The following is a 72,089-nucleotide window of genomic DNA, read 5'->3' as shown; positions in this document are numbered from 1 at the left end:
AGTGGTAATGATTCCTCAAGTTTACTACTATTCCAACCATGCTCCAAGCGGTCTTGCTTTTAGAGTTATGTAGAGAGATTGGAGAAACAGGTACGTTGCTGCTCCTTAGAACAGAGAAGGTAAAGTTGTGATGTATCAGTAATATACTGGGAAGAAGGGACTTCAGTTATGAGGAGAGACGAGAGAAACTGGATTTGGTCCGGTGTAATCTGCATGGAACATAGAAGAGGAATGAATTACTGATAAACAAAATATATGAAAATATTTCAGGGTGCAGTTAAAATTGACAGGAAATGTCAACGGAAACCTGTGGTTTCAGCTCAGAAGCACTTCACCTCGGACAACGAAGCATTTGACCACTGACATTAACAGCAGGGCATCAGAACCAAGACTCAGGCTAAACATATTGAAGGATAATGCATGGTGGGAATCTCTTTGATATGTTTTAAGCCGAATAATTATTTAAATATTTGAATACCATCACAGTTCGAATCAGACAAACTTACAGCAGAGAAGGAGGCCATAGGTCCAACCTGCCTGTGTGGCTATTTGAAAGACCGATCCAATCAGGCCCTTTCATAGACTTTAGCAACCTAGCCATGAACTTTATTCCTGTTCAAGCATTTCTCCTATTCCAATTTGACAGTTACAATTAAAGGTTCAGAAACAGATTGATTTTCAGACATGCATTTATTCATATAATTGAATTGCAGTCGTTTAAATTACATGAGGGATAATATTCCACCTAGAATCTCTTAAACTTTAAATTAGTGGCGTGTACACAAACACAGTGTGTGAACTAGGAACATACGAACCGCCTCGTAGACATGTATTGTGCTAAAAATGTAACTGCACTGATATCAATGCAGTTACATTTTGATTCTCAGACATTCATTTATTAATACAATTGAATTCCAGTTTTTTAAAATTACATCAGGGATAATATTCCACCTAGAATCTCTTAAACTTTAAATTAGGATCGAGTACACAAACCCAAGTTGTGAAATAGGAACATACTAAACGCTTCTTAGCCCTGTATTGTGCTTCAAATGTAACTACCTTGAAATCAATGTAGTTTGTTTCAGAGTCCAACATTTTTTAAGGAGTAAATGGCCTCGGAAATATAAGATTTAAATCCCCTTTACAGGAAAATGGAACCCATGACTTTCACATTTCTTTCATCTAAAAATCAAGTCTGCCTGTAGCACGGTTGTAAATGTAGCAAACATGAAATTGTAGTAAGCAATGGGGAGGTTAGCAGCAGACTTCAGGGGGGCAGTGATAGGCTGGTGAAATGGGCAGAAACGTGGCAGATGTAATTTAATGCAGAGAAATGTGAAGTCATCATTATTGGGAAGACAAATGAGGAGACAATATAAAGAAAATTATAAAATGTTACAGGGATTTAGGGTGCACATAAACAAGATAAGTTGGTCAATATGTTAAAAGAACTTTAAAATCATATGCTTAAAATTAGAGGCATAAAGTACAAAAGGAAGGAAGTTTGCAAGCATTTGCATATCACTTGTTAAGTCTCAGCTGGAGCAATGTGTCCCATTCTGGGCACCACACTTTAGGGAGCATGTCACGATATTGTAAAGGGTCCAAAGGAAATTTACCAGAATGGTGCCAGGGATGGGGGAATTCAGTTATTTAGAATAACTAGAGAAGCTGGGATTGGACTCCCTATGGCAGAGAGGTATAAGGGAAGATTTACCAGAATGGCACGAGGCCTGAGCAACTTCAGTTAGTACAGAGATTAGAGAAAGAGGGATGTTTTTTCTCCATCAGCAGAGAAGGTTAAGGTGTGATGTATCAGTAAAATACAGGGAATGAGAGACTTCAGTTCCGTGGAGAGGTGATGAATTTGGGATTGTCTTCCTGAGAGCAGTTAAGGTAAAGTGAAGATTTACTAGTATGTTGCCGGGGATGAGGGGATTCAGTTCCATGGAGAGTTTAGAGAAGGTGGGATTATTCTACTTAGAGCAGGGAAGGTGAAGTGAAGAATTAACCGTTTGGCACCATGAATGAGTGACTTCAGTTATGAGGAGAGACGTAATATGCCGTGAACAAAGAGTTGGTATTAAATCCCGAACAGCAATGAATATGAAAAATATTCAGGCTGCAGTCAACAGTGACAGTAATGCTGACAACGGAAACATGTGGTTTCAGCTCAGAAGCACATCACGTTAGACAATGAAACCTTTAAACCCTGACCTTAACAACAGGGCATCAAATCCAAGACTCAGGCTAAACACATTGAAGATAATGCATGGTAGGCATCTCTCTGATATGTTTTAAGCCGTATAATTGTTAATTATTTGAATACAAGCACAGGTAGAAACATTCAAATATAGAGTATTAGAGCAGAGAAGAAGGCCGCTAGGTCAAATCTTTCAATGTGGCTCTTTGAAAGTCCAATCCAATTAGGCCCTTTCATAGACATTTTCCACAAAAACATGCACGTTATTCCTGTTCAAGCATTTATCAAACTCCCCTTTGTCAGTTACAATTACATGTTCACAAAATGATTGATTCGCACACAATCAATTTTTATACAATTGAATTCAAGTCTTTTAAATTACATCAGGGAGAATATTCCACCTTGAATCTATTGATCTTTAAATTAGTGGCGTCTCCACAAACACAATGTGTGAAATATGAACATACAAACCGACTCTGTATTGTGCTACAAATATAACTTTACACTGAAATCAATGTAGTTTGTTTCAGTGCCCAAAACATTTAAATGAGTAAACGGAATCGGAAATATAAGATTTAAATCCCCTTTGCAGGAAAATGAAATGCATGTGTTTCACATTTCTTTTATCTAAAAATCAAGTCAACTTGGAGCACGGTTGGAAATGTAGTTAACTTGAAATTGTAGTAAGCAGTGAGGAGGATAGTAGCAGACTTCAGGAGGGCAGAGAATAGCTGGTGATAGAGACAGGCACGTGGCAGATGAAATTTAATGATGAAAAATGTGAAGTGATGAAATTTGGGAAGACAAATGAGGAGACAATATAAAGGAACTGATAAAATGTTACAGGGCATTCAGGTTGCACATGAACAAGATAAGTTGGTCAATATATTTTTTTAAAAATTTAAGCGCTTTGGCTTTAAAAGTAAAGGCATAAAATACAAAAGGGAGGAGTTGATGCTAGTCCTTTGTATATCACTGCTTAGGCTTCAGCTGGAGCAATGTTTCCAATTGTAAGCACCACACTTTAGGAAGGATGTCACGACCTTGTACAGGGGGCCAAGGAAATTTATCAGAATGGTGCCAGGGATGGGGGAATTAAGTTATGTAGAATAACTAGAAAAGCTGTGATTGGACTCCTTAAGGGAAAGAGGTATAAGGGAAGATTTACCGGGATGGAACGAGGCCTGTGCAACTTTAGTTATGTAGAGAGATTAGAGAAAGAGGGATGATTTTTGTCCTTAGAGGAGAGAAGTTTAAGGTATGATGTATCAGAAATATACCAGGAATGAGGGAATTCAGTTCCTTGAAGGCACGAGAGAAGGTGGGATTATTATCCTTAGAGAAGTGAAGGTGAAGTGACGTCCTACCAGTATGGTACCGGTAATGAAGGAATTCAGTTATGAGGAGGGACTAGGGAAGGTGGCATTTTTCTCCATAGAGCAGTGAAGTTGAACTGGAGATTTACCAGTGCGGTATCAGGGATGAGGGAATTCAGTTATGTGGAGGGACTAAGGAACGTGGGATTATTCTCCATGGAGCAGTGATGGTGAATTGAAGACTGAACAGTATGGTAGCGGGGATGTGCAAATGCTGTTATGAGGAGAGACGAGGGAAGGTGGCATTATACTCCTTAGAGCAGTGAAGGTGCAGTGGAGATTAAACCATATGGTGCCAGGAATGGGGTACTTCAGTTCTGATGTGAGATGAGAGAAGCTGGGTGTGTAACCTGCCAGGATCAAAGAGTTGGAATTAAATAGCGATTTGCAATGAATATGAAAAAAATTCCGGTTGCAGTCAACAGTGACAGCAAATGCTTGCAACGGAAACCCGTGGTTTCAGCTCAGGACGGACAATGAAGCATTTAACACCTGACATTAACAACAGGGCGTCAGAACTAAGACTCAGGCTAAACATATTGAAGGGTAATGCATGGTGGGAATCTGTCTGATATGTTGAAAACCGTATAATTGTTTAAATATTTGAATAGCAGCACAGATAGAATCATTAAATTATAGAACATTAGAGCTGAGAAAGAGGCCACTCGGTCCAACCTGCCTGTGCGGCTCTTTGAAAGAACAATCCAATTAGCCCCTTTCATAGACTTTATCCACCTAGCCGTGAACTTTATTCCTTTTCAAGCATTTATCCAATTCCCTTTTGAAAATGACATTTAAAGTTTCAGAAACAGATTGATTCTCAGACATTCATATATTAATAGAATTGAATTCCAGTCTTTTCAATTTTGACAGGGATAATATTCCACCTAGTAACTCCTAAAGTATAAATTAGGGGCATGTGAACAAACAGAATGTGTGAAATAGGAACATACAAATCGACACTAACCTTGTATTGTGCTACAAATGTAACGGTGCCTTGAAATCCCCTATGCAGGAGAATGAAACCCATGACTGCTTGTAGCACGGTTGGAAATGTAGTAACCTTGAAATTGTAGTAAGCAATGGGGAGGATAGCAGCAGAATTCAGGAGGGCTGACAGGCTGCTGAAATGGCCAGACACGTGGAAGATGACAATTAATGCAGAGCATCGTTAAGAGCACCACACTTTAGGAATGATGTCAAGAACTTGTAAAGGGTCCCAAGGAAACTTACCAGAATGCTGCCGGGGATGGGGGAATTAAGTTATGTAGAAAAACTAGAGAAACTGGGATTTGTCTCCTTATGGCAGAGAGGTATGAGGGAATATTTACCAGAATGACAAGAGGCCTGAGCAACTTCAGTTATGTAGACAGGTTAGAGGAACTGGGATGTTATTTCTCCTTAAAGCAGAGAAGGGTAAGATGTGTTGTATCAGTAATATACCGGGAATGAGGGACTTCAGCTCCGTGGAGACACTAGAGAAGGTGGAATTATTCTCCTTGGAGCAGTGAAGGTGAAGGAGAGGTTTTCCAGCATGGTACCGTGGATGATGGAATTCAGTTATGAGGAGGGATTAGGGACGGTGGCATTAATTTCCTTAGAGCAGTGAAGGTGAAGTGGAGATTGAACACTATGCTACCGGGAATGAGACATTTCAGTTTGGAGGACAGATGAGAAAAGCTGGGGTTGTTCTGGAGTAATGTGCAGGGAACAAAGAAGATAAATTAAATAGTGATAAGCAATGAATGTGAAAGAAAATTCAGGCTGCAGTCAACAGTGACAGGAAATGCTTACAACGGAACCCTGTGGTTTCAGCTCAGAAGCACTTCATGTCGGACAATGAAGAATTTAACCCCTGACATTAAGAACAGGACATCAGAACCAAGACTCAGGCTAAACATATTGAAGGATAATGCACGGTGGGAATCTCTCTGATATGTTTTAAGCCGTAAAATTAGTTAATTATTTGAATACCAACACAGTTAGAATCAGATATCTATAGCAATATAGAGCAGAATAGCAAGACATTAGGTCCAACCTGCCTGTGCGGCTTTTTGAAAGACCAATCCAATTAGGCCCTTTCATAGACTTTATCCACCTAGCCCTACCACCTAGCCCTGCACGTTATTCCTGTTCAAGCATTTATCAAATTCCCTTTTGTCAGTTACAATTAAATGTTCACAAAAAGATTGATTCTCAGACATTCAATTATTATACAATTGAATTCCAGTCTTTTAAATTACATCAGGGAGAATATTCCACCTAGAATCTATTGAACTTTAAATTAGTGGCGTGTACACAAAAACAATGTGTGAAATATGAACATACAAACCGACTCTTCACCCTGTCTTCTGCGACAAATATAACTTCGCCTTTATACCAATGTAGTTTGTTTCAGTGTTCTAAAAATTAAAATGAGTAAATGGAATCGGAAATATAAGCTTTAAAACCCCTTTGCAGGAAAATAAAATGCATGTGTTTCACAATTCTTTTACCTAAAAAGCAAGTCATCTTGGAGCACGGTTGGAAATGTAGTTAACTTGAAATTGTAGTAAGCAGTGAGGAGGATAGTAGCAGACTTCAGGAGGGCAGAGACTAGCTGGTGAAAGGGACAGACACGTGGCAGATGGCTTTTATTGCAGAAGAATGTGAGTTGATGAAATTTGTGAAGACAAATGAGGAGATAATATAAAGGAAATTAAAAAAGTTACAGGGCTTTCACGTTGCACATAAACAAGATAAGTTGGTCAATATATTTTTAAAAAATTTAAGAACTTTGGCTTTAACAGTAAAGGCATAAAATACAAAAGGGAGGAGGTGATGCTGGTCATTTGTATATCACTGGTTCGGCTTCAGCTGGAGCAATGTGTTCAATTGTAAGCACCACACTTTAGGAAGGATGTCACGACCTTGTACAGGGGGCCAAGGAAATTTACCAGAATGGTGCCAGAGATGAGGGAATTCAGTTATGTAGAATAACTAGAAGAGCTGCGATTGGACTCCTTAAGGGAAAGAGGTATAAGGGAAGATTTACCGGGATGGAACGAGGCCTGAGCATCTTTAGTTATGTAGAGAGAATAGAGAAAGGGGGATGATTTTTCTGCTTAGAGAAGAGAAGGTTAAGGTGTGATGTATCAGTAATATACCAGGAATGAAGGACTTCAGTTCATTGAAGACACTCATGAAGGTGTGATTATTCTCCTTAGAGCAGTGAAGGTGAAGTGACATTAACATCAAAACATAGAATCATAGAAGATAGGAGCAGGAGGAAGCCATTCGGCCCCTCGAGCCAGCTCCGCCATTCAATGAGATCATGGCTGATCATTCAAATGCAGTACCCTGTTTTAGCCTTCTCTCCATAGCCCTTGATCACTTTAGACTTAAGAAATATATCCAACTCCTTCTTGAATATATTTAATGAATTGGCCTCTACTGCCTTGTTTGGCAGAGAATTTCCACAGGTTCACCACTGTCTGGGTGAATAAAATCCTTCTCATCTCTGCCCTAAATGGCTTACCCCTTATCCTTAGACTATGACAACTGTTTCTGGACTCCCCGACCATCGGAACATTCTTCCATCATCTAGTCTGTCTAGTCCTTTTAGAATTTTATAAGATTCGATGAGATCCCCTCTCATTCTTCTAAACTCCAGCGAGAAACAAGCCCAATGGACACAAGCTCTCCTCATGCGTCATTTCCGCCATTTACCAGTATGGTACCGGGAAAGAAGGAACTCAGTTATGAGGAGGGACTAGGAAAGATGGCATTATTGTCTTTAGAGCAGTGAAAGTGAAGTGGAGATTTAACAGTATCGTACCGGGGATAAATGATTTCAGTTATGAGGATAGACTAGGGAAGTTGGCATTATTCTCCTTAGAGCAGTGAAGGTGCAATGGAGATTTAACAGCACGGTACCAGGGATGAGGACCTTCAGTTTTGAGGAGATATTGAGAGAAGCTGGAGTATTTAGTTTGCAATCTGCATGGAACAAAGAGGAGGAATTAAATACCAATAAGCAAATAGTATGAAATATAATCAGGCTGCAGTTAACAGTGAGAGGAAATGCTTACAACGGAAACTAGTGGTTTTAGCTCAGAAAAGCTTCACGTTGGACAATGACGCAATTAACCCCTGACATTAAGAACAGGGCATCAGAACCAAGACTCAGGATAAACACGTTGAATGATAATACATCGTGGGAATCTCTCTGATATGTTTTAAGCCGTATAATTAGTTAATTATTTGATAACCACCACAGTTGAATTATAAAATTATAGAATCTTAGAGCAGAGAAAGAGGCCACTAGGCTGAACCTGCCTGTGTGGCTCTTTGAAAGACCAGTACAATTAGGCCCTTTCATAGAATGTTTCCACATAAATCTGCACGTTTTTCCTTTTCAAGCATTTACCCAATTACCTTTTGAAAATTACAGTTAGAGGTGCAGTAGCAGATTGATTCTCAGACATTCATGTATTAATAAAATTGAATTCCAGTGTATTAAGTTATATCAGGGATAATATTCCACCTAGATACTCCTAAACAATAAATTAGGGGCCGTGTACACCATCACAATGTGAGAAAAGGACATACAAACCGCCTCTTAGACCTGTATTGTACTACAAATGTAACTGTCCATTGAAATCAATGCAGTTTGTTTCAGACTCCAAAATAGTTAAAATGAGCAAACGGCATCGGAGCTATAAGAGATAAATCCCCTTTGCAGGAAAATGAAATTTATGTGTTTTACATTTCCTTTCTCCAAAACGCAAGTCTACTTATAGCACGGTTGGAAATGTAGTAAACTTGAAATAGTAGTAAGCAGTGAGGAGGATAGCAGCAGCTCTAAGGGGGGTAAGATAGGCTGGTGAAAAGGGCAGACACGTAGCAGGTAACTTTTAATGCAGAGAAATCTGAAGTGATGAATTTTGGGAAGCCGAATGAGAAGAGAAATTCAAAGGGAATTTATAAAACTTTGCAGGACATTTAGGATGCACTTCAACAACATAAGTTGGTCAATAATTTAAACCATCTTTAAGATCTTTGACTTTTAATTTTGAGGTATAAAGTAGAAAACGATGGCGGTTTGCTAAATCATTATATATCACTGGTTAGCCCGCAGCTGAAGCATTGATCCCATTTTGGGCACCACACTTTAGGAAGGATTTCAAGACCTTGTAAAGGGTGCAGTGGAAAGTTACCAGAATGTACCAGTTATGTAGAAAGAATAGAGAATCTGGGAATGTTTCCATTATGGCAGAGCGGTATCAGGGAAAATTTAGCATTCTGCTTCCAGGGATGGTGGACTTCAGTTATGTGGAGATTCTGCGTATTCTGTGGTTGGTTTTCTTGGTTCAAACCAGACATGTGCACTTAATGAGAAAAGATATGGCTTCAGTAACAAGTGTGCCTGGATGAGAAAGGGAACATGGGTTAAACTAAACAGAAACAAGAGGATCATGACAGATGTCAAGTGCACGAATACAGCAGAACACTGTGTAAAATCCAGAGAGTGCATGCGGCAATTGAAAATCGATATAAGAAGGGCAAAGAAAGATTATGAAAACAGATTAGTGGGTAACATTAACAGAAATACAACAACCTTTCATATATAAAAACTTAAAGTGTAGTTAAAGGAATTGTGGGGCCGATCAGAGTAAAAAGGGAAATATTCTTGTGGAGGCTGATGCTATAATTGAGGTACGGAATGAGTATTTCGCATCTGTATTCACATAAGAGAATGAAATAGCAGTAGAAGATGGGAAGTATATATAGTGGATAAGATACAAATAGGTAGAAAAGTGGTGATAAATGTGTTTGAGTCATTCAAAGGTAACAAGTCTTCTGGTCCATATGGGATGCATCCTACAGTGCTTGATGAATCTATGGTGAGATAGCAGAAGTTCTGACCACCGTCTTGCAACCCTCCTTGGAAATGTGAGCTTTTGCAGAGGACTGAATGATTGCAAATGTTACTGACTGTTCAAAAACGGGGAGACCGATGAACCTGCTAACTACAGGCTAATCAGTCTACGTTCAGCAGTGGGAAAACTACTGGAAACCACAGTCATTGAGAACATTAATTCTCTTTTAGAGAAACATGGTTCAGTAAGGGAGAGCCATTTGTCCCTTATTAATGTATATTGTTCAGGAATAATCTTGTTTGATTGCCCTGATTGAGTTATTTGATGCAGTGGGAATGAGGGTTGATGAAGGTATTGCAGTAGATGTTGTGTATCATGAATTTCAATAATATATCACAGAACAGATTCACTAGAAATGTGAAAACACGTGGTATTAAAGGGACGGTGGTGAATAGTGTTCTTAAATGGCTAAGGGATAAGAGGCAGAGAGTAGTGGTGAACTGATGTTGTTCTGACCATATGGAAGTACGCAGTGGTGTACCCCAGGAGTCGGTGTTAAATCCATTGATTTTCGGGTTATGTAGAAATGAGCTGGATCTATGAATAAGGGATAAAATTTCGAATATTGCGTTTCATGCTAAATTTGGCAAATTTGTAAATTGTGAGCAGGATAGCAGCAGACTGCAGGAGGATATAGTCAGAGTGGTGAAATGGAAAAACATATGACAGATTCAATTTACTGCGGCTACCTGTGCAGTGAAGCACTTCGGGGGAACACCATGGAGAGGCCGCATAATGTAATTAACAATGGCCTAGAAATTCAGTGGGTTGCGCCAGCCGCTAACGCCATAAAAGGGCTATATTTCCGGCGCTAGACACTTAGCGCCTGAACGCAGTCCGATCTGCACTGACGCCCAAATTCAGTTGACATTTAGCACCGGCGCAAAGTGTTTGCGCCCGCTCAGGTGTGCGCGCAGCTTATGACGTCGTATCGTCGCGCAATGCTGTTTGTGCGCCTCAAACCGGAAATTCAGTGGCGCCCGCCCAGTGTGGGCATGGCGCTGCTAAGAACTGTGAGGTGGAACGCAAAAGAGGCCCTGTGGGCCTCGGGGAGCGCAAATTAAAGGGCACTTACGCTGACCTAAAAGCCCAGCCATTTTGCTGCAATGACTTTACTGCTTTGGATTTCTGGACAGAGACCAAGGGACAGAGGTTACAGATTTGGGACAACATCGGAGAGGTATTTTTGGCTTCTGGCCAGTGCTTTGACATTTGATTCATTGTGATTTATCTGTTCTCAACTTTATTATGGGGGCTGTATGGGGGGCCAACCCTCAGTTGCAGCATTATGTGCGAAGGGCTCGCAGACGCTGTGAGAGAGGGCCAGCCATGCCTAGACGCAGAGGGGCCATCAGGCATCAGCAACGTAGGCCTTACCCACTCAGGCAATACCGGCAGCAGGTGTCCTATCTCACCATGACTGCGGCGCATTGCGTGAAGAGGCTGCGCTTCAGAAGGGAGGTGGTTGCAGAGATCTGCCAGCTGCTTCACACAGATCTGCGTCCACAGCTGATGTGCAGGACGTCTCTCTCGGTGGAAATGAAGGTCACGGTGGCTCTGAACTTTTATGCAAGCGGCTCCTTCCAAGCCGCTGCAGCGGACATAGCGAACATCTCCCAGTTCACCACGCATCGCTGCATCCAGCAGGTCACCGATGCACTTTACGCGAGGAGACACCAATTCATCTCCTTCCCCATGACCCGACAGAGGCAGGAGCAGCGTGCAGTCGGATTTGGCAGGATCGCGGGCTTCCCCATGGTGCAGGGCGCCATTGACTGCACGCATGTGGCTATGTGGGCACCTATCCACAATGCCGAGGATTACCGCAACCGGAAGGGCTACCATTCCCTAAATGTACAGCTGGTGTGTGACCTCAGACAGCGCATCCTAGCTGTCAATGCCCGCTTCCCAGGAAGCAGCCACGATGCATTTATCCTGCGCCAGACTACTGTGGCTGACATGTTCGAGGCGCAGCCTCCACCAAGGGGATGGCTTATCGGGGACAAGGGCTACCCTTTGTGTACATGGCTCATGACCCCGCTCCGCGCGCCCAGGACCCCAGCGGAGGAGGCATACAACGAAAGCCATCAAGCCACAAGGAACATCATCGAGCAAACGATAGGCGTCCTCAAGCAACGGTTCCGCTGCCTGCATCGTTCCGGAGGATCTCTTCAGTATTCGCCGGATAGAGTCTCCCAGTTAGTCGTCGTGTGCTGCATGCTGCACAACCTGGCTATCCGCAGGACTCAGGCACTGCCACCTGGCATTGCACCACCACCTCAGGAGGACGAGCAGGAGGAGGAGGAGGAGGAGGAGGAGGAGGACCAGCCCAGGAGGGTGCGACAAGGGCCAAGGGCCGTCCGCCGGGGGTTTATTGATCGACACTTCTAGGCCCCCTGTCAGGGAATGGCCTGTGGCAATGAACGCACCTGAGGCAGCCGCTCCGCAAGCCCTCAGCCGGTTAATGCAACAACCACTTCAAACATGACACCTGGACATGCTGAATAAATCAAAAGCTTTATTTCACAAACTCAGGGCCCTTCCCACATGAAACAGAAAAACAGACAAGACCCCCAAAAAACAGTCAAAAACATCTGTCTCTCCCAAAACCTGGGGAGGACTAACAAAACTAGCCCATCCAAAAGGCCTTCAACAGCGGCCTTACAAAAAAAAGCCCCCCCGCACAACAGAGACACCCCCATGAAAACAAAAAATGCCTTGATCCTCGGCCTTAACAAAATAATGCCCCCCACAACACAAGCCCCCCAATATAAAAGAAACCGCTCTCACCACACTCTAATGGGTGTGCCGAGAGGGCGAGTCCTTAGACAGGCTTCTCCGGTCCCTGGCTGACCTGCTGCTCCGCCTCAACCTGGACCCTGCGGGTGTGGCGAGGCTGGGGGAAGGCTCATGAGGGCCACAAAGCATGTCGGCAGATGCACTTGGGTGTCGGCCTAGACGAGGCCTGGCCCGGGAGGTTCCGGCTGCTGACTGCTGCAGCTGTGGCTGGGCAGCATCAGTCTTAGCAGCAGCTCGTCGCACCTTGGCTGGGGGAGTGGCAGTGTCGGCAGCACCATTGGGGGCAAGCTGGCTGATGGCAGGTGCGCGCTGCTCACCAGAGACACTGGCACTCGGCCGGGCTGGCAGCATAGCAAGCGCAGCAATCTGGGGGAGGCCAGACCGCTGTGCTGCAGCAGGGCGGCGGGTGCCATGGCGATGCCTCCGTGCCACAGCGAGTGTGGCAGAAGTGAGTGCCTGAACTGCCCTGGTATGTGCCCGCATCAGCTCTGCCAGTGTGTGGACGGCACCACACATCTCGCGAGTCTCGTCCTGCGCTGCCGCCAGTTGCTGCACACCCGCGTCCTGCGCTGCCGCGAGTTGCTGCACACCCCTGTCGTGCGCTGCGGCCAGTTGCTGGACACCCCTGTCGTGCACTGCCGTGAGTTGTTCGAACCCCCGGCCTGTGATTCCCTGAAAGCCACCACACTCTGAGCCAGGGACTCAATGGTGTGAGGCATCTGTTCGACGACCCCCATGAACTCTTGGTGGCGCCGCTCAGACGCCGCCGACATCTCATCGAGGACGCGCACCTCCTGGGCGAGGACCGTGTCCGGACTGGAGGGCAGACTCTCCCTCCGGGGAGTAGGCCGCCGAGCTGGCCGACCATTCCCGCGTGCGTCCACCCTACTGGGACCAGCTTTGGCCCTCCCCTCCAGCTCCTCCCCCCTCTGGGGAGAAGGCTGGCGTGCTGCCGGACCCTTCCCACGTGCGTCCACCCTACTGGGACCAGCTTCGGCCCTCCCCTCCAACACTTCCCCCTGGCTCTCCTGCAGGCCAGACGTCTCCCCTCCATTGCCAACCCCTGGCGTGGAGGAGGGATCCCCCGATGTGCCGCCTTCCTCCTGGTCCTTGACGTCCTCCTCCTCCAAGGGCCTGGCTCTCTGCGCTTCAGGGACCACCTCCTCCTCACCAGCTGAAAGCAGGAAGGCACAAGAGTAGCTTTAGAGTGAGGACAGGCCGTCAGCGAGGGAGGCCTGAGTGGTGCATTATGCGCATTTGTCGGTCATTGGGAAAGGATGTAGGTCTGAAGCGTGAGGGCAACGTGAGAGGTGCAACCGGTCATGTCCTTACCAGTGGGTACCAGTACAGGGTCCGCCTCGCCGATCGCGACAGGGCCAGTCACCCGGCCACGCATGAGTCGTGCCCCGCTCTCCTCCAGATCAGTGAGCACCTGGTACTCGGGACGGCCTCCACCAGTGACAGCCTGACTCCTTACATTGCTCGCCAGCTTGGCCTGCAAGAGAAAGGATGGCCTCTAAGTACAGTGTGGTGCCCTGTCGCTGTGTGCACTGCCTCCCATGGTGGAATAACTTGGCCAGTGTGGTGCCCTGTCGCTGGGTGCACTGCCTCCCATGGTGGAATAGCTTGGCCAGTGTGGTGCCCTGTTGCTGGGTGCACTGCCTCCCATGGTCGAATAGCTTGGCCAGTGTGTTAAGTGCAGAAAGTGCTATTGATGAACATGCAAGTGCCATTGCTGCGGGAGGAGGGCTGCCCATTAGGCCTTTGAGATCCCTTTGCCCATAATGTGAGGTGCACATGCAAGGATGAGGGGGACACTGGAAAGGGTTCTCACCTTCACCATCCGAGTGAGGTCGTTGGACTTCTTACGGCATTGGTCCGCACTCCTGGGGACATCACAGGTGGATGACACCCTGCGGGCGATTTTGCCCCAGGCTCTCCTGTACTGGCTCCTGGGAGCCTTCCTGCCACTGTCCGGGCACAGGATCTCTCTTCTCTTCTCCACACCATGAATGAGCACACTCAGAGCATGCTCTGAGAAGCGCTGCGCTCGCTCACGGGCCCTCTCCATTGCTCCAGGCGCTATTTTGGCACACCAGTAGTGCTGAGGCCTAGCTGCAGGGCTCCAGTATGCAGGGCGTGGCAGCAGTCAAAGTTGACCCTTCCCGCTTTAAGAGCTGGCCGGCGTCAGGGTGTCTGCTGTCAATCAAAACATGGCCGCACCTGCGCTGCGCCCGGCTTCGGCGTTATTAGGCCGCATCGCCGGCTTAGCACCGGAACACAGCATTTCAACGCCAGTTTCAGCACTCGGCCAAACTTAGGGCCAACTCTACTGAATTTCGGCGATGTGGCGTACACTTTCCGGCGGCCGCTAACTTTAGCGAGCGCCCGACTTTAGCGCCCCAAAAGTGTCCAGACTGAATTTCTAGGCCAATATCTTCAAGGGGTAAAAGCTCAAAGAGAACACACTCACAAAGCATTGAAGGTGGCACGGCAAGTAAATAAGGCAGCATAGAACGTGTATGGGATAATTGGCTTTCAAAAAAGAGCCATTGAATACAACAACAATAAAGTCATGCTAAACATTTACAAATCACTCTTTAGGCCTCAGCTGGAGCATTGTGTACAATTCTAAGCACCGCACTTTATGAACGATGTCAAGTTCTTTGGAGGGTAGGGAGAAGGTTTCCAGCATGATACTAGGGATGAGGGACCTCAATTGGAGAGGCTGAACTTGTTCACCTTATAACAGAACATGACAATGGGAGAGCAGATAGAGGTACTCGCAATAATGTGGTTCTTTGATGGAGCAAATAGCGACAAACTTGTTCCCCTTAAAAGTGGGTCGGCAACCAAAGGTCACAGATATAAAAATAATCTGAAAAATGCAGAGAGGGGAAATGACAGGAAATTATTTGACACGGGATGTTGGTAATATCTGGAAAGCACCACCTGAAGCAATGGTGGAATCAGGTTACATAGGATCATTCCGAAGGCCATTGGACATATACTTGAAGAGCACTAATTTGCATGATTATGGGTAAAGTGGTCCAGGCTGGGACTAATTTGGACAGATCTTTCAAAGAGCCGACACATGGAGGACAGGCCGAATAGCTCCTTCCGCACTGTAAGATTCTATGATTCTAACTAAATAAGGTCAATTGAGATTAGCGTTTTTAAACAATTCTAATAAACCAAGGCTAGGATAAAGCTGTACCTTGGGCCTAATGAACCAAAGCAGCTTTAAATGATGATCAGATACACAAACGCTCCATTATATGACTGAGTGAAACTATCAGTGAAAGCTAAAGGAAAGCAGTTGGGTAGAGTATGTGTGCAAACACTGAGCATCTTTACAAATCTCCACATGCAAGCATACCACGGAACAGGGTGGCAATGCAAGTGACGTAGATCCATTATGGAATGGCTGGAGGCATTAACGGTGGGAATTCAGATTGAACATGATGGAGATTAAGAGATAAATTTTGAGCACAAAAGGCAGCTGTAGCATAGTGTTTGTTGAAGGACGTTGGTCTCTGCCCTCTGTGCAGATCTATCTCTCAGTGAGATGCTCAGCTCTAGCAGACTGAATGAGGAAGGGGACTTTGAATAAATTCATAGATCTGAAAACAGCCTAAATTATTCACCAGAAAAGTTTAGTTTTACAAACAATAAACACACGCTCATAAATACCTCAAAGTGCCTTAAATGGAGGTGCAAGATGTCAAAGAGAATGAAAAATAAGCAAACAAAGGGAAAATGGTCTGTGCTGCAGAGAACAGTAACAGCAGTTAGTTGTCATAACGGAAGGCAGTGGTTTAAAATTGAAGAAGCTTTAGTTCAAATGAAGAGGAACTGATCTGCTCACAGAAAGAACAGTGTCTCAGCACCAACGGAAGAGCTGAAAATATATTTTCTGGATAATCCACTGACTGTTAATATTAATTAATGTTGATTCCCTCTCCAAATCTCCTGAATCATAGAATCAGATAAGCGTCCAGCACAGGCACAGATCATTCGGCCCGTTGTGCCTGCGTCAGCCGGAAAGGCTTTGCCTTTGCCCACTGAAAACAACCCTGTTCTGTTCAGCAAATTACCAGGCTTTACAGAACCGGCAGAATAACATTATTTCAAGTGAACATCTTTGTGAAACCTCAAACCTAATCAGCTGATATTGTGAATTATCAGACACAAATATAACCGTTTCATTTCAATTAGTCTAATCCTGCCCCTTTATTTTATAAACTAGGTGACTCACCCTGGAATGCGATTGTAAGGGCAGCGAATTTCTATTTTGCCCTTGGGTGGAGCGGACACTTTCCATGCCTGAGCTCAGCCGCTGTGTGTCCGTGAACAGTCTGATTGCAGAAGGTGTAAACATGGACCCTGACAGTGTCCTCAGCGGACATCCACTAATCAACACTTTATAAAGGAGACACGCGGTAATGATCAGCACCAGGCACTCTCTCTACTTCTCTCTCCACCCCAAATCACTCAACTCTTCCGAAAACTGGCAACAGGAGCATTCTCTCAACTGAGAATTCTGCAGAAACAAGTATCTGCTCCGAAAGCTTTCCAATCTAATGTGCTTCACTCCAAACAAGGAGTTACTTTCATTCACTGAGCTACTGGACACCGGACACCGCCGGGCTCAGTCCCGCTCTACCACTTACATTTGCCCATGCAGTTACTTCACAGAACTGGAATGCAATAATTTAGGTATAAAATTGTTTCGTGACTCACCTAACATCAGTAACAAGGCGGCTGTGTCCATGTTCTAGAGAGAGCTACTTTGAGGCCTGACAGCTGTCAGGAACGGTGACTGAGTCTCTTGCGACGCCTCCCAGAAGATCATACCTGGAAGCGTTCAGAGAATGAAAGCAGAAACAGAGGTTAAGAGGAAGTGATGTGGCCCCACAATTAAATGAACAGCACCACAATAACATAAGGATTGGAACTTAGCAAGTTCCAACATGGGAACATTTTAATTTCATACCATAACCTCAGATGAAGAGCCTAGAATGGACAATGAACACAGAGCAACCGCATCAATAATTTGTCATTAGTTAGAACCTTCTCTCTCAACATGGTCAGAAACTCAAGTTCTGGCGACAGATCGTTTCATACTTCAGCATCTTGATGTCAGCATCAAACAATCAAAAGTCATGCGCACTAGAGGAAAATTAATGACAAAGTGATTCAAAGCAAACCTCTGAAGTGCACTCACTAATGTACAGATCAAAGCTTCTGAATTTAGCTCAATGAATTTACAAACTATGTGACATGACAAAGTCAAAAGTATGTTCGTGAATAATGGCAGGGGCTAAAGGAAGAATAGTAGGGCAGTGAGCTCAGAGCAGACGGATAACAATGAGCTGAGATGGAGAGTGAAATCACAGAAGATGAGGAGTCTGTAACTGATTAGGCTAAGGTAGAATGTGAGTGGACATCTCCCGAAGAGAAACTCAGAGTGTTGCTTTGGACTGCGGTTGTAAATTAGAAAACATAAGATTCGAAAGAGATGGTACAGGGTGAGCTCCTCAGTTGGGATGGTGCCAGATGAGTTTGAGAACATATGAAACTGTGATTCTCTGATGATGGCCGCAATGCCACTGCTGTGAGAGGACCAAATAATGAAAAGAATATCCAGGCAGGTCGTTTCACTGAGGGGCAAGTTATCAGCATAACTGAGAAAAGATCCGTCAAAGCCATGATAAGATTACATTCACACACACTTTGGTGCTAGATGTGAAAGGATTTATGTGAGAATGAATGGACATTATGGCGGGAAAAGCAGCAGGTGACATAGGTTGATGATCTTCCAAAAGAGGCCAGTAGTCTAATGTGGGTGACCTTTGAGGGGCAGGAATAATATTGGCGTGGTTCGATACTGCAGTGCACACTAGACAGGAAGGTCGGCGGGAGAGTTGGTTGGGGTAGTTTTGGATGGTGTTCAGCAGGCTGCAGCGATGGATACGTCCATAGGCCCTGTCGAGAATGCCGAACGAGGCACAATGATCGTCCTTGGCTTATTCAAGCCATATTCAAGCCTGGAACAGCGTCATCAGAGTAGAAATTCAAAGCAATTGTGGCTGATTGTGGCATAGATTAACAGAGTTATGTACCCGAACGTGGAGAGATGGCAGGTGTCCTGACTTTGGCAAAGGAACGGGAGGAGACATGAAAGAGCAGCCCAACAGGAGTGAAGGTAAACAGATCAATCAAAAATTGGAAGATAGAAGTATAATGGACTCTTTTATGCACAGCCGAATGAATACAGAAGGAATTCGGGTTCCATAATCAATGACAATTTAGGAAAGACTAGTCCTGGAAATGAACAGAGAGCAGAGGAACATCTGAGAGAGTCTTTGAGTCATAAATATGAGGTAGAATGAAACATTGTTGTTCCAAAAAACAGAGGAGGAGTACAGATTAAATGAAAATAAAACATTCAGGGGGAAATCTCAGCCGTCTATGTGTCCGTAGAAGAACCACCAGCGCTGTGCCTGGCTTGAACACAACTGTTAAGAAAGATGGATTAAAGAGTGCGTCATATATCCTGAATCCGAATGCAATAGATTCAGCTTTATCTATAGAATATCTGCTGACTCCAGTGGTCCACGTGTTAACAGTGAGTTCGCAAACCATAAGTTAAGTTTAAACAGTGAAAACAGAACTGGAAGAGCAGCTGCTGTTCCGGTTTACTGAATGTCACGTGTCTCCAGTCACTTTGATGAACTATATTCGTCGTTACTTCATGCTCCCGTGAAAATGTAATGCGAATATCTGCCCAACGAAAGACGAATGGGCCATTCAGCACCTCGAGTGTGTTCTGCAGTTCAGTTATATCATGGCTGATCTGTACCTCAACTCTTGTGTACTTCCAGCCTAACCATTGATAACATTATATAAAAAGATCTAAAGCTCTCAGTCTTCAAACATCAGTGACCCATCATCCGCAGCCTTATCTGAGACTACTCCAGATTTCCACAACTCGGTGCTTGAAAAAGTACTTCCTAAATTCACTCGTAAATGTTCTAGGTTAATTAATAATATGATGCACCCTTGTTCTGGATTACCCCAGTATAACTGAATAATTTATGTGTAGAAGTTATTTCCAATAATTCTTGACAAGTGTCAAAATATGTCCTTGTGCCTAATACAAACCAGCCTGAAAAGTTACTCAAAATCGACAATGCCTTCAATTTGTGGCGAAGAAACCGTCACTGAAAGAAGAGGAAAGCAGCTGGGTGGAGTGTGTGTGTAAATATTGAGCATCTTTACAGATCTCCTAATGCGGCCACACAATGAACCTCAATTGCAATTCATTATTCGGAGCTCCATTCTGGAATGGATGGAAGTATTAAAGTTGGGAATCGAGACTGAAAAGTTGGATACTAATAGATAACTGCAGAGCTCAATGGGCAGCTCAAGCACTGGCTTTATTGACGGACCGCAGTTTCCACCCATTGCACTGAGCCATATCTCAGTGACATGGTGAACTCAACAGGTATCTGAAGCACTGCGATTATTGAAGGACAGCAGTTTAAACACATTGTGCTAAGTTATATCTCAGTGACATGATGAACTCAACGGGTATCTGAAGCATTGTGTTCATTGAAGGAAAGCAGTATCCACCCATTGTGCTCAGTTATATCTCAGTGACAGGATGAACTCTTGTATACTGAATGAGGAAGTTTGATCTAAATAATTAATTAAAAATTCTCAGTCAATCTACTGAAAAGCGGGACTATCACACATATCACAATTCGCCTTTCATCGGTATGGAGGCAGGAAGTACAATTAAATAGCTATAGGCAAGATATCGGAAAATATTTCAGGCTGAATTTAGTCATGACGCCTAAAGTTTCCAATGGAAACCTGTGGTTTCAGGGAAAAGCGTTTTCATCTCAGAACAACAGGAAGCGAACGCTGACAGTCAGAACAGTGCATCAGAACTGAGAATGTGATTAAACATATTGAATGAAAAAACATTGTGGAAATATTTCTGATTCGGCAGTGCAGAAACATGTCATTCTGTCCAACAATTATGCACAGTATTATTCCGCTGGTGTAATTCCGCTCCCCTGCTCACTTCCCATCAGCTTTTACATTTCACCTTCTCGAGGCAGTGCCCAATTTCATTTGTAACTTTTTTATGGACTCAGATTCGAGAATGACACGTGCTAGAGAATTCTGCATTCTCATCAACCTCAGTGTAAATGCAAGAGCAACAGAAAGACCTGGCATTCATTTGGCACCTTCACTGTAGATAAATGGTGTAACGCGCTTCACAGTAGCTTAATCACGAGATATAACCAGGGAAAAGACTGAGAAACATGAACAAAATGTAACTTTGACAAAGGAGTCAAGGGAAAGGGAATTGCGTTAAATATGGACAACATTCTAAATTGTATGTCTTATTTTACTCTGTGTGGATAATACATTTGGGGAATTACAAACAATTATATCACTGGAAGATATTGATGTAATATCAGTAACAAAGCATGCCTATGAACTGGCCAAGGGGGGAATATAAACACATCACGTTATATTCTATTGAAGAGGTACAGAATACAGAAGAATAGGTCGCAATGCGAATGAGGGAAAAGCTGCTGTACAGCGGACTAATTTACACAAAACAATGACTGAAACAGAATCAGTATGTTCAGAGGTTAAAGATAACAAAGGGATTGTTAAATTACTGGGGTAATAGTAATGGCTCCCAAGTATGAAGCAAATCGACAGATCAGGGATAAGTCAGAATAAATTGTTGTTCTGGGAGGTCATAATTACCGAATAATCTATCAGAACAGGGATTAAAAATAGAGTACAAATAATGGACTTCATCAAATGTGAGGGGTTTTCTTTCCTCAAGCAATATATTGGTGCCTTATTAGTGGGGAGTCATTGTTAGGCATAGGTACAAGTAATAATATAGATCAGGGAGATGATTCATTTGTGGGAGAGCACCTCAGAGGTGATGACCATTATATTATAATTTATAAAGTCCATTAGTGAGCGAACACAGGATGGAGAGATATTGGGGCACTAGATTGGAATGTGCCACGTTTTAGAAAGAGGAAGACTGCGCTCGGCAAGGTGGGATGGAAAGAGACATTGGTAGACTGGGATAAATATAATCAATAGGACATTTTTCAAAAGCCTATTGTAAAGTTGCAGAATAAAGATATACAATTGGAAATGAGTACTTTATCGTTCAGAATCATGTAGCTCAATAAGAGATTAGAATCAAAATAAAATTGAAGAATGATCCATATTTAGTCGCCAAGAATAATTTTAAAATATCTAAGAGTGAATATGAGAAAATAAGGAGAATGGTAATTAAAAATGATAAGTAAAGCAAGGAGGGAGTGGGAGGATAGCATTTTTAAACGGTAGAAGAACAGAACCTTATTGTACAAGTGAATCAGTTAAAAGGAATTTAGCATCGTGAGGTGGTAGACTGGGAGGAGAGGATTGTAAGTCAGCATAGGACATTGCTATGGGTGCTTAGCAATTTCTACATTCAAGTGTTTACAGAGCAGAAACATAATGGGCAGTGGGTAAATCATGAACAGGTTAAAAGTAAGATCAGAAGAGTTAGAATAAATAAAAGGGAAGTTTTAAATCAGTTAGTTAAGCTGGAAGGAGGGCAAAGTAACGAGAGCCATTGATGAATCCTGGGAGATATCGGGGAAAACAGTGCAGTAGTAAATATATTTCAGAGCCCTATACAGAGATGGTGTCTGCTGTAGAACTGAGGAGTGGCCAATACAACACACGGTTAGGCATTTTACATCCTTCTGGACTCAACATAAATTTCAACAATTTCAGCTCATAACCTCGGCCCCTATCATATATATATTTTTTATCCACACTTACTGTTCTTCTCTTCCCCAAGGCCGCTGCCTTTCATTCTGCCAACGCAATTTACAGTTCATCTGGAGCCATTCTTTGTTTCTTAACCTGTCCCATTAACATGTCCTTTTGCCTTGAATATCTCTTAATGTCTCTTAACCGCTCCTGCATTCCAGCTGTCACTGGCCTTCCCTTTTGTCCTTTCGTGCCCTCCATCATTTCTCAGCCCCTACACTTGCTAGGTTCCATTTACTGCTTTTTTCCAGAACTGACGAAAGGTGATACACCTGAGATGTTAACTCTATTTCTCTCTTCACAGCTGCTGACGGTCCTGCTGAGTATCTCAAGCATTTTCTGTTTTTAAAGCCACGGAGGTCAAATCTGTGCCAGAGGAATGTTCTGAAACTTTAATTCAAGATGAAATCACTACAAATGTAGCTGAAATTAAAATAATCAGAAGCAGCAAACACATTTTTCAGAAAGTAAGAACATACTTGTCAAACCGGATATAATTCTTTGAGGATGTGACAGATACAAATTATATGTTTGGCAAAAACGTTGAACAAATATTTTGTATATGTCTAAAATAGTCAAAGGCACAAACCTCATAATAAAAATGGTGGGGAACCACGGGTCTAATTAGGGCGAGGAACTTAACGTAAATAATAAAAGTAGAGAAAATGTACTAGATAAATTAATGGGACTAAAAGCCAACAAATACCCTGGACCTCACGGTCTATATCCTAGCATTCTAAAATCGGTGGCAGAAGAGAAAGAACTAGAAACATAGAAGATAGGAGCAGGAGTAGGCCATTCGGTCCCTCGAGCACGCTCCGCCATTTAATGAGATCATGGCTGATCATCCAACTCAGTCCCCTGTCCCTGCTTTCTCCCCATGTCCCTTGATCCCTTTAGCCTTAAGAAATATATCTAACTCCTTCTGGAACATATTTAATGAATTGGCCTCCACTGCCTACTGTGGTGGAGAACTCCACAGGTTCGCCAATCTCTGGGTGAAGAAATTCCTCCTCATCTCAGTCCTAAATGGCTTACCCCTTATGCTTAGACTGTGACCATTGGATCTGGACTCTGACACCATCCGGAACATCGTTCCCGGATTTAGTCTGTCTAGTCCTGTTAAAATTTTATAAATGTCATTGATTCCCCCTCTCATTCTTCTAAACTCTAGCGAATAGAAGCCCAATCGACCCAATCTCTCCTCATAAGTCATTCCTGCCATCCCAGGTATCATTCTGGTGAAACTTCGCTGCACTCTCTCCATGGCAAGAACATCCTTCCTAAGATAAGGCGACCAAAACTGCAGACAATACTCAAGGTGTGGTCTCACCAATGACCTGTGCAACTGCAGCAAGTCATCCCTGCTCCTGTACTCGAATCCTCTCGCTATGAAGGCCGACATACCATTTGCCTTCTTAACCGCCTGCACATGAATGCTTACCTTTAGCGACTGGTGCACAAGGACGCCCAGGTCTCCTTGCACTTCCCCTTTCCCCAATCTATTGCCATTCTGATAACAATCTATCTTCCTGTTTTTGCATCCGAAGTGGATAACCTCGCATTTATCCAAAATATTCCGCATTTGCCATGCATCTGCAAAATCAGCCAACCTGCCCAAATCATACTGGAGTTTCTCTGCATCCTTCTCAGAGCATAGACGCCCATCCAGCTTTGTGACATCTGCAAACTTGGAGATATTACATCTAGTTCCCTCATCTACATGATTTCTATATATTGTGAATAGCTGGGGTCCTAGCACCGATCCCTGCGGTACCACTCTAGTCTTTGCCTGCCACTTAGAAAAATACCCTTTTGTCCAACACTTTGCTTCCAGTCTGCCAACCAGTTCTCTATCCAAGACAGTACCTTACACACCATCCCCTGTGCTTTAACTTTGCCCGATAATCTCTTATGTGGGACCTTATTAAATTCTTCTCAATGTCCAACTACACCACATCCACTGGTTCTTCGTTATCTATTCTACCAGTTGCATCCTCAGAAAATTCCAGTAGCTTAGTAAAGCATGATTTACCTTTTGTAAATCCATGTTGACTTTGTCAGATCCTGTCACTGTTTTCCAAGTGCTCTGCTATTACATCTTTTATAATGGACTCCAGCATTTTCCCCACTACCGATGTCAGGCTTATCAGTCTATAATTACCCGTTTTCTCTCTACCACCACTTTTAAATAGTGTGGTTACATTAGCTATCCTCCAATTCATGGGAACTGTTCCGGAGTTTATGGAATTTCAGCAATGCATCTACTATTTCTAAGGCCTCTTCCTTAAGTACCCTAGCATGTTGATTATCAGGCCATGGGGATTGATCGGCCTTCAATCCCATCAATTTCCTTAACAACATTTCCCTGCAAATACTACTTTCATTCAATTCCTCCCTCTCATTAGAACCTATGTTCCCCGACATCTCCGGGAGGTTATTTGTGTCCTCCTTTGTGAAGACAGAAACAAAGTATGTATTTAATTGTTCTGCCATTTCTTTATTCTCCAATATAATTCCCCTTATTCTGACTGCAAAGGACCTACGCTTTACTTCACCAATCTTTTTCTAGATAATGGATGCTTTGGTTTTGATCTTCCAAAATTCCCCAGATTCTACAATGATCCCAGCGGATTGGAAGGTCGCAAATGAAACACCGCTATTAGATAAAGGAAGGAGATAAAAAGAGTGAAATACAAAACAGTTAGCCTGACATCAGTCGCCGGGAAATTGCTGGAATCCATTGTTAAGGAGGCGGTATAAGGGCGCTTAGAAAATCTAAACATGATTAGGCAGAGTCAATATGGTTTTATGAAAGGGAAACCGTGCTTGACAAATTTATTTAACTTTTTGAGGAGGTAACAAGCAGGGTGGAAAAGGGCGAACCAAGACATGTAGAATATATGGGTTTCAAAAAAGCATTCGATAAGGTGCCATATAAAAGTTTATTACACAAGATTAGGGCTCATGGGGTTGGGGATAATTACAGTAGCATGGATAGATGATTGGTCAACGGACAGAAAACAGAGAGTAGGGATTAACGGATTTATTCAGTTTAGCAGGCTGTAACCAATGGTGTGCCGCTAGGATCATTGTTGGTGCCTCAGCTATTTACAATCTATATTATTGACCTAGATGAAGGGATCGAGGGTATTGTATCTAAGTTTGCCGATGATACAAAGCTCGGTGGACAGTAAGCTGTGAGGAGAATATTAAGTGTCTGCAAAGGGATATAGATAGAGTAAGTGAGTTGCCAGTAAGGTGGCAGATGGAATATATGCATGGCAATGTTAGGTTATTCACTTTGGCAGGAAGAATAGAAAAACAGATTGTTTTTTAAATGGTGAGAAACGTTCTAATGTTGGTGCTCAGAGAGAACTATGTGTCCTCGTGCAAGAAACACAGAAATCTAGCATGTAGGTACAGCAAGCAATAAGGAATGCAAACGGCATTTTGGCCTTCATTACAAGGGGAATTGAGTATAATAGTAAGTAAGTCTTGTTACAATTGTACAGGGCCTTGCTGAGATCACACCTGGAGTGCTGTGCACAGTTATGGTCTCCTTATCTAAGCAAGGATATACCTGCCTTGGAAAGGAAATAGAGACCAACTATTAACATAAAAGTCGGTAGATATTTGTGGACATACAGTTAACGGTAAGAGAAGGGGATTTCCAAAAGGATGATATTTAATGCAAAGATGTAAAAAGTGATGCATTTGGGAGGAATAAGGAGGGCAGGCAGTATTACCTAAATTATTAAATTGCACATGCGAAGCTGAATCAGGGCCATGGCGGTTGACATAGACAATTATGTGAAGGGGTTAATTGGAGCTTAAGGTGTATAAACTGGGCACAACGTGCATCTGCTGCACTACTTTTTGAAGGGAATTATTCTCCGCCCACTGTGCAGATCTAAATGTCAGTGATACGGCAACTGAAGCATACTGAAGGAGGAAATGGACTCGATATAATTAGAACCGAATGGTGCTTGAACTCAGTTGACACTGGTGCTGTTACCAAAATGTTAACCCTGCCAGAAATATCACTCTGATGAGTAATCTGGATGGAAGAAGGAAGAAAAATTAAATACCTATAAGTAAAGCATGTATAATATTTCAGGCTTAATTGAATAGTGAGAGCAAATGCTTGCAAAGGAAGCCTGTGGTTTCAGATCAGAAGCGCTTCACCTCGTCCAAAGAGGAATTTAACCCCTGACAGTAAGAACAGTGCAGGAGAACCAAGACTGTGCTAAAACAAATTGAATGAATATATAATGTGGCAATCTTTCTGATACGCTTTCAACCTAATAAAACACCCACATATTAGACGCAGTAGCGCATAGTTTCTTCATATATACATTTATTAATATAATTAAATTTTAGTTACTTCAAATACAGAAAGATATTTAATATTACTGATCATCTCCTAAGCTGTCAATAAACGGTCTTATTCGATTCTGCCCCCTGGTTCTGCATTCCACAAATATCTTCTTCTTCTTAGGCAGTCCCTTGGAACCGAGGATGACTGGCTTCCACATTAAAATGAGTTCGCTGGTGATTAATGAGTCCAATGCGTTACCTACCGTTTCTGCAACAGGTGGGGAAGACGGTGGTTGAATGGGTGGCTGAGGTGAGAGCTTGGGTTGAAGTGCGCTCCTTGCTCTGCCTGCGCTTGGCTTCTGCTTGCTGCCGGCGAAGAGACTCGAGGTGTTCAGTGCCTTCCCGGATGCTTCTCCTCCACTTTGTGCGGTCTAGGGCCAGGGATTCCCAGGTGTTGGTGGGGATGTTACACTTTTTCAAAGAGGCTTTGCGGGTGTCCTTGAAGCATTTCCTCTGCCCACCTGGGGCTCTCTTGCCGTGCCAGAGCTCCTAGTAGGGCGCTTGTTTTGGGAGTCTCGTACCGGGCATGCGGACAATGTGACCCGTCCATTGGAGCTGATTGAGCGTGGTCAGAGCTTCGATGCTGGGGATTTAAAGAAATTAAGATACACTTCTTCACTCAGTGAATGGTCAGAAAATGAAACACTGTACCACATTGTGTAGTTATGGCTAATAACAGAAGCATTTAGCGTGAACCTAGTTGGGAGCATACGGGAGATAGGAATAGGGGGATATGCTGAAAGTGTCAGCTGAATTAGAATTGAAATAGAGTGGGGGAGGCTGGCGTGAAGTATAAACAACGGCATAGACCTGTTGGGGTCGAATGGCCTTGTCTCTGTGCTGTAAGTTCCATGTAATTCTATTTAATTTCAGGCTGAAGTTCACAGTGACAGCAAATGATGTAAATGGAAGCCTGTGTTTTCAGCTCAGACGCACATCAGCTCAGAGAGAGAGTAATTTAACCCCTGACAGTAAGAGCAGCTCATCAGAACCAAGAATGTGTATAAACACCGTGAAATAAATACCTTATGGTAATTTTCTCATACACTTTCAACCGAATAATTAATAAATTATTGGATCCAGCACCACCAAGTGTGGTGCAGTATCAGGCTGAAACTCCATACTGTCACTGATTAATACAATACAATTCAAGTTATTAAAATTCAAAACGTTCGTACATATTCCACTATTATCCTCTAAACTATGAAAAGACGATGCGTTTAGGGAGAGCACACGAACAGAATGGGATAAATCGGAGGAAACTCTTTGCCACAATGCAGTTTTGCAAGAGAATGACATTAACTGAAGAAACTGATGATGCATAACTTCAGCTGGTTTCAGGTCTGAAAGGAAGTTAGATGGTCAGCTGTCATAGAGAGCCATAGAGAGTTATACAGTATAGAAAGAGGCCGTTCGGCCCATCGTGTCCACGCCAGCCATCAAGACCTGTGTAATCTAATCCCATTTTCCAGCACTTGGTCTGTAGCCTTGTATGCTATGGCGTTTCAAGTGCTCATCTAAAAGCTTCTGGAATGTTGTGAGGGTTCTTGCCTCTACCACCCTTTCAGGCAGTGAGTTCCACACTCCAACCACACCCTGGGTGAAAACGTTTTGCCTCAAATCCCCTCTAAACCTACTGCCCCTTACCTTGAAACTATTCCCCCTGTTTACTGATCCTTCGACTAAGGGTTAAAGTACCTTTCTATCTATCCTATCTATGCCCCTCATAATGCTGTGCCCCTCAATCAGGTCCCCTCTCAGCCTTCACTGCTCGAAGGAAAGCAACCACAGCCTGTCCAATATCTCTTACTAGCTGAAGCACTCCAGCCCAGGTTATATCCTGGTGAATCTCCTCTTCACCCTCTCCAATGCAATCACATCTTTACTCTAGCTTGGCGACCAGAACTGCACACAATATTCCAGTTGTGGCCTAAATAGCGTTTTGTACAGCTCCATCATAACCTCCCTGCTCTTATATTCTATGCCTCGGCTAATGAAGGCAACTATCCCATATGCCATTTTAAGCACCTTATTTACCTGTCCTGCTGCCTCTTGGCTCTATGTAACTGCACACCAAGGTCCCACTGATCCTCTGTTATTCCTAGAGTCCTACCATTCATTGTGTATTCCCTTGCCTTGTTAGTCCTCCCAAAAATGCAACACCTCACACTTTTCAGTGTTAAATTCCATCTGCCACTGTTCTGCCCATCTAACCAACCCGTCTATATCGTCCTGTAGACTGAGGCTTCCATCCTCGCTATTTACCACTCAACCAATTTTCGTGTCATCTGCGAACTTACTGGTCATAGCTCCTACATTCATATCTAAATCATGAATGTACACTACAAACAGCAAATGAGCCTGCAACGATCCCTGCCGTACACCACTGGACACAGGCTTCCTGTCACTTAAACAACGTTCGACCATCACTCTCTGCCGCCTGCCACTAAGCCAATTTTAGATCCAACGTGCCAAATTGCCCTGGATCCCATGGGCTCTTATCTTCTTGACCAGTCTCCCATGTGGGATTTTTTCAAAAGCCTTACTGAAGTCCATGTAGACTATATCAAATGCACTAACCTCATCCAAACACCTCCTCACCACTCGAAAAATTCATTCAAATTGATTACACATGATCTCCCCCTGAAAAAGCCCCGCTGACTATCCTTGATTAATCCTTGCCTCACCAAGTGGAGACAATTTCTGTCCCTCAGAATTGTTTCCAATAATTTCCCGACCACTGATGTTAGACTCACTGGCCTGTAATTCCGTAGTTTATCCCTACTACCCTTCTTGAATAATGGTACGACGTTAGTTGGTTTCCAGTCCTCTGTCACCTCCCCTGTGGCCAGAGAGATTCTGAAAATCTGTTTCAGACAACCTGCCATCTCCTCCCTTGCCTCACACAGCAGCCTGGCATACATCCATTCAGGGCCTGGGGACTAATCCACTTTTAGCCCGCTAATGGCGCAAGTACCTCCTCCCTGTCAATACTAATTTGATCAAGTAATTCGCAATCCCACTGCCTGATTTCTATGCCTACTTCATCCGCTCCATAGTGAAAACAGATGCAAACTATTCATTTAAAACCTCACCTACATTTTCCAGTTCTAAACATAGATTGCCACTTTGGTCCCTACAGAAACTGCATACTGAGAACAATGTCAAGGTAATGGTGGTGATTTTCATATGCAAACTAAACAGCAGAAGAATATGTGTGGGATAGGAGAAATATTGTGGGAATAGTCAAAATCAGAGCTTGGAGATGACGGAGCCACAAAGGAGTTTAAGCGTTGTGACAAGTGGAATTATGGGGTGTAGCAGTGGCAACTGAACGGATGGTAAGAATCATAGTGACTTCGGCTATGTAGAGAGGCTAGAGAAATTAGGATTCTTCTCCTTAGAGCACATAGATTTCAGGGGAGTTTCACCAGATGTATACATGGGATGCGTGGCTTCAGTTCTGTGGAGATACTAGGGAATGTCGGATTCTTCTCCTTAGATCAGAGAGTGTTAAGTGGAGATTAACCAGAGTGGCAACAGGGAAAGGGACTGAAGTAAGATGAGAGAACCTGGGGCAGTTTGTGTGCAAGCTGCTTGGAACAAGCACCGATAAGCGAAGAATATGAACATATTTGAGGCCGAAGTTTAAAGAGACAGAGAATCCTTACAACAGAAACCTGTGGTTTCTGCTCAGAGCGATTTATCTCGGACAATGAAGAATTTAACCCCTGACAGTAAGAGCAGGGCGTCAGAATATAGACTGTGCTAAACATATTCAATGAAAATGCAACGTAGCAATCTGTGATATTGTTTAAGTGTATAATTAGTTACTTCTTTGAATACCATCACAGATAGAATAATAAAATTATAGAACCTTAGTGCAGAGAATGAGGCATCTAGATCCAACCTGCCCGTATGGGTCTTTCAAAGATCCTCTCATATGCTTCTTTCACGGAGCCCTGAAAGTTGGTTTCTGTGCAAGCAATTACCAATTCACTTTGGACAGTTAAATTTGGAGTGCAGTAATGGATTGAGTCTCAGACATTAATTTATTAATAAAATTGACCTCAAGTGTCTTAAAATACATGAGAGATAATATTCCACCTAGAATCTCCTAAACTATAAATTAAGGGCCGTGTACACAAACACAACGTGAGAAACAGGAGGATACAAACCACCTCTTAGTCTTGCATTGTGCTACAGATGTAATTGTCCATTGAAATCAATGTAGTTTGTTTCAGAGTTGAAAGAATTAAGTGAGTAAACGGCTCCGAAAATTCAAATTTAGATCCACTTTGCAAGAAAATGAAATCAAGTTGTTTTACCTTTCTTTCATCTAAAATCAACTCTTCTTGGAGCACGGTTGGAAATGTAGTAAACTTGACATTGTAGTAAGCAGTGTGGTGGATAGCAACAGACTTCAGGAGGGCAGAGACAGGCTGGTGAAATGGGCAGACACGTGGCAGATGACATTTAATGCAGGGAAATGTGATGTGAGGATCTTTGGGAACACGAATCAGAAAATACAATAATAAGGAAATGCTAAAATGTTACACGGCATTCAGGAACAGAGTGCCTGTAAATAAGAGAACTTGGTCAATATGTTAAACGAAAACTTTAATATCTGTGTCCTTAAAAGTAGAAGCATAAAGTAAAAAAGAAAGGATGTTATGCTAAACTGCCATGTATCACTGGTTAAGTCTCAGTGGGAGCATTGTGTCCCATGCTGGACACCACATATTAAGAAGCATGTCACGACCTTGTAGAGGGTGTGAGGAAATTTACCAAACTGGCAACAGGGATGAGGATATTCTGTTGTGTAGAATAACTAGAGAAGCTGGTGCGGTCTCCTTATGGCAGAGAGGTATAAGGGAAGATTTACTATATTGGTTCCAGTGATGGTGAACTTCAGTTATGTGGAGAGACTGGAGAATCTGTGGTTGTTCCCCTTGGTATAAACCAAACATGTGCCAATAAGGAGGAAAGATGGGGTTTCAGTAAGTAGGTTGCCTGGATGAGAAAAGGAACAGAGCTTAAACTAAACAGAGATGGTAATTTATGACAGATGCCAAGTGCACAACATCATGTAGAATCCACGTTTACAGGCAGCAATTGAGAAACGATAGAAGAATGGCAAAGATAGATTTTGAGAACAAATTAGTTGGTAACTTGAAAGCGAATGCAAAAATTGATTTGTGTGGAGACAGAGAGCATTACTGAGGTACTGAATGAGGATGAAGTTAATGTTTCCATACAGGAGGGGTTTATATATATATATCGGATAGGTTAAAATAGCTGGAAAGGAGCTTGCTAATAGGCTGGATTCACTCAAAGGTAACACGTCACCTGGTCCATAAGGGATGCATCCTTCTTTGCTGAGAGAAGCTATGGTGGAAATTGCCGAAGCTCTGACCACAGTCTTCCAATCCTCGTTGGAAATGCGAGTGTTGCCAGAGGACTGAAGGATTGCAAATGTCACTGACTGTTCAAAAACGGGGAGAGCGATAAACCTGATAAGTACAGGCTTATCAGTCTACCTTCGGCAGTGAGAAAACTCCTGGAAAACACAGTAATTGCAAAATTATTTGGTTTAATAAGGGTAGACAGCTGTCCCTTATTGAAGTATATTGTTCAAGTATAATCGTGTTTGATTGACCTGATTGAGTTCTTTGATGAAGTAGCAATGAGGGTTGATGTAGGTAGTGTGGTAAATGTTGTATATCTGGAATTTAAATAATGTATCACATAACAGACTCACAGGAGAAGTAGAAGCACGTGGTATTAAAGGGAGAGTGGTGAATTTTATTCTTAAAAATGGCTTGGGATAAGAGGCAGAGAATAGTCGTGAACAGATGTTGTTCTGCCCATGTGCACGTACATCCCAGGGGTCAGTGCTAAGACCATTGATTTCCCTGTTATATATGAATGATCTCGAATTCTGTATAAGGGATAACCTTTAGAATATTGTGTTTGATGCTAAATGTGGTAAGTTTGTAAATGTTGAGCAGGATAGCAGCAGACTTCAGGAGCATAAAATCAGAGTGGTGAAATGTGCAGATATATATGTCACAGATAGGCAGTATAAAGTAAATGGCACTATTTTAGGGGGTGAAAGAGAAGACAGAACATGGAGTACATGCTCACAAATCATTGAAATTGGCAGGGCAAATTGATAAGGCAGTAAAACACGTGTATGGGTTAACTGGCTTCGAAACATGAGCCACTGAATGTAAGAAGAATGAAGTCATGCTAAATATTTACAAATCACTCGTTACAGCTCAGTTGGAGCAGCACCTGAACGGGTGGTGCATTTGCTTCCATGGGAAATGTCATAACTTCATTGGACAAGTACTTGAAGAGCACTAACTTACATGATTATGGGTTAAAAGATCGAGGATAGGACGAAATTGGACAGATCTTCCAAAGAGCCAACACAGACACGATGGGAGGAAGGGCCTCCTTCTGCATAGTAAGATTACAAGGTCCTAAGTGAATAAGGTCTATTCAGATGACCGTTCGTGAACAATTACAATAATTCATGGCTAGGAAAAAAATCGGCCTTTGGGCTTAAAGAAAAAACAAGTGTTAAATGATGTGCAGATAAAAAGCGGTCCTTTTTGTGACTGGGTGAAACCATCAGTGAAACACAAAGGGAAGCATCTTGGCAGTGGGTGTTCGAAAACAATGAGCATCTTTGCAGATGTCCACATGCGATCGTACCACGGAACAGAATGGCAAGTCTAGCTTGGAAGCTTCATTAAGGAATGGCCTGGAGGCATTAACGGTGGGAATTGAGATTGAAAAAAATTAAGTTTAAGAGTGAAATTCCGAGCACAAAAGGCAGCTGCAGCACTGTATTTGTTGAAGAACATTAGACTCTGCCCGCTGTGTAGATCTATATCTCAGTGAGATGCTCAGCTCCTGCACATTGAATGTGGAAGTGGAGTTAAAATTAATTCGTAGATCTGAACGCTGCCTGTATTATCCATCAGAATGATTTACTTGTACAGACAGTACACACACACTCACAGATATAAAAAAGTAACTTAAATTGAGATGCAAGATCGAAAAGAGAACGAAAAATAATCAAACAAAGGGGAAATGATGAACAGAGATGAGAACAGGAGCAGCAGTTAGGTGTTAAAACGGAAAGCTGCGGTTTCATCTCGAAGGAGCTTTTGTTTAAAGGAAGAGGAAGTAAGCTGCTCACAGAAAGAACAGTTTCTTAGAACCACAGGCAGAGCTAAAGATATATTTACTGGAGTATCCACAGTGTTAATATGTTTCTCCTCCTTCTCTCTCCAACGCTCCTGAACCATAGAATCATAGAAGTGTACGGCACAGGAGGCCATTCGGCCCATCTTGTCGGTGCTGACTGGAAAGGATTTTCCTTTGTCCACAGGCACCTTCCTGTTCAGTTACACAAATTATCATGTGTTGCCGAATCGACAGAAGAACTTTTACTTCAACTGAACACATTTGTGACATAATCCTAACCGTCTTAGTTCAATTAGTCTAATCTTTCCCTTTCCTTTGTGAAGGAGGCGACTCACTCTGGAATACGGTTGTAAGGGCGTGGTTTTTCTGTTCTGCCCTTGGGTAGAGCGGACACTTTACATTCTGAGCTCAAACACTGTGTGTCCGTGAACAGTTGATTACAGAAGGTGCAAACATCGACTCTGAGATGTCCTCAGTGGATATCCACTAATCAACATTGTACAACGGGGCGTCGAGGTAATGATCAGCAGCGGGCACTCTCTCTACTTCTATGTACGTACTGAACCCACCACCTCTCCCGAAAATCGATACCACTTGCAGTCTTTCAATGTTACACACGGAGATTCCAGCACCAGCATGGAACCGCTCCGACAGCTTCCCAATCTAAACTGGTCCAAACCAAACTAGGAACTGCTTTAATCCACTGAGTTACCGGAGATCGGAGACCGCCGGACTCAGTCCCACTCACCCGCTTATGTTTGCCCACTCAGTTATCTCAGGGACCCGGAATCCTGTAAGTTAGGTATAGAATTGTTCAGGACTCACCAAATAGCATTAACAATAGCGCTCTGTCCATGTTCTAGTGTGAGCTGCGTTGAGACCTTAGACCTGAAAGAAAAGCGACTGAGTTTCTTGCTCCACCTCGCAGAAGATCATACCGGGAAGCATGGAGACAATGAGAGCGGAAAGAGTGGCTGGGAGGAAGTGAGGTGGTCACCACAATTAAAGCAACAACACAGAGTTATTTTTACAAGCTGGAATGCAATATGGTTTGGAACGTCGAAATGTCCAACGTGACAACGTTGGATTATTAGACACAAATCACTGGCAACACAAATCAGGATGTTTGAGAAACGGGCCTCAAATCTCTACCGCCCGTTTTCCACCCCAATTTAAGATTCAGTTTCCTAACCTGTTACACTGAGATTATGAATTCATCACCTCTGGACAGCATGTTGTCTGGCATTGACATTACAGAATGCACACATGTTTGCCTCGAAATCATAGAATCGTAGAACTATAGAAAATATTACACACATAAGGAGACCATTCGGCCCAATGTATCCGTGCTTACCAGCCTAATCCCAGCTAGTAGCACTAGTTCCGTAGCCCTGCAGTTTATGACTCTTCAAGTGCATATCCAATTTCTTTTTAAATTTGATGAGTGTTTCTGCCTCTACCACCCTTTCAGACATTAAGTTCCAGATTCGCACCACCCTCTGGGTGGGAAAGGTTTTTCTCAGCACCCTCTAATCCTTTTAGCAACTACTTTAAATCTATGCCCCCTGGGTCTTGACCCCTCTGCTAACTGAAAGAGCTCAATACTATCCACTCTATCTAGGCTACTCATAATATTGTACATCGCAAATAAACCTCCCCTGAGCCTCCTCTGTTTTAAGGAAAACAACCCCAGCCTATTCAATCTTTCATCAGGCAAATTGTTCAAGTCAAGGCTACATCCTCGTAAATCTCCACTGCCCCCTCTCTAGTGTAAACCCATTCTTCCTGTAATATGTTGACCAGAACTGCACGCAGTACTCAAGCTGTGGCCGAATCAGCGTTGTATACAGTTCTACCACAACTTTCCTGCCCTTATATTCTATGCATCGGCTAATAGAGGAAAACCTTCCATAAGACTTTTTCACTACTTTTTCGACCTGTCCTACTACCTTTCAGGATATGTGGACATATATGCCAAGCTCACTCTGTTCCTCCACACCTCCCTGTATCCTCCCATTAATTGTCTCTCCCCTTACCTTGTTGCCCATCCACAAATGCATTGCCACACTTTTCCGGACTTAATTCCATTTGCCACCTTTCTGCTGAACTGACCAGTTCTTCGATATCTTCCTGCAGTCTAAAGCTTTCCTCCTCATGGTCAACCACACAGCAAATGTCTTTGTCATCTGAAAATGTCTTTATCATGCCCACTTCAGTTCCATCTAAATCATTAATATATACGACAAAAAAAGGGACAGAGCAATGATCCCTGTGCAACACCACTGGAAATAATTTACCAGTCGCAGAAACACCACTCAACCATTACCCATTGCTTCCTGCCACTGAGCCAATATTGAATCTAATTTGCCACTCTCCATTGGGTCCCGTGGGCTTTTAATTTTTTGATCAGCCTGCCATCCGGGACCTTGTCAAAAGTCTTGCGATAATCCATGTAGACACCATGAAATGCACCGCCCTCACAGAGCCTCCATGTTATCTCCTCATAGAAATCAATCTAGTTATTCGGACACGACCTTCCCTTAACAAAACCATGCTGACTGTCCTTGATTAAAGTTTTATACTGTCCTTCAGAATTGATTCCAGTAATTTGCCCACCACCACGGTTAAACTAACTGGCCTGTAATTGCTTGTTTTATCCCTTCCTCCCTTTTGAAATAACGGTACAATGTTAGCAGTTCTTTAATTCTGTGGCACTATTCCTGCAGCCAGGGAGGATTGTGAAATTATGGTCAAATCCACTGCAATTTTCTCACTGGCTTCTTTTAATAGCCTCTGACATATTTCATCTGGACCTGGCGACTTACCTAATACAATCGACGCTCAACCCCTTACTACAAGGCTGCTTAACACTTTAATGCATCCTCCGCCTCCACACATGGATCAGCATTTTGTTCCCAGATAGGCCTGACTATTTTTTCAATTATCGTTTGAGGTTTATGTAATTATAAAAGGTCTTTGTGTTTTCTTTGATTCTACCAGTATTATTTCATGCCCACTTCTGCTTTCCTAATTTCCTTCTTAATTTCACCCTATACTTTCTAAACTCTTCTTGGCTTTCTGCAGCATTGAACATAGGGTACCTGATGTCGGCTTCCCTTTTTTTTGCCTTATCTTACCCTGTATGCACCTTGTCCTCTAGGGGGCTCTAAATCGGGCAGTTCTTTCGGGGAACATGTTCACCCTAAACTCCATTTATCTCCCTCTTGAATGCCATCACCGGTCTGACACTGATTTATTATCAAGTAACTTTTTCTAGTCTACCTTTGCTAAATCACATCTCAGCCTAGTAAACTTGGCCTTCCGCCAACTTAGAAGTCTTTCTCCATGTTTTGTTTTTGTCCTTATCCGTAATTATGCAAAAACTAAATGAATTATGATCACCATTACAAAAATGCTCCCCACCTAATTATCCTTCCACCTGGCCAGCTATTTTCACTAAAACTAAATCGAGAACTGCGCCCCCTCTTGTTGTGTTTGCTACGTATTGGCTAAAATGGTTCTCTAGAATACCATTTATGAATTCTGTGCCTTCCATACGTTTTACACTGGTAGTACCCCATTTAATATTGGTGTAATTGAAATCCCCCACTATTACTGCCTAATATTTTTGCACTTGTCAGAAAGTTGCCTACAAATTTGCTTTTTTAACTCCATCGGACTCTTTGGGGTTCTATAGCATACACCCAGCAGTCTGATTGACCCTTGTTTGTTCTTTAGTTCAACCGATGTGGCTTCATTTGATGATCTTCCCAACATATCACAACTCCCCACAACTGAAATTGACTCTTTAATCAATATGGCGCCCACCGTTGATGTTCTAACTGCCTCTCTATCTGGCCTGAAAACCATGTGAGCAGGAAGTTTGAGTTGCCATTACTACCCTTCTTTCTGCCATGCTTCAGTAATGGCTTTAATATTATACTCCCACGTGTCTATTTGTGCCAAGAGCTCATCTCCTTTATTTCCCAGACTCCTTTCCTTGAAGTATATACCATTCAGCCTTGTCAAACTGCCTTGTTGTCTATTTCCTAGCCCTTGTTTCCTCAGCTTTCCAAACTCGCTTACTAATTTTCTGCCACAATTTCCAGCATTGCTTCTCTCCCTTCTGAAAGTAATCTCAGGTTCCCATCGCCCTGCCGAGCTAGTTCAAAACCTCCCCAACAGGACTAGCAAACCAGGACACTTCCCCCACCCCCGAACCGCCACCATTCCCCCGTGAGGATATTGGAAGCGGTTCTGTTGAGGTGCAACTCGTCCGGCTCGTACAGGTACGACTAGCACCAGAAACCGTCATAGAGTCATAGAGTTATACAGCACTGAAAGTGGCCCATTGGACAATGGCGTCCGCGCCGGCCATCAATCTCTGTCTATTCTAATCCCATTTCCCAGCACTTGGTCTGTAGCCTTGTATGCTATGGCGTTTCAAGTGCCCATTTAAATGCTGCTTCATGAATCTTGTGAGGGTTCCTGCCTCTACCACCCTTTCAGGCAATGAGTTCCAGATTCCAACCACACTCTTGGTGAAAAAGCTTTTCCTCAAATCCCCTCTAAACCTCCTGACCCTTACATTGAATCTATGCCCCCTGGATATTGACCCCTCTACTAGGGGAAAAGTTCCTTTCTATCTACCCAATCCATGCCCCTCATAATTTTGTACACCTCAATCAGGTACCGCGTCAGCCTTCCCTGCTCTAAGGAAATCAACAGCAGCCTCTCCAGTCTCTCTTCATAGCAGAAGCACCCCGGCCCATGTAACAGCCTTGTGAATCTCCACTGCACCCTCTCCAATGTAATCACATCCTTCCCATAGTGCAGTGACCAGAACTGCACACAGTATTCCAGCTGTGGCCTAACTAACGTTTTGTAAAGCTCCATCATAACTTTAATGAAATTCCATGCCTCGCGTAATGCAGGCAAGTATCCTATATGACTTTTTAACCATCTGATCTACCTGTCCTGCTGCCTTTCGGTATCAATGTATATGCAGACCAAGATCTCTCTGATCCTCTATCCTTCCTAGGGTCCTACCATTCACTGTGTATTCCTTTGCCTTGTTAGTCCTCCCTAAATGCATTACTTCACACTTTAAATGGTTAAATTCCATTTGCCTCTGTTCTTCCCATCTAAGCAACCCTTAAATAAAGTCCTGTAGCCTCAGGCTTGCCTCCTCGCTATTTACCACTCCACCAATATTCGTGTCATCTGCGAACTTAATGATCATAACTGCTACATAGAAACATAAAAGGTAGGAGCAGGAGTAGGCCATTCGGCCCCTTGAGCCTTCTACACCATTCAATGCGATCATGGCTGATCTTTCAAATTCAGTACACTCTCCCTGCTTTCTCCCCATATCCCTTGATCCCTTTAGCCTTAAGAAATATATCCAAATCCTTCTTGAATAAATTTAATGAATTGGCCCCTTCTAACTTCTGCGGTAGAGAATTCCACAGGTTCACCAGTCTCTGGGTGAAGAAATTCCTTCGTGTCTCTGTCCTAAATGGCTTACCCATTATCCTTAGACTGTGACCCTTGGTTCTTGACTACCTGACCATCGGGAACATCCTTGCTGCATGTAGTCTGTCTAGTCCTGTTAGAATTTTATAATTTTCAATGAGATCGCCTCTCATTCTTCCATACTCCAGCGAGTACAAGCCCAGTCGACCCAATCTCTCCTCATACTTCATTCCTGCCATCCCAGCTATCAGCCTGGTGAATCTTCGCTGCACTCCTTCCATGGCAAGAAAATCCTTCCTCAGATTAGGTGAACAAACCGCACACAATACTCAATATGTGGTCTCACCAAGGCCCTGTGCAACTGCAGCAAAACATCCTTGTTCCTGTACTCAAAACCTTCTCACTATGAAGGCCAACATACCATTTGCCTTCTTAACCGCCTGCTGGACCTGCATTCTTCCCTTCAGCGACTGGTGCACAAGGACACCCAGGTCTCGTTGCACTTCCACTTCTCCCAATCTATTGCCATTCAGATAATAATATGCTTTCTTGTTTTTGACACCATCGTGGGTGACCTCGCATTGATCTCCGTTATATTGCATCTGCCATGCTTCTGCCCAATCACCCAACCTGTCCAAACCATACTTGAGTTTCGTGGCATCCTCCTCATAGCACGCACGCTCACCCATCATTGGGTCATTTGCAAACATGGAGATATTACATCCAGTTTCTTCGTCCAGGTCATTAACATGTATTGTGAATAGCTGGGGTCGAAGGACCGATCCCTGCGTTGCCCCACTAATCACTGCCTGCAACTCGGAAAAAGAGCCATTTATTCCAACTATTTGCTTTCTGTCTGCCAACCAGTTCTCTATCCAAGTCAATACCTTGCCCCCAATTCGATGTGCCTTAAATTTACACGCTAATCTCTTATGCAGGACCTTATCAAAAGCCTATTGAAATTCCACATTCACCACATCCACTGGTTCTCCCTTGTCTATTTTACCAGTTACATCCTCAAAAATTCCAGTAGATTAGTCAAGCACAATTTAACTTTTGTAAATCCATGTTGACTTTGTCCGAAACGGTCACTGTTTTCCAAGTGCTCTGCTATTACATCATTTATATTGGACTCTATCATTTTCCCCACTACCAATGTCAGGCTTACCAGTCTGTAATTCCCCGTTTTCTCTCTACCACACTTTTTGAACAGTGGGTTAACATTAGCTACTCTCCAATCCATGGGTAATATTCCAGAATCTATTGAATTTTGGAAGCTGACCAGCAATGCATCTACTATTTCTAGGGCCACATCCTTAAATACCCTAGGATGTCGATTATCAGGCCCTGGGGATTTATCGGCCTTCAATCTTGTCAATTTCTCTAACACCATTTCCCTACAAATACTGATTTCTATCATTTCCTCCCTTTCATTAGACCCTATGCTCCCTGACATCTCTAGGAGGTTATTTGTGTCCTCCTTTGTGAAGATAGAACAAAGTATGTATTTAACTGGCCCGCCATTTTTTTGTTCTCCATTATAAATTCCCCTGATTCTGAATGCAAGGGACCTACGCTTGACTTCACCAAACTTTTTCTCCTCACATATCTACAACAGCTTTTACAGTCAGTTTTAATGTTCGCTGCAACTTAACTCTCATACTCTATTTCCCCCCTCTTAATTAATCCCTTCCCCTCCTTTGTTGAACCTAAGTTGCTCCCAATCCTCAGGTTTACTGCTTTTTCTGGCCACTTTATATGTCCTCTCCTTGGTTCTTATGCTATCTCTAATTTCCCTTGTTCACCACGGTTGAGTCACCTTTTTTGTTTTATTTTTATGCCAAACTGGGATTACCAAATTCTGTAGTTCATCCATGCGATCTTTGAATATTTGCCATTGCCGATCCACCGTCAACCATTTGAGTGACATTCCCCAATCAATCCTACCCAACGCGCACCTCATACCATCTTAGTTTCCTTTATTTAAATTCAGGACCCTGGTCTCTGAGGCAACAACTACACTCTCCATCTTAATGAAGAATTATGCATTCATATCTAAATCATTAATGTACACTACAAACAGCAAAAGACCCAGCACCGATCCCTGCGGTAAAGCACTGGACACATTCTTCCAGTCACTAAAACAACCTTCGACCATTACAATTTGCCTCCTGCCACTAATCCAATTTTGGATCCAATGTGCCTAATTGCCCTGGATCCCATGGGCTCTTACCTTCTTGACCAGTCTCCCATGCGAGACTTTATCAAAAGCCTTACTGAAGTCCATGTAGACTACATCCACTGCACTACCCTCATCCATGCACCTAGTCAACCCCACGAAAAATTCAATCAAATTGGTTAGACATGCTCTCCCACTGACAAAGCCATGCTGACAAAATTGATCGATTCTTGCCTCTCCCTGTGGAGAATAATTGCATCCCTCAGACTTTTTTCCCCAATTATTTCACTACCACTGATGTTATGCTCACTGGCCAGTAATTCCCAATGCCTCAGAAATCTAAAGCCCTCGCTCCTGCAACGTCTCTCCAGCCACACAATCATCTGATCTACTCGACTATCTCTGTACTCACTGGCACGTGGCACCTGGAGTAACCCGGGGATTGCTATCTTTAAGGACCTGCTTTTTAGTCTATTCTTGCTCCCTAAAAGCTGCCTGCAGGACTTCATCCGTCGTTCTACTTATTATGTTGTTACCGATATGGACTAAGGCCTCTGGCTGCTCATCCTGCTCCCTCAGAATGCCCTTCAGCTGTTCAGTGACATCCATCGACGTCACCATTAGGCAGAGCTGAAAATCGGTTACCGAGCGAGATGCGCTCAGGGGATTCCTGCCCTACCTGCCTGGTCCTCCTCCTCTGTTTGCCATTCACACATTTCATCTCTGCCTGCATACTAATAAGCTGGGAGATGACCACCTCCTGAAACGTGCTATCCACAAGTTCTCAGCCTTGCGAAAGAACTGCAGTGTCCCCAACCGCTGCTCACGATCCGAAACCCGGAACTCGACCTGCTGTAACTGGAGGCACTTCCCATTCACGTTGTCGTCCAGGCTAGGAGAAGCATCCAGCGGTTCTTGCTTGTGACAGGATGTGCACTCCATGGGACTGAGCTGCCCTGCCAAGCCTCTATTTATTTGATACATTAACAAAACATTTAGTATTCCCATTTGCCCTAAATTAAAGTCTAAACAACATCAGTCAAGTAAATAAAACTATGACGCTTACCAGAGCAGAATCTGAATTAACAGAAAATCGATACAACCATTGACAACCAATCTGTTACCACCTCTACTATGACATCAATTCTTGTGTTTACTTTCCCCTTTGCCGCTGCTTCTGTCAGTGAGTCTGGGTCTCACTTTCTCTCCCGCAGCTTAAATCCTCGGTGTGCTTGCTCAGTAAATGGAAACTGCTCCACTCGAGAGATTCTGTGTTTGTTTTTTCTGTGATAATAAAGTGTGAGTACGATCACAACAACCTAACACCATCCTGGGGCTGGAGGCACCTAACGGTTGTTTTTAGACAGCCTCAAATATGTACCAGATTCCTGTGTGGAGAAATTGTAGCCTACCTGTTTAGTCAGCTTTACTTCCAGTCCCGCTCAGAACCTCCGCTCAGAGGGGACCAGCCACAAGGGCTGATGACAGATTCCTAATGCACATTTCAAAGTGTGCCACCACCTGGAGAAACACCAACTGGGAGACATCGTTCGGCCCATCCGCCTCATTGTCCTGCCTTTACAATGACTACGCATGTTCTGTGCACAGATACTCCACCACTATCCCAGGGGAAGCTTTGGGAATTCTAGGGATGGAGGGACAGCGTCACGTGTCTCCACCCTTTTCGCCAGCTTTGCAACTCGGGACAACGATTCTCCAAATGAATAGTAATGAAATTCAGGGGCCTGAATCACATCCGACAATTCCTCCTCCTTCCCTTATATGATGCAATCCGGGGCATTGTCCATTGTCCCCAGACACATGATATCCCTCTGTGACAAGTAGCCAGCGACTCCCTACGCCTCCTTAAATGACCCCAGAGTGTTGCCACTCTCAACTGCTTGTCCAACCGTGAAATCTCGCTGAGCCAAAATTCGCTCCAGATTAATGTCAGGCAGACTGTTGCTGCCCTCTATTACTCCCACGAGCCCCATCGCAATAGCAGCATTGACTTTATCAGTCAACACAAAGCAACCTCATGATAAGTCCATGAGTGTGGAACCTTTGTGTCCTGCTCGACCCAGAAAGAAGCTTCCTCACCCCACACCCAATCCATTACCAGCCTGTTATAGATCACCACCAATACATTGCCTGCTCACCCACCGCTGCCAAAACCCTTATTCAACCTTCATCACTTCGATGTCCAAAGTCTCCAGCGCTCTCCTTACCATTCTCCCCACTACCAGCTTCACAAACTAAACCGTAACCAGAATTCCACAGTACACATCTTGAAATGAAAAAAAGTCAGTCCCGTGTTGTGCCTTCATGCGATGTTCCACTCCCTCCCTGTGCTCCTGTGAGTTGATATGTAGATCGATGCCCGCCCCATCCAATCGCATTGTGTCTGACTTCCATCCAACCACAGCGATCTCCTACAGCGATCATTCCCAATGCGGGCTCTCCACTTCTCGCTGCGCTCCCGTGGCACTGCATTATTCCTCAGCAACCGCTGCTCCTGCTCCACCATCGCAAGATGTTCCTCAAGGAACTGCGCCCACAGCATCTGGAACTCCAGCCTCAACTAGTCCCCATATACCCTGCCTCAAAAACCCTCCTCAATAACCTTCTCCCTCACTCAGTGCTCAACATGCTATACCATTTACAATGTTTCTCACATGCTTGCCCCAGTGGGTGCCCCTGCCATATACACAATATTCTGTGCCATCTCTCTGTATATGCGGAGTAGCATACAAATTTAAGTTGTCATGGCTGAAGTGAGTTGTCAGATGTGTGCAGAGCTATTGTGCATTGGTACTCCGCAACTTGGGGTGGAGGCTGTTGTGCTTACCCCTCGGTGTTCACCCGCTACACCCTCGTCACACTGGAAGTGATAATGGTGCTTACCAAAGGAGGAGAGGAACCATTACAGGCCGAGAGATAGTGGGCAACAGTCGCACCAGTCCTAGCGGATGGTTTGAGTCGAGAATCTGTACCTGGAATAGAATAGGGCATTACTTGTAACTCTGATTACAATCATGTTCACTATATTTGTAATTAATAGTATTTGATTTAATAACTTTAATATTAATTTGTGCGTTTCTGTCCTTTCCTCTATTTGGATGGACTAAATTCACTCACAATGTCAGCTGCCAACTCCAGCTCCTTCCCACGGTAATGACAACTGATGAATCGTAACCAGGGTCTGAAACCAATCTCCTGCTGACAGCACAAACGGTGCCAGCAGACAATCACACAGCAGCCAGCACAGGCTCCGCACACTGGCGGTAAGACAGGGTCACATGGCAAGGCTCTGCACGCGGTGCAATGTCACTGGACTGGAGCACATGTTACTGGATCAGCTCTATAGTGTGATGGAACTGCCTCAGACCCCAGATCCTGTCTAACGACGTACCAAGCTGGCAGCACAACCACCAAAAATTAGCCTTCATTAATCCTGTCTCCTGACCTCGTTATGTGAACTCTCACTACTCTATGCCCTTCCCACCACTCGTCCTCCTCTTGCTTCATTGAAGCAAAGATCCGACCAGCAGACTTATGAGCAGGATGCGGTAAATAATGTTTTGCTGCTGGTGGAGGAAATTGTCACAAGGGCAGTGTTGGTGTCTTTAGATAGACCAGCAAGATGGACGCCTGAGCATCTTACAACCAGGAATATTTAGTACACAATCCCGCCCTTTTCTTTGCAAGGTCTGCGTTATCGCTACTCCATCATCTTCAAATTTGGCTACTTGAGCCTACAGCTCACCACTTTTTGTGCGTTTACATACATGCACTGTAAATCTATCTTAGAACTTTTTATATTCTCTTAATGTCTGACCTTCTCTAATACCGTACTATTTCTTACTCGAGTGCTATATTTCTCTCCCAAACCTTTGTGCACCTTGTTTCTCCTTCCTAATTTTACACCCTGGTGTCCGACCCACTGCCAAATTAGTTTAAATCATCCCCAACAGCACGATGGAATGGCTCACTCGGCGCCACCCTCAGCAAAAACATTGGTCCCGGTTCTGTTGAGGTACAAACCGTCAGTCCTGCAAAGGGCTCATCTCCCAGAAGCGGTCCCAAGGTCCCATGAATCTGAAGCTCTCTCGCCAACTTTCCAGCCATGCATTTATCTGCTCTCTCCCCCTACGTGTATACAAGTTTACCAAAAGTTTCCTTTTTCTGTTTAATTTTAATCTCTATGGTTTTCGTCATCCAGAGAGCTCTATGTATGGAATCCCTTCTTTTGCTATTGTTGTGTGTAGGGTTCATGCATGTGAGAATCTGTTATACCCTCTACTCATGGTTCCTGCCTGGGTTTGTAATTTTAAATATATCAGAACACACAAACATATTCTCTCTCTCTCTCTCTCTCTCTCTCTCTCTCTCTCTCTCACTCAATTTCAATTCAATTCAAATTGCTTTATTAGCATGACAAAGTACATCTTATGTTACCAAAGCACCAAAGAAACATTTATGGTGGAACACATAAACGCAGATCTATCCATACAGTGTATAAACATATATATCGCTGTGTGTATAAATATACACTCATATAATATGTATATAATTTTTTCTTAGGTTTAATGGTTGTCTCTCTGCATATGGCAAGCTGTAACATAGTTTGCCGCTAAAGTTACACAATTTCTCTTTTCCTCTAATAAGTATGGGAGTTTTTGGTCGTCATTCAAATTTTTGAATTCAGGGCATATTTTTATGAATTTTGGGTAGATATTCCCCCTTATGCCCTGATAGTTTCCCCAAGCTATGCGGAAGTGCATCTCTGTCTCCACCACTCCCTGACTGCAGTGAGAGCATATCCTGCCCTCTCTTGGCAGCCAGGTCTGCCTGTGTCTGCCTTTTTTGATGGCCAGACTATGCTAACTAAGTCTGTACATAGTCAAGGTTTTTCTCAATTTGCTATCTTTTACCGTGGTCAGGTATTCAGCCATGGTGTAATGTCTGTTTAGGGCCAAGAAGCAATCGAGTTTGTTTTGGGTTTTTGTTGTTTCTGTCCAATAGGTCAGATATTTTTCCTTTTGTTTAGTGACAATTGTGTTGGGTCGAATTCTCTGTGCTACGATGTCACTGTCCTGGAGCTGATTATTATTAGTACTGTTAGTAGTTACATCACTGAGTCCCAGGACTAGTTGACTGAGGGGACTCTTCTTTATGATCCTCTCTTGGCATTTCAGGGCTTCGTAACGATAGCAGTGGGGGTTGCTCATTTTTAGGTGTTTCCAAGATTTGGTGGCTCTTTTTTGGATATTGATTAGTAGTGGATATTGGCCTAGTTCTGCCCTGCATGCATTGTTTGCGGTTTTCCTCTGAGTCCGGAGGATGCTTTTACAGAATTCTGCATGTAGGATCTCAATTGGGTGTTTGTCCCATTTTGCTAATTCTTGTTGTGTTAGCGGACCACACACCTCACTGCCATGGAGTTCAATTGGTTCAATGACTGATTTAAATTTTTTGAGCCAAATGCCAATTGGGATTTCTATTTGTATTGATATTTTAATGGCATAGAAAGCCCTTTTTGCTTTCTCTTTCAGTTCATTCACATCCAGATGAAAATTTCCCGTAGAACTGATTTTTAAGCCTAAGTATGTGTAGTTTGTAGTTTGTTAAATTTTAGTTGTTCCTAGTGTGAAATTTATTCTGGGTCCCTGATGTATGAATCTTTGCTGGAACACAAGAACTTTGTTTTGTTGGGGGTTTATTGTCTGGGCCCAGGTCTGACAGAACGAATCTAGCAGATCCAGGTTCTGCTGTAGACACTCCTCTGTTGGTGAGAGCAGGACCAGGTCATCTGCATAGAGGAGGAATTTAACCTTTGAGTCATATAGTGCGAGGCCAGGTGCTGTAGATCGTTCAAATAGTTTTGCCAATTCATTTATGTAAATATTAAAGAGTGTCGGTGAGATGGGCGAGACCTGCGCCACACCACACCCCTTGAGAAGTATTTTGTTTATTTGTCTCCAATTTTAACTGCACATTTATTGTTTGTATACATTGATTTAATTACATCATATGTTTTTCCCCCTACACCACTTTCAATAAGTTTCAAGAATAGACCATCATGCCAAATAGAATCGAAAGCCTTCTGGAAATCTATTACGCAGGCAAAAATTTTGCTTTTGTTTTGGTGAACATGTTTGCCAATTAGGGTGTGTAGAGTGAAGATATGATCCGATGTTACATAATTTGGTAAGAACCCAATTTGGCTTTTACTCAATACATTTTGCTCCTCAAGGAAGTTTATAAGTCTCTCTCTCTCTCCCTCTCTCTCTCTCTCTCTCTCTCTCTCTCTCTCTCTCACACACACACACACACACACACACACACGCGCATGTATATATATGGTGTGATAGATCTATCTTTTTCTCTATGTTTCACTTAGCAAGACGATTGCCCTGCACGAAACGTTAAACTTTATTCTTTCTGTCCTGTTATGTATCTCTAACATTTTCTGGGTTTTACTGCAGATTTACAACACTTTATTTTTTTGTTACAGTGCTGCGTGACGCTGTCCATTTTTGTAACACAGGTTAATAGTACATCTGTATATATTACACAATAAAGCAGGTCACTGGGATAGTTACGCATTGCACAGATCAGCTCTGACACTGGAAACCTCCTACAGTAATAAATGGGCAGTGTCAGTTACACAAGACTCGGTGCCTTCATTGTGCAGACTCCAGGAGTCACCTTTACAACTGTCAAAGTTAGTCCCAAAACTTTGTTTTCCCAGAAAACACATTAACTGACCCCTTAGCTTTATCTGCTTTTCTGCCAGTCTGCTCTCCCACTCACAAGGCTGATTACAATGCGAGCGTGAAATGTATGTTCTTGTGCTTTATGTGTGTTAATCTAATTTCTATCTCTGCCGGCCTTTTTTATTTGTAGCTGTCTGTCTTTCATTTTCTCGCTCTCCCTGTGCATATATGGTAATCACAGTCTTTTTTTGTCTTATTTCTTGAAGTATCTTTAATATCTGTTTTTCACTCTTCTATTTCCCTTTTTTGTTTTCTATCACACTCTGTCTCACTCTGTATCTCTATCATGCTTCATGTCTTCTTAGAATCTTATATAATAGAATAATGCTATTGTGCCCATCATATCTTTAATCGAGCTCTCCAAGACATTCCACTCTCCTACTCGTTCCCCATAATCCTGCAATGTTCTCCCCTTCAAATGCTTATCCAATTCTCTTTTGAAAGTTACAATTGAATCTTCTTCCACCATCATTCATGCAGTGCATTCCAGGTAAAAACACCCCCCCATGACACCTCGCTGTGTAAAACAATTCTTCTCGTCTCTCCGCTGGTTCTTTTGCCAATTACTGCAATTGCCTCCCCTCTGTCTCAGCCTTCTTTGTCTCCTCTTTCCATTTCACTTGCTCTCACCCTGGCTGTTTCTCTCATCTCTGCCTGTCTCTCTTTTTTTACCTTTCCTCCCGGTCTACAACTCTTTCTATCTCTTTCCGTCTCCCTCTGACTATCTCCGACTCAATTGTTGCATCACTTCCTCTTTTCTACTTCGTTCAGTTTGTATTTTCATCTCAGTCTTTCTGTACCATCCCGATGGTCTTTCATTCCATTTCACTGTTCTGTCATTATCTTTCGTTCTATTACTAGTTTTCTGTCACTTTCTATAGACCATCTCCTTTTCATCTACCCCTGATATTTTATATTTTCTTTTCTCCCTCTCTATCTCATTATTTCCTTCTCTTCCGTATCTTTCTTTCTGTGTTCCATCTTTCCATTCAGCTTTATCTCTATCTCGTTCCTCTTTTTTTCTCAATTGATCTCTCTGATTGTGTGCCTTTGTCTGTGTGCTCTGTCTCTCCATTTCTCCCTTTGTGCATTGCTTGATCTCTCTCTCTACTGCAACTCATTTGCTCCATCTCTCGTTTCGCTCCCTCTCTGGTCTGTCTGTCTTATGTAACTCATTTCCATCATTGCTTTGTACCACAGTGTATGCCTCTGAGTCAGAAGGTTGTAGGTGTAAGTTCCACTCCAGAGATTTAAGCTCCAAAGTCTAGGCTGACAGTCCAGTGCTGTGCTGTGGTAGTGCTACACTGTCAGAGGTGCCATCTTTCCGATGCGATGTTAAACCGAGTCCCCATCTGCCCTCTCAGGTGCATGTAAAAGATCCCATGGCGCTATTTCAAAGAAGAGCAGGGGAGTTCTCCCAGGTGTCCTGGGGCCAATATTTATCCATCAAGCAACAGTTTGCTCGTTTTATTTAAAACATATTATCTGGTCCTCATCACATTGCTGTTTGTGGGAGCTTGCTGTGTGCAAATTGGCTGCTGCATTTCCCAGATTTCAACAATGAGAACACTTCAAAAAACGTACGTCATTGGCTGTAAGGCGTTTTGGGGCGTCCAGTGGTCGTGATATGCGTTATACTAATCCAAGTATGTATTTCTTTCTTACACACTCTGTGTCCTTTCTCTACATTTACCGTATGTGCTTTTCTTTTTCTCTTCAGTCTCTCTTTTTACCTCTTTCCTTCTCTGTCTCTCTGCCCTATCTAAAAGTCTCTGTTTGTCCCCTCATGTTCTTCAGCTGTATTTAACGTGATTATACAATCAATTGTAATTTTTTGCTCGTAGACTACATAACTGCATTACTAATAATTGCACATCACTCGAACATTAGCATTGATACCAAAAAGGAAAATTAAATCTATAATGAAAAATTCGTAAATCAAGATAAAGACACTATTTGTATCTGTTCAGACACAAAGCATGAAACTATATTCATTTCAACATTTTCCTACAGAACCATTGCCACACTTCAGAAGTATTTCATTGTGTAAAGTGTTTTGAGACACCTAAATATAATAGCCACTTTAAAAAATTCATTTTTAATTAATTAACTTGTTCAGTTGTAGACGAGAATGTAGCCGCAAAATTTTAGTCTCACTTTGTCTCATTTGCTGTCTGTAGATCTCCTGCATTGTTTATTTCTGTGTCTCTAGTTTGCTTTGATTGCCTTATTCTGCCTATAATAACATAACAATTAAGAACGAGCAGCAGGAGTAGGCCATAGGACCCCTTGGGCAGTCACCATCATTTAGTAGGTTCATTGCTGAACTGCTAGACAAAAGCCACTTTCCCAACCTATTCATGCATCCCCTGATTCCCTTAATATCCAAAAATCTATCGATCTCAGTTTTGAATATACTCAATTAGTGAGCATCCAAAGTCCTCTGGTGGAGAGACTTCCAAAGATTCACAACATTCTGAGTGAAGAAATTTCCACTCATCTCATTCCTAAATGTCCAATCCCTTATCCTGAGTCCATGACCCGTAGTTCTATACTCTCCAGTAGGGGAACAGCCCCTCAGCATCTCCCCTGTCAAGCCCTCTAAGAAGTTCATACGTTTCAATAAGATCACCTCTCATTCTTCTAAACCTCCAGATAATATAATCACACTCTACTCAATATCTTCTCATAGAACAGACCTCTTATACCAGGAATCAATCTACTGAACCTCTGTTGCACCCTCTCTAATGCAAGTATATCCTTCCTTAATTAAGTGGATTAATCTGTACACAGTACTCCAGGTGTGGTCTCACCGATGCCCTATTTAATTGTAGCAAGACCTCCTTATTTTATAAAGCAAGCCCCTTAAAATAATGCTGAACATTTAATTTGCCTTTCTAACAGCTCGCTGTACCTGATTATTAACTTGCTGTTAATCGTGAAACAGGACACACAAATCCCTCTGTATCCGACATTTACAAGTCTGTTGATTTATGTAATGTCTTCTGCTTTTCCATTCTTCCAACCAAAGTGGATAATTTCACACTTCCTTGCGTGCTCCACTAGTTACACCCTGACAACATGAAAATGACCCGTTTATTCCTACTCTCTTTTCTGTCCGTTGACAAATCTGCAATTCGTGCTAATATGGTACCCTCAATCCCATGAGCCCGATTCTTGTTTAACAACTTATTGTGTGGCATCTTATGGAATGGGTTCTGAAAATCCAATTGTACATCCATTGGTTCCGCCTTATTTAGCCTGCTAGTTGCACCTGGAAAAAACGCTAATAGGTTTGTCAAACACCATTTCACTTTCATAAAGCCGTGTTGTCTCTAACGAATCACATTGTGATTGTCCAGGCGCCCTGTTACCTCTTCCTCAATAGTAGATTTTTTCCCTTCCCAACTACAGACGGCAGTTCCCCGTTTTCTGCCCAATCCCCCTCCTTTATTTTACATTGTGTTTACCTTTGTTGCAGTCCAATCCATGGGGATTTTTCTGGAACCTCGGGACTTCTGGGAGATCAAAACCAATACTACATCGGCAGATACCTCTTTCACAACCCTATTATGTTGGCCATCAGGTCCAGCAGATTTGTCGGCTTTAAGTCCCATTAATTTCTCTGGCATTTTCTCTTTACTAATATTAATCACTTTACGTTCCTCACGCTCTATAGGTCCTTGGTTCCCGAAAATTTCAGGTCTGTTTTTTGTGTCTTCCAATGTGAAGGCAGAAACAGAATATTTGTTTAACGTATCTCTTTTAATCTCGCTATTTGTCTGTATTATTCCTGTTTAACCTACCCTCTGCCTCCCGCAGTTTCTTTCTCAATTTGTCTAACAACTTCACACAACTTTCCCTTTTCACAATCTCCCTCTCTTTCCCTTAATCTGTGTTATACGTTCTATGTTTTCTTCTACATGTGCATGTGCCTTTCCTGTTTCTGCTTTTCTTCTGTGTATTTTATCTCCTTATATTTGTCTCTTTCTATTTTTCGCCACCTCAACTTTTACCGGTTTCTCTCTCTGCCTTCTCAGTGTGTCTACACGTCTAATTTCTCCCACTCTCCCTCTTTCTCTCTATTCCATTTTCGCTCCTTTTTGTATCCATTTCAACATCTCCATCTCTTAATCCTTGCTTATTTGCTGTTTTTGCTTTCTTTAGCTTGTTATATCGCAAATCTACGCTCGGCAATCACTTTCAATTTCTGTTTCTCTACATTTCCATTCTGTCTCTCTCTTAGGTTCCCAGTTCTGACCTCTGCTTTTCTCTCTTTTTAGGGCTCACGCTATCTCTCATTTTCACTTTTCACCTGTCTCTTTATGTATGTTTATCTGTCTATTTGTCCGTCTATCTATCTATCTATCTATCTATCTATCTATCTATCTATCTATCTATCTATCTATCTATCTATCTATCTATCTATCTATCTATCTATCTATCTACCTATCTATCTATCTATCTATCTGTCTGTCTATCTATCTATCTATATATCTACCTATCTATCTATCTATCTATCTATCTATCTATCTATCTATCTATCTATCTATCTATCTATCTATCTATCTATCTATCTATCTATCTATCTATCTATCTATCTGTCTATTTGTCTGTCTATCTATCTATCTATCTATCTATCTATCTACCTATCTATCTATCTATCTATCTATCTATCTATCTATCTATCTATCTATCTACCTATCTCTCTATCTATCTATCTATCTATCTGTCTATCTATCTATCTATCTATCTAACTATGGTTTAATTAATTTAACAATTCGCTTGAATGGGTATTTCACCGCGATCTTCAGCTCCTCTCTGAATTTATTCTGGGTCAGGGCATAAATACAAGTGTTGGTGCAGGAACTGAGAAGCTGAAGCATTGTTGCTGTCAGTTCTGTGATATAACGAGGGTCGGTGAAGGAGTAATAGAACCGAATACCTGCAATTCGCCGGTAAATGTTAAACAAAACCTGGGTCACCCACAACATTATAAAGCTGCCGGTTATACTGAAGAGTAAAACAATGGATTTCTTTCGGTTTTCTATCTCTGGGTCCTTGTGATTCTCTCCATTGCTGCGGCCCCGGAGTCCCCTGCGGACTCTACTGGCTGCTAAAATACGTCTGACCGTCAGAGCATTGAGCAGCAAAATCAGGAAGAACGGTGCACAAGGGGTTAAAATGAGGTGCAACAACTCGAATGCTCCCCATGCAACGGAAGTGTAGAAGCTCGGTTTAATGGAACATTCCCAGGGAACATTATGAAATATATAGGCAGGTTCATATCTGAAGTACCAGGGGACAGACACTAAAAAGCCGAGCATGCTCACTGTCCCGATAACCACGACCGCAGTTTTCTCGGTGCAATATTTTGTTTTCAGCTTCTCACAACAAATGGCCACAAACCGATCAAAGGTGAAAGCGACTGTGAGCCAGACAGAAACCACCGTGGTTGCAAAACCCAAGAAGCCAACGAGACTGCACACAGGAGTAATGTTCAAGAATGAAAATGGGAAATAGATCAGAACAATCCACTTCAATACGGGATCAGTGATAACGACCAGGAGATCGGCCGCTGCCATTCCCACCAGGTAGTGAGTGATACATTTGGAGAGACCGCACTTTCCTCGGGACAGGATCACAATCGCCACCACGTTAACTGTAAGAGAGAGAAAAAGAAGCAGATAAATTACTGATCAGGCCTGGAGCCCAAGCAGCAGTTTGACAGGATCTGGGCTGAAATTTCCAGAATTGTTGCTGCATCGAACAGTGGAAACTCATTCATGGACCTGGGCAGCACTTTCCGGCAAGTAATATTTTTTAAAACACAATTATCGAGAATGAATTGTGAAATCCACACAGAAAGTGAATAAGCACCGGATACACTGGAAGGGCTGACTGAGGGCACATTGCCGGTGGGGAAGAGAAAAGGGGTTTTACAGAGTCGGAATCCAAAGTGTTAAATCTGGATTTGATCTCCAGACCGAGGGAAAGTGATTCAAGCGGGAAGGTTTGGGGACAGGTGGAGGTGCAGCTGGTTCGTTGCTCTGGGTTCAGAGAGCCGACAGGGGCTGGCATTAAACGGGAACGGCCGAGAGCCGCTGTGGTGTGTTTGAGGATTTGGGTCAGATTGAAAGAGGCAGCTTGAGGCCGAGCCAGTGAGTGAGATTGGAGCGGTGAAAAGGAAAAGGACATGTGGGAGCCGCAGGGGAGTCAGGAGCACAGGTTTTGGGAAGTCCAACATCCTGAAGCAACGGAGGAGGAGCTAGAGGATTCAATGCAGTCGGAGGAGAGGATGGCATTCACAGGGAGAGACGGTAGCAGAGTTAGTGGAAATCTAATTCATACATTTCAGTAACACAACTCAATTAATGCATTCAATCAGTAATGTCTGTGGTTACCGGTGTCGGTGAACAGCTCGTTGGTGTAAATTGTCATCAATATTTTTACTCAACACATCAGTTGCATCAAATTCAAATGAGTTCAACCTCATTTTTTATTGAATTCAACTGGTGTACAGCATTTAAAATCCACGATTTAATAACTCATTATGATCAATAAATCATGGATCCTATTATTTAAATCAATAGAATTACGTGCAATAATAATTCATAACGTAAGGAAAAATAATATTTACCAAAACAGACTGAAGTGCTGACGGACAAACACACAACAATATAATCTCTCCCAATTTGACCACAACCTAATAACACATCTCTTACTTATAATTATACTCGAAGTTTCAGTAGCTCTCTCTCAATCACTTTCACTCCAACATTTGCTTCTCTCTTGCCTTCTCACACTCTCATTCTCTACCCCTCCCCTATATATCCACACTGTCTGTGTTCTCTTTGTCAAAGCTCTCTCTCCCTCTCTCTTTCTCAGTTACTCCTTTATATTTCTGCACTGTCTGCGCCCTCTTTGTCAAAGCCCTCTGTCCCTCTCTCATTCTCTATCCCTCCTCTACATTTCCACACTCTCTGTGCTCTCTTTGTCAAAGCTCTCTCTCCCTCTTTCTTTCTCTATCCCGACTCTATATTTCTGCACTGTCTGTGCCCTCTTTGTCAAAGCTCTCTCTCCCTCTCTCTTTCTCAGTTCCTCCTCTATATTTCTTCAATATCTATACCCTCTTTTTCAAAGCTCTACCTCGCTCTCTCTACGTCTATTCCTCCTCTATATTTCTGCACTTTCTGTGCCCTCCTTGTCAAAGCTCTCTCTCCCTCTCTCTTTGTCCATTCCTCCTCTATATTTCTGTGCTGTCTGTGTTCTCTTTGTTAAAGCTCTCTCTCCCTCTCTCTTTCTCTATCCCTCCTCTATATTTCTGCGCTGTCTGTGTTCTCTTTGTTAAAGCTCTCTCTCCCTCTCTCTTTCTCTATCCCTCCTCTACATTTCTGCGCTGTCTGTGTTCTCTTTGTTAAAGCTCTCTCTCCCTCTCTCTTTCTCTATCCCTCCCCTATATTTCTGCACTGTCTGTGCTCTCCTTGTCAAAGCTCTCTCTCCCTCTCTCTTTCTCTATCCCTCCTCTAGATTTCCGCACTGTCAGTGCACTCTTTGTCACAGCTCTCTCTCCCTCTCTCTTTCTCTATCCCTCCTCTATAATTCCACACTGTCTGTGCTCTCTTTGTCAAAGCTCTCTCTCCCTCTTTCTTTCTCTATCCCTTCTCTATATTTCCACAATGTCTGTGCTCTCTTTCTCAAAGCTCTCTCTCCCTCTCGCTTTCTCTATCCCTCCTCTATATTTCCACACTGTCATTGCTCGCTTTGTCAAAGCACTCTCTACTTCTCTCTTTCTATATCCCTCCTCTATATTTCTGCACTGTCTGTAATCTCTCTGTCAAAGCTCATGTTCATACCCGATTCAATCCTAAAATCCTACGCCCAAATACTGCTCACCAGCTCCTTGCTCAGTGATCGTATTATCAGCGTAAGTTTGTCCAATGGTGAACCGTTTAATGTTTATTCAGGGCACTCATTTCGCCACCTGTTCCTCTGCACAGTTAACTTCATCTGCAATGCAAGGAAGAGACAGACTCGAATGCCTCTTCCAGACAGAGCTGACAAAACTTGAAGTCCCTTCTCCGGTAATTATAAAATACAGCGTTAGATGGCGGGAATGTACAATTAACTCAACTCCAACCTCACCGCTGCTATCTATAAGCTCCAGATCAATAGAAGGGCTATTGATTCCAACAGATACAGTGCAAACTTATAAAACATAACCTCAAAACATTTCATTTTACAATAAGGTCCAGTGACAGTCAGGGAATCCATCGCCACTGAAGGAGAGAAGGAGATGTGAAAGAGACAGCAGCAATCTTAGTTCAGTCGCCAGACCTCTGGAGTGCCGTCAGATACACACACAGTGAAATAATATTTCATAACAGTGATAACCAATGCACACATTGAAATCCCAGTCAAACTGAACCATGTTATCGGGGAGGGAGTACATTGCACTCCCTCATTGTAACACTGACACCGTGAACTTTCTCATTATTAATCACTGAAATAACATTTGCGGTAAAAATATTCCAGAACAGGTTAGTTCCACAAGATGAAACTGATAACAGCTAATACATACTCTTAGCCCAGGCAGCTGATTCAGTACAGATAATAATCCCAGAGCAATGCCAGGGCTGGATGTACAAAGATCATTACAGATATACTGCAGCTGCGACAAGACAGAAAGAGCAGAGACTGAGGACATTTCATTCTTCCACTGGTTGAAATGAACAGGCAGCTGTGTAAAACATGGAGAGAGTGAAACATTAACCAGTGCAGCAGCACAGTTAACACCGACTTACACCATTAGTAGCAAAGATACAGGCTTACCAGGAACTCCAACGGCTGCAAGGACAGTATAGTAAATGTCTTCTATCTGATAGATTACTGGATATCCCATTGCCGTGAGAAGCGGTGACTGCTGTTGGAGTGGAACCCACAGCTCCGGCAGACACACCGAGCTGATCCGTTCCAATGGGCCCTGATTTATACAGGGGATAAGTCTCCAATGACACAGTTATACCCCTGCTCATTGCTATTATTTACAGTCACTTGAACAAACACATTATATCATTGACACTGATCCAATTAATGTGGTGGATAAAACACAAACATCTCAATGAACACAAGTTAATCACACCTCTCTGGGGAATAAGGCAGAAAGCTCTCACCTACAGGACGGATCCAACAATAATGAGCGCCTTCATTTACAGTTTCCTGTAGTTGTATTGGCCATGTTCACTGCTATCGATCGATTATAATTGTTAATGATTTCTCCACAGTGTACGCTGAACCCAGGGACTCGAGCAGACACGCTGCACTCTGTCCCTGGAGTTTCCCAGTTAAAATGTGAAGTTTCAGTCTCTGACTCAGGGACAGGTAAAGTCCATGTTCAGGATTTGAAACTAGAAATTGCCGTGGATTATATTAGATTTCAGTAACTGAACGTGCCCCATTGACATTCCTCTCTCAGCTATTTTACAGCAGAAGTTTACCTGTTTATTCTACATAGGGTAACGGCTCCAGTAAATTTAGAACAGTGCCAACAGCTGACTCCATTCCTCCTGATCACTCCTGGCCGGAACCAAACCTCCTCCTTCCATCAACTTCATCCGAACCCAAACTCTGCTGTCAACCTCCAGCCCTGCTCAAATCCCGCTTTCCCATCACTCTCGCCCTCACTGAGACTCATTGTCCCTCAGTCTGCCAACGACTTACATGCAAATTCTCATCCTTGATTAAATCCCTCCATGACCTCACCTCTCGCCATTTCCAACCTCGCCACCGAACCAGCAGCAAACCCACCCGTGATCTCTCCATACCTCTGACACTGGCCTCTTTCGGTGGGGCTGCCCTCACTTGTTTCCAGTCTTACAGATCTGATCGTAGCCAGCGCATCTCCAGCAATGGATTCTCTTCCCATAGCAGCACATTTATCTCTGGAGTCTCTGAACTTTCGGTTCTTGCCTCTCCTCTTCTTCATCTACATGCTGCCCTTTGTGACATCATCTACAGACATGTGGTCTGTTTCCACAAGTCTGCTGACAACATCCAACTCCGGCTCGCCGCCATCTCTCTCGACTCTCCACACCCTCTGTGTTATCAAACTGCAACAACCTGATTCCATGAGATGCTATTTACTCGACTAAAATATTGGGAATAGCGTGGCCTTCATATTTGGCCCCAACGCAAACTCCATACCCTTGTCGCTGATTCCATCCTCATCCCTCGCTGTTGTCTCAGGCTGAGTATGAGGATTTTTAACCTCAGATCCCTATTCATCTCTCACCTGACAATCCGACCGAATATCATCTCCATCACAAGAGGCGCGTACTTCTGTCAGCATAACATGGCTGTCCTCTGCCCTGCCTCAGCTGAGACTGAAACCCTCAATCGTACATTTATCAACTGTAGAAACTCCATCTCTCCTCTGCTCCGTTGCCTCTTATTTTCTCTGACCTTGGCCTCCCTTCTGATGTGACTCCCCTTTATATTTCCACGTTTACCTATCTGATCGGAGCAAGAGAATCTCCAGCAATGCCTTCTCTCCACAACCACCACCCCACAGCTCCGTTCCCTTTGTTGCCTCTAAAGTATCGATCATCGGCTGCTCTTCGTCCTCATCTACATGCTCCATTTAGAGATTTCATCCATGGATATGCGATCAGCTTTTAAATGTACGCTGACAACAATAGTTTTAACTCCATCTCCTAGTACCGCAAAATCATGGAGTCATAGAATAGTTCATCCATTCGCCCGCTCGAGGCTCTTTCGAAGAGCAATCCAGTTAGTCCCACTCTCCTGATGTTTTTCCACATCCCCACACTTGTTCCTCCATCAAGTGTTTTCCAATGCCCATTTGAAGGCGACTATTAAATCTGTATCCACCACACTATCAGGCAGTGCATTCCAAATCCTAACCACTCGTTGGATAAAACTGATTTTCCTCATGTCGACTCTGGTTCTTTCCCCAACCATCTTAAATATGTGTCCTAAGGCTTTCGACCCTTCAGCCATTGGAAACAGCTTACCTTAATTTACTCTATCTGAAACCGTTCTAGATTTAAAAAAAACTCTAAGAAATCTCCTCCACCCTTCTATGCCCTGAGGAGAACAACCCCAGCTTGGCCAGACCAGGTCAGAAGCAGGGTAACCTGGGGACTCCCCAAAACATTGGCACCATCTATGAGGCCCAGGAGTGTGATGGAATACTTTCCACTTACGTGGATGAGTACAGATAGAACAACATTGAAAAAGCTGTATAAGATCCAGGATGATGCAGCTCGCCTTATTGGCACCTCAACTACCACATTAAACATTCACTCCCTCCACGATCGGCGTAGTGTGGCTGCAGTGTGGACCATCTACACGTTGCACTGCAGCAACGCGCTGAGGCTTCTTCGGTAGCAGCTCCCAAACTCGAAACCTCTACCACCTAGAAGCACAGTGGAGCAGGAACATGGGAACACCATCGCCTGCAAGCTCCCCTACAAGGTACGCACCATCCTGACTTAGAATTATATCGCCGATCCGTCATCGTCGCTGGGTCAAATTCCTGGAGCTCCCTCCCTAACAGCACTGTGGGTGTGAATTCCCCACACGGACTGCAGCGGTTCAAGAAGCTGGCTCTTCAACAACTTCTCAAGGGCAACTCGGGACGGAAATAAATGCCATCGATGCCCACTTCCAATGAACGATTAAAACGTACATTATCCAATCTATCCACGTAACTGCAACTCCTCATCTCTGGATCCTATCTAGTAAATACCCCCGGTACCCTCTGCAATGCTTCACGTCCTTCCTAAGTTGTAGTGCCGAGAATTGGGCAAAACACTCCACCTGCCCCCATTTATATAGGTTTAACATACCGTTCTGGTGTTTGTAATCTACGCCTATGTTTATAAAGCCCAGGACTGCTTAGGCTTTATCAGCTGCTTGGTTACCCGGTCCTGTCACCTTCAAAGATTTGTGCCCAAACTCCCACCGAACATTCTGTTCTTGTCCCCCCGTTAAAATTCTATCATTCTCGATCCTGCTCCCCACCGCACATCCTACCCCCTCCGTTCTGTCACCATGTCGTCTGAGTACTGGGCCAACATTCCTTTTTGGATGCATCACAAATTTTTCGAAGCACACATTGACAAGACTGAAGCCTACATCTTTAGTCCCAGGCACCTGCTTTATATCATAACCATAAGTTCCACCTTATCTGTTAGCTCAGAATGACACTTGTTGAACATTATTTATGCTTCAGTCCCATTTGTCATTCCATAGCAATGATGCCCTACGTCAACCTCCATTGCATCCTCATACAATCCGATATCAAAATGCTCATCAATGCCTGATGAATAAACTGACACCGACCGGTACAACATGCAGCTCTGCAGTGTAAGGGCGCAGACCGTTACAACACACAGCCCTGCAGTGCAAAAACACAGACCTGTACAACACACAGACCTGCAGTGTAAGGGCGGAGACCGTTACCACACACAGCCCTGCAGTGTAAGGACTCAGACCTGTACAACATTCAGCCCTGCACTGAAAGATCACAGAGCTTTAAAAAAGAAGTAGCCTTATGAAAAATGCCAGAAAAAAGATTACGTTAATAACCAGGAACATTATGTAAAGTACAGGAGGGAATTGAAAAAGTTAATACGGGTGGCAAAAACATGCTACAATAAAATTGTGTCAAAAGGTGCGTCAGCGGGAGGCTCCGAATGAAAAACAACAAAGAGTGACGTTTTAAAGGAGCAGACAGGTGATTGGTTAGTGAGTGTTGCAGCTCTGTTTTGCGCTCTATGTTAGGGAAGGGGGGAAATTAAGAGCTGATAAACAATAACTTGCTAGTATTATTAAATTACTAAATTAAACTAAATAAAATGATACAACAATTAACCAGAAAAATATCGATTGAATAAAATCATTAACTAATAATTAATAAATAAAACAAGTTTTGTGATGGTAGGACAGGTGGTGTGTCGTAACTGCAGCGATTGGATTCTGTGGCGAGCATCACGATCCCGAGCAATCACATCTGCAGTAAGTCTCTGCAACTCGAGGAACTTGGGCTCAGAATTGTTGAGCTGGAATACGAGCTGAAGACATTGGCATGCAGAATGGATGGGGAGAATGATCTGGTCACTTAATTCCAGGAGGCAGTCACAGCCTTCAGATTAAGTAGTACTTTAGATTTCGTCAGTTGTCAGGGACAGGAGGTAGTGACTGCGATTCAGGAAGGTTTGGGGACCCAGGATGTAGTGATGGATGAGCCTCTGCCTGGACCTTTTCCAACAGGGACAAGATAATTTCTACCTGTATGGATGAGAAAAAAGAATGCAGGGAGGATGGGCAAACTGACCACGGCACTGTGGTTCCTTAGGATAGGGTGTAACCATAGGATTTAGTAAAAATTATTAAGATTCTATAACCATTTTTACATAACTATAATATGTGAAATTGTATGTTAAAAGCATACAAGCCTGTATAAAATCGCGAATGGCTGAGAGCAAAGCAGGATGGGAAATTATGCCAACCTGACTAAAAACACTGCTGTGTTTACAATTAATGAAGTAATGGAATGTAGTGCTAAGTTTATGGAGACGAGGAATTCAGCAATATTATGCGTAAATAGATAAGAACTAGAGAGGGAGATAGGAGTTGGATACATCCTTCAGTAGTATAGCTATAGGATGGAGAGTCTGTTTAGAAAATGTTCTAGGATATCTTTTGTGCAAAGTGAACAGCTAAGATAAGGATACTTAGTAATGCATAGAGACAAAACTAGTGGGATCAACCTGGTCATAAAATGGCTACCGAGGGAAGCAAGACTTTTTACCTGGTGTCAGAGGGTTAATTACTGCCACGTAGGCAAAACGAGAGGTAAAAGGATATAAAGATTCAGGTTTTGAACATCGAAAGCAGCGCACCATGTAGCCAGAGATTGATAGCAGCTTCGGTCAACAGAACACAGCGAGATACCAAGGAAGCGAGCTTCGGTCAACAGAACACTGCAAAATCCCAAGGAAGCGAGCTTCGGTCAACAGAACACAGCAAAATCCCAAGGAAGCGAGCTTTGGTCAACAGAACACAGCAAACTCCCAAGGAAGCGAGCTTCAGTCAACAGAGCACAGCAACATAAAATCAGGAGACCACGCAGCAGTCACTGGGAAGGAACGCCGAGTTCGAGGAACAGACTCTGACTATCTCCTTGTTCAGTACTACTGCTTTGTACTGGATGTTTAATGTTTAATAAACCTGTTTAACTGATACACAATATAGCTGAACCCGGAGTGGTTTGTGTAGTCACGGACACATTATTATAAGAGCTTTTAAAAGCTACAGATTGGCTCCCAACGTGGGGTAGTGAATATTAATTGAGATCAGGTCTATTGTGCATAAGGCAGGCGTTTGGATTTTCGTTTGGCTTTTCGTCTGATCAATTAAAGTTGTTGTGAAAGGTTAGGTTATCTATCAGATAGTGTCTCTTTAAGTTGATATTAGAATGTCGAGTGAGATTGTTTTTTTAGATTATAAAGCGAAGTTAATGAAGAAGTGCGATGATGCACAATTGCAGCCATTGATAGTAGAATGTCTAACAAAGGATGTGAGAGTATCTTTGGAGGACGTTTTTGCGTTCATTGAAAAGCAAGTTAAGGAGAAGTGATGGAAGGCGGATAGGGCAGTGCAGCTACTGATCTATGCCGCAGTGTATTGTGTGGAACAAGATAAAGAAACCTTCCTAGAAATGGAAGATGATCAGGATGAATTAGAAAAAGACAAACTACGGGTGATACAAGACAATCTAACGTTTACGGGTGCAAACTCGCAGCATGTAGAGGAGAATTTAACGTTTCAGTGGGAAAAGTTAAGAGAGAATCTAACGTTACAGAGTGAAAAGTCAAAATCGGAGAAAGAAGCCTTAGAGTTAAAAAACAAGAATACAATTCTTCAGGGACATGTCGGTGACTCGGCAGCAATAATGCAGCAACAGATTATTAACACCGTTCACGCCAGCGCTGCAATGCAGAACCTTGAAGAGGCTAAAAGCCAAATAGCCTTCTGAACAAAAGATAATGGCCCAGAAATTCGGGTCCCAACACGTGAGTATGCACGGAGCAATCACGCATGGACCAAATGGAACTGCCGGTATCTTGCATGCACTACGCATGCGCGGAAAGCCGGCACTTCCGTTCATCTGAACGAAGGGGTTCAGAGGTCGTACGCATGCGTGCGGGAGTCTGTGCGTGCGTGTTGGACTTCCTTTTTTTTACAGGTTTTTCCGTGCACATAAGTCTCTACATTTTAGAAATGTAATAACCAGGCATAAGGACGTCATTTTGAAAGGTAAGTGGTCCATTACTTAAAATTGAAATTTTTTTTCCACAGGTTTAATATTTTTAAATACTTTAATCTAAGGTAGGTGTATTTTTAGATCCGCTTTAAAAAAATTATTATTTTTTTTAAATTTAAATTATTGTTTAAATTGTTATGTAATGTTATTTATAATTTATTTAAAAAGTTTGATGTTTTTAAAAAAATTATTTGAAGGTTAACTACTGTTTTGGTGGCTGGAGTATACATAAGGTTGACAGGTCTGTCTGTCAATCATATGAATGGGCTTTTACCCGCTCCAATTGGTTGCCCATGGCTCAAGTGATCCCAGTGGACGCATTGCACTAACTACGCCGCTGGATCACGCAAGCACAGCATGCCGGGAGCTGGACCGGGCCACAGAGAGGAAATCCACGCAGGCCCAAGCCTCAAATGTCGGTGCGCTAGTTTAGTGTAGGTCGGGGGCTTTCACCTGTGGGAAGCCCCCGACCCGAATTTCTGGGCCATTGACTGCCTGATCAGTCAACTAAATGAGTCACGAGGGTCCCTTAGAGAGGCTCTTCAGTGTCCCCACAGGGAGTTAGACCACCAACAATGCCACAGCACTATACAACAATTAGAAAAACTGTTGGGGAAACAATGGGCTGGAACAGCGGCAGTTACAGGAATAGACTCCCCCGGGTGTTGCGATCAGCAATACGAGAGGTTAAATGGACAGCTATTCTCTCCCTTGGTGTCTGCTTCCCAAAAGGCCCCCATCTCGTATGCCACCAATAACTTGGCTGGGAGGCCCCCAGCCTACGCGAATAACAGTATAAAAACCTCAGTGAGCGAGCCTGTACTTGTTAAAGCCCCAGTTAAAATTCTGACCCGCACCCAAGTGATTCCTAACCCACCACCAGCACCAGCTGCGGTAGGTGATAAGGCTCAAGCAGCACAAGCAGTACCACCAGCGGCAGGCCCTCCGGGAATGTTGTGGGCAGGTACTTACGAACGATCCAAGCCCCTGAACTATGCAGAGTTACAGGGATGTGGCCAGCAATTCGGACCAGTTAACCCACATAAATGCTGTATAGAGCTAAGGCAACGTACAGTGGCATTCCGGAATTAACACCCCAATTTTGAGGATAGTGACATGAAAAATGTTGTACTGTCTACCCTGACTCCGGATATATGGACCAGTCTCCCATTCCTGGCATTTAATGTGGGAAATATCCTAAATGCTTTAATCACATGCATACAGACAGCTCTAGGTTTGGATACTATTGATTTGGTCCAGGAATTAAACCAGACCCAACAAGGGGCTCATGAGACCCCTGCTGCAATCGGGGATCGGTTGTACACTATTGATGAGATGACACAGGCCCGCCCCAATGCTGATGCATTAAACGGGAAAGATGAAGCAGCATTTAAGACAATATACTTAAAGAATATTCAGACCTCACTGCGAACAGCCTTGGGGCACACTGTCACCCACAACTCACAGCGGACCAACCTATGAAGAGATGCTACTTCTGAATGGGATTATGTAAAATTCAGGTCCGGACACCAATAACAGAAACGCCAGTGAATGTAGTTCAGGGGCCTCAGGCCCCTCCGGTGTCCAACTCCTGAAGAAAACAGTTCATATGTTATAACTGTGGAAACGTGGGATACTTTGCAAAGGATTGGCAGAATCCGAGACAGACAGGCTCAGGAGGTGGGAGGAATAATAATAATTACTCGAAATATGGTTCGTCCCGCTCACCCAATCCAATGGACTGTAAAATAGATGCCCTAGGCTCACAAAAGGAGAGAATAATGCAAACTCTTGCATTGAACCAGAGTTCGGGGAATCCAGTGGCTCCAGCCATGAGCTCATTATTCCCACCCCCACCACCGCCCCAACAATTTAATGGCCCACAATGATGGAGTCCCGCCCCACTGGCCTGGTCTGAAGTGGGGTTCAGACGAGATGGCCATGGTCGACCAGTTTTCTCAGCTTTGCTGCCTGCGGGCCGACAGCTGACTATGCTAATAATCACTGGGTTATCTGTTACAATCCTGCATTCCCCAGACACCGAACTCCAACTTGAAATAGGCAAAAGTAGCGTCGTCATAACGGGAGTCACCGGTGCACAAGCACCCGCATATCCAGGGGAGGCACTTAGTATTTGTCTTGAGACCTTCCCCGTAAAAAAATACCGATCCATTTTATATGTGTATGACAAATAGAATGGGAATATTTGGGAATGATACCCTAAGGGGAATGACAGCTATTATAGATTACAATCAGAACTGTATATGCTTTGAACCTAAACCAGGAGACATAGTGCAGATTTCAGACGCTCACTCGGAGTTTGCTATAAAGAAGCCTGAGCAGATCACGCTGCCGAAACATTCCCTGCCTGTTGTTAAATCCTTAGTGACCAAACATACAGCTGCCTTTGCTATATCTGAACACGACTGCGGGAGAAAGGAAGGGGAAACACAAATTAATGAGCCACTCCATCGTGCATGCAACTGGTACCCGATTCCCCGAGAAAGTATTTTGTATTTGCGAACAGCCATTGTCTCATTAGAAGAACAGGGCCGTTTGCCAGTAATTCCCCTGCATGGGGAAGCCAGATGGATCGTGGAGGCTTACTATTGATTACCGAGCCCTAAACAAAGTTTCCCCACGTCAGAGTCCAACTGTTAGTCGAGCCCCTTCTCTGTTAACATCCATACCCACCAAGGCCACAGTCTTCTCTGCTCTAGACATAGCGAATGGTTTCTGGAGTACTCCTGTTGCTCAGGAGAACCACCATAAATTTGCGTTCACTTTTGAAGGGCAGGGCTACACATTTAAGTGTTAACCGCAGGGGTTTCATAACTCGCCATCGATCTTTCATCAATAAATGGCACAAGAGTTAAAGATTTTTCTAAACCATCGGTCCATCTACAGTATGTTGATGATCTGCTCCTTGCTACTGAAACAATGGAGGAATACCTAGAACTTCTAGATGAATTGATAGGGTTAGTACAGAAGGCAGGGCTCAAAGTAAATCCAAAAAAGGCTCAGCTGGCAAATGATGAGGTTACATTTTTGGGAGTAAAAATTTCAGAAAACGGCCTCTGTCTGGACGATCAAAAGGTAGAGACTTTTCAGCGGCTTTCACTGCCACTTTCAAAGACTGCACTGCGATCCTTTCTAGGCCTGATTGGATATCAACGAAATGTTATTCCGAACTTTGCAGACTTGGCTAAACCTTTGTATGATCTTTTAAAGGGCGACGTGGAAGAGATACAACCCGTATCGGGAGACCACCATTCCGCTGCGGTTAGTGCTTTGAAACGAGTCAAGATGCAGGCTACAGCTCTCATTTCCCCGGATCATATTCAGCCCCTTCACCTTGAAGTAGGCTCCACCCCTTCCAGCTAAAGTGCCATTTTAAGTCAGAACCAGGCAATTAATGAGACACTACACCCCATCGTTAATGCCTCACATATCTTACGAGGGCTAGAAGGCACATTCTCAGTGTGTGATCGGCACCGGTTGGAAATATTTTGGGCTGTCAATCATTTTACTTATATCAGCGGACTACAGAAAGTGATTTTGCATTTACCACACAACGCCCCTTAATCTGCTGCTAAAACCAAGCGAGACTAAGATGACCTCTCAGCGAATCATACATTTCTCCTAAACGAACTACACTGTTACCCCTTATGCTCGCCTATGAGGGAAGCTCACACCAGTGTCCATTCCCAGTACTAGATATGGAACCAAATCCAGTAAAGGCTAATGTCATACCTGGAACTTGAAATGTGTACGTAGATGGATCATCATACTATGTGGATGGCCAAACTATAACTGGATGTGCCCTCATTGATATGGACGCCCCCAAATTGTCGGTGGGATTTCAAGTTCCCGCCCACTCCTCTCAACAAGCAGAAGTAATTGTAGTAATTCTCGCTGCTCACTACACAATTACGGATGAAACTAATATCTGGTCTGACAGCAGCTACGTCTGTAGCACAGTTATGGCCCTTCCCCTATATCATACAAATGATTTTTGCTCATCAGATGGTAATTCTTTATTACATTCTGCTCTTCTCTGTAAGCTATGGGAAGTGCTCCAGGAGCGATTCGCCCCTTGTCATGTAGGAAAGGTAGCAGCCCATCAGAAAGCTTGATCCCCCACTCCTTGGTAACCTAGCAGCCGATCGCCTTGTTAACAGTCTATCCAATACCTTGGTGGGTGATGGATGACAAACAGGCACCCGTAGTGGTAGCGGTTACCAAAGTTATAACCATTGATCGCTTTGCCATGCAGGACTCACATACTCCCTATGCACAAGTAATAGCCTAGCATGAACAAGGGCGCCCATTATCTGCACCAGCTTCATGGGCAGACTTAACTTTAGTACAACATGGTGCGGTTAAAAACCCTCCCCTGCTGATGGTGAGGAATATAGAGGGAGACTTAGTAGTTTGCGTTCCTCCCCAATTGAAGGAAGAGATTCTGGTCCTTTTCCATTCTCACCCTACAGCGGGACATTGCTCAGTGGCCACTACACTCCAAAACGTATTACCCATTTGTTGGTGGCCTGAAAAGGAGCAGCATGTGGAACAATATGTTAATCGCTGCCTGCCATGCCGACAAACAAACCCTCCTTCATCTTCTAATCACTCCTTACTTAGGTCGCAGCCTCCTACCGAGGGACCATGGACACACCTGCAGATTGACTTTATTGGCCCGCTAACAAAATCCAAGTGTAACTATGAGTTCACACACGTTGTCATTGATCAGTTTAATAAATGTTTGGAGGCGTTTCCCACAAGAAATAATACAGCACGCACAGCAGCCCGAATTCTATGGAGTGAGGTGTTCTGTAGGTGGGGATTATCACTACAAGTGGATAGCGATCAGGGTCCACACTATACGGGGGCAGTTTTCACAACCCCACAAGAAATGTTACAATAAAATATCATTTGCACATTGCCCACCATCCACAATCATCAGGGATCGTGGAGTGGTGGAATCGAACTTTAAAGACAATGTTGCAGAAGTTGTGTACTGAACACCCCACTCAATGGACTGACATGTTGCCCTTATGCTTAATGGCAATACGTTCAGCCCCACACGAGACTACGAGGGTAAAGCCATATGAAGCCATGACTGGGAGGCAGATGCAAATACCAGGACATCAAACACTGGGGAATAATACAACTTTAAAATTGCAACCATGTAGCCAAAAATGGTTACAAACCCTGATATATTATATAGCCGAGGTGAACAGAATAGTGGCCATTGACACAGGCAAATGAGGTGAACAAATCAAGCGATATTATGATAAGAGGGTCAACCATTTGAGTATGATGTTGGAGACCAAGTGATGTAACGAAATTTCTCTCCAAGGAAACACTCATTCGAGGTAAAATGGACAGGCCCGCATACCTTAGCAGATATAAGAAATCCAGCTGTGTAACATAGAAAGATTGAAACATAGAAGATAGGAGCAGGAGTAGGCCGTTCGGCCCCTCGAGCGCGCTCTGCCATTTAATTAGATCATGGCTGATCATCCGAATTCAGAAACCTGCCCCTGCTTTCTCCCCATATCCCTTGATCCATTCAGCCTCAAGAAATATATCTATCTACCTCTTGAATATATTTAATGAATTGGCCTCAACTGCCCTGTGTGGTAGAGAATTCCATAGGTTTACCACTCTCTGGGTGAAGAAATTCCTCCTCAACTCAGTCCTAAATGGCTTACCCCTTATCCAGTGTACCTACTGAATGTTCCATATGGTCCAAAGGGAGAATGTAAACGTAAATGGATCCATATCAGCCAGATGGAAACTGTTACGAATTAAGATGTTACATTCTGGTCTACCCACAGATCAGAGATGTAGCGCTGCTAACTAATATTGATGATTGGATGTGCAGTGAAACTTCTGGAGGTACATCTGTACACTGGGCGAAGGAGGCAAATGCGCCCCATTCCCCATCTATGGAATGGAACCTCCAATCATTGGTGGACATAAACAATCAAAAGACCGTAATGGTACATCTGAGACATATAAGGAAGATGTTCACGTTTGGATTTGAAATAGTACAAAAGATAATATAACAACACCATACGTAATGGGTTGTGGTACATTACAAGGCAAGGTGTATAGTTGCGAAATAAATCACGGAGATGGTGTGTGTTTCAGATGCAGGAAAGGGACAACAAAAGCCCAAATATATGGAAATTCCTGAAGAAAAGTAATTGGATCTGGGAACATGTACAAGAATCAAACCAGGGCCCAGTGGTCTCGAAAAGGAAGGAAAATATACAATTGTGCTGGGCTCGGTGGCGTAAGAAAAAGACCGGTCAGTATTCTTATATTGGATCAAATATTATCACGAAACTTAAAAATCAGGATGATGAATGGCCTCCTATCCACGAATATAATGTAAAGATTACTAATTCAGCAGGATATGAGATTCCCAAAGATAATATAGAGATCACCTCAGCAGAAAACAAACACTATATAGTACCATTTAGCCGTTGGGGGACATTAGAAGCATTCCAGATTTGTCAGTTACCAGGATCCCGTGAATGAAAATACCATGGTAGAATTCAAAGATTCAATAACTGGGTGTATGAGGGAAGGTGGATATGTCTACAGCGTTGAACTCACACGTTATAAGAAAACAAGCCATTCAGAACCCCAGGAAGAACTGGAGAAACAATGTCCCCACTTAAAACCGGGACCTGGGAACGGCCATGTAATTATACCCACCTCCAAAGCAGTTTATCATCAAGTAATACCGGAATTGGCCCCTGTTATCCTCAATTTAACAGAACTAATGCTACCAAAGTGCTGCCCTGACAAAACAGCGCAATTGACTGAAAGAATGTTGCAGCAAGTTTTTAACCAATACTGGGAAAATGCGACTTTGTTGGCAAGCATGCAGAAAACAGAAGGGGCCTTCCGCCATGAGCTTAGTACCACTCAAGAGGAAAGCCAGGAAAAGAATAGACAGAAAAGATGATTAATAAATGATGGCCTCACGGATTCCAACAAAGTAACCTGAGTAATCAACGCAATGACAACTGCAGATTTACAGAGTCAATTACAGACGGTAAGGGAAGAGTTGAAGGAGATATTTAGTAAAGAAAACAACATAGTAAGTGAGGAGCTAAGGAAAGATCAGGTAATGAACGTACGCCTATAGGATATCATACATGAATTAGAGGATCATGCCAAAAGAATTAATGATCTAATTAGAGAACACAGAATTACCTCTGAACAAGCAGCCAATAATGACTTATGTGTTATGTATGGGAATTGGCTGTTTGAACAATCTAGGTAAAACCTTCAGACATAGAAACATAGAAGATAGGAGCAGGAGGAGGCCATTCGGCCCCTCGAGCCTGCTCCGCCATTCAATGAGATCATGGCTGATCATCCAAATTCAGTACCCTGTCCCTGCCTTCTCCTCATATCCTTTGATCACTTTAGCGTTAAAAAAAATATCCAACACCTTCTTTAATATATTTAATGAACTGGCCTCAACCGCCCTCTGTGGCACAGAATTCCACAGGTACACCACTCTCTGGGTGAAGAAATTCCTCCTCATTTCAGTCCTAAATGGCTTACCCCTTATCCTTAGATTATCACCCCTGGTTCTTGACACCCCGGCCATTGGAAACATCCTTCCTGCATCTAGTCTGTCCAGGCCTGACAGAATTTTATAGATTTCGATGAGATCCCCTCTCAATCTTCTAAGCTCCAGTGAGTAAAAGCCCAATCGACACAATGTCTCCTCATACGTCATTCCTGCCATCCCAGGTGAATCTTCGCTGCACTCCTTCCATGGCAAGTACGTCCTTCCTCAGATAAGGCGCCCAAAACTGCACACAATACTCAAGGCGCGGTCTCACCAAGGCCCTGCACAACTGCAGCAAGACGTCCGTGTTCCTCTACTCGAGCCCTCTCGCTACAAAGGCCAACATACCATTTGCCTTCTTAACCGCCTGCTGCACCTGCATGCTTATCTTCAGCGAGTGGTGCACAAGAACACCCAGGTCTCTTTGCACGTCCCCTTCTCCCAATCTATTGCCATTCAGATAATAAGATACCTTCCTGTTTTTGCCACCAATGTTTATAACCTCACATTTATCCACATTATAGTGCATTTGCCATGTCTCTGCCCAATCACCCAACCTGTCCAAATCGTACTGGAGTTTCACGGCATCCTTCTCACAGCATACCCACCCAACCCAGCTTTGTGTCGCCTGCAAATTTGGAGATATTACATCCAATTCTCTCGTCCAGATCATTAATATATATTGTGAGCAGCTGCTGTCCTAGGACCGATCCTTGCGGTACACCACTAGTCACTGCCTGCCACTCGGAAAATGACCCTTTTATTCTAACTCTTTGCTTTCTATCCACCAACCAGTTCCCTATCCAAGTCAATACCTTGCCCCCACTCCCATGTGCCTTAATTTTGTACGATAATCTCTTATGCAGGACCTTATCGAAAGCCTTCTGAATGTCCAAATACACCACATCCACTGGTTCTCCCTTAT

General features: G+C 43.4%; 1 protein-coding gene across 1 annotated transcript; it reads right to left on the bottom strand.

The window, feature by feature from the left end:
- Positions 1 to 52,966: 52,966 nt before the first annotated feature.
- On the bottom strand, positions 52,967 to 57,111 carry LOC147087190 (putative G protein-coupled receptor 139). The gene is made up of 2 exons (XM_085978083.1): positions 57,042 to 57,111; positions 52,967 to 53,871 (listed from the first exon to the last, which is right to left on the bottom strand). Exons 1-2 carry the CDS (start codon positions 57,109 to 57,111, stop codon positions 52,967 to 52,969), a joined length of 975 nt encoding a protein of 324 aa, XP_085834209.1.
- Between the last annotated feature and the right edge of the window lie 14,978 nt (positions 57,112 to 72,089).

This window comes from Somniosus microcephalus, unplaced genomic scaffold (genome assembly GCF_052327205.1).
Source record: "Somniosus microcephalus isolate GS21.2 unplaced genomic scaffold, FLI_Smic_1.0 unresolved_chr6, whole genome shotgun sequence".
Taxonomy (NCBI): Eukaryota; Metazoa; Chordata; class Chondrichthyes; order Squaliformes; family Somniosidae; genus Somniosus; species Somniosus microcephalus.
Note: the sequence above shows the minus strand (reverse complement) of the source record. Positions and strands in the feature narration are given on the sequence as shown.

Bases quoted from the DNA above. Each gene is read 5' to 3' on its own strand.
- LOC147087190 (XM_085978083.1), bottom strand. From the start codon at position 57,111: ATGGGATATCCAGTAATCTATCAGATAGAAGACATTTACTATACTGTC. The intron at 53,872-57,041 runs GTAAGCCTGTAT...TCTCTCTTACAG, and splicing joins TGCAGCCGTTGGAGTTCCTG to TTAACGTGGTGGCGATTGTG.